Source organism: Equus quagga, chromosome 8, assembly GCF_021613505.1.
Source record: "Equus quagga isolate Etosha38 chromosome 8, UCLA_HA_Equagga_1.0, whole genome shotgun sequence".
NCBI lineage: Eukaryota > Metazoa > Chordata > Mammalia > Perissodactyla > Equidae > Equus > Equus quagga.
Genome location: NC_060274.1, coordinates 2843029 through 2915117, shown reverse-complemented (window position 1 = coordinate 2915117; position 72089 = coordinate 2843029). Strand labels below are relative to the sequence as shown.

The 72089-nt window shown below is 43.7% G+C and overlaps 1 protein-coding gene across 1 annotated transcript; it reads left to right on the top strand.

The window, feature by feature from the left end:
* The first annotated feature begins 40208 nt into the window (after positions 1–40208).
* Positions 40209–71823, top strand: CCR6 (C-C motif chemokine receptor 6). Its single transcript, XM_046669942.1, has 4 exons — positions 40209–40380; positions 52770–52874; positions 68858–68958; positions 69058–71823. Exons 3-4 carry the CDS (start codon positions 68950–68952, stop codon positions 70171–70173), a joined length of 1125 nt encoding a protein of 374 aa, XP_046525898.1. The 5' UTR covers positions 40209–40380; positions 52770–52874; positions 68858–68949; the 3' UTR covers positions 70174–71823.
* The last annotated feature ends 266 nt before the right edge of the window (positions 71824–72089 follow it).

Sequence of the window (72089 nt, the reverse complement as noted above, 5' to 3'; positions counted from 1 at the left end):
TTATCCTTTCCACTCAGTCGCCCATTTTCCTCTGTTTACCACCTGCCTGTTCCCTTTATAACCTTTACACCATTTAAAATCGTAGGGTTTTTCTGTCCATTTCCCTCGCAGACAATAAACTCCATAATGGCAGGGATGAGGGATAATCTATCTTGTTGATCTTTGGATGTCCAAGTGGTCCAGCGCCTGGCTTATAGTAGGCATTCAATAAATATCATTGAAAGAAAACCTAAGGCACATTTGAAAAGTAATTTTGTATGCTTATTAAGAAACACAGGAAGAGAAAGTGAAAATTGTTGGTTTAGGGTAATGGATTTGAGCTGGGATTTTAGGTAATGAATTTAGTGTTGTTACATGGTTCTCAAAAGGAAAACAAATCTCTTAATTTAAATATGAAGGGGCCGGCCCTGTGGCCAAGTGGTTAAGTTTGGGTGCTCTGCTTCAGGAGCCCAGGGTTTCACCGATTCGGATCCTGGGCACAGACTTAGTACCGCTCATCAAGCCATGCTGAGGTGGCGTCCCATATAGCAGAGCCAGAAGGACCTATGACTAGAATCTCTAACTAGGTACTGGGGGGCTTTGGGGAGAAGAAGAAGACAAAAAAAAGAAGATTGGCAACAGATGTTAATACAGGTGCCAATCTTTAAATAAATAAACAAATAAAAATTTAAAAAAATGAAATGGTCCTCATCACCTAGGCACTATTGACTCTATAATTTCAGTCAAATGGCATCAGATGTGAGGGAAGAAGTGATTTAGCAGGTGTGGATAGAAAAAGCACTAGCAGAAAACAGCTAGTTCTGGCTCAAAGATTTGGAAATGGGATGCCCAGTGCTGAGATTGGGTGGGTATCCCCCACTTTTCTTATCCTGTGCCCCAGCCCTCAGACAACCCCAGTGGCAGTGGAAGTGCACAGCTGCCTCATCTCTGAGGGAGGAAGGAGAACCCTCCTCTCTGATGGGAGGAAATGAGGTCCCAAGAGGGGGGAACAGATCCACCTGAGATTTTCTCTCCATCTCTGCTCCTGCAGCTTGGCCCTGGAGGCAGACACAATCCAAGGGAGTGAGGGGTGATGTGGGTTATTGAAGCCAGAGCTGTCTGGTGGGGGGGGGCAAAGGAATCGTTGGAATCCTGGGAGCTTTCAGAGAGGGAGGAGCCCAGAAAAGTGACCCCATAACATTGTTTGTGAATCCTGGGCACCCCTGAGCTGTGCATGCATGGATCTGACCCTGTACAGCTTACTGTAAGACATCTGGTGCTGAACTATGGAACTGTGGGACAAGTCACCATCCAGGCCCGAGACTGGCTACTGGGTGCCATATACATAGGACAGATGTGAATAGTCCTGCCAAAGCTCTGAAAACTGATCTGTCTTTGGAAACACAATCCATGGAAGGCCGGCAGGAACTTGGAGCTGGAACCCGAGTGGATTGATTGTCTGCGAAATAAAAAAATACCAATATTCTTCATGGAAGTGAAGCAAGACCCAGAAGCTTATGGTATTCAAATTTGCCAGATACAAGCCAAAATTATGCTGTGTACAAAGAACCAGGAAAATCTCAACTTGCACAGGAAAAGACAATCAACAATTGCGCATACTGAGAGGACGCCGAGGATGGAATTATCAGATTAAGACTTTAAATAGTTATTATAATAATGCTCCTTGAAATGAATGGAAAGATAGAAATTATCAGCAAAGAAAGAGAAGACATCAAGAAGAACTAAGTGGAAATTAGAACTGAAAATGAAATAATGAAAATGAGAAAATGAGTAAAAGACTTCACTGGGTGGGTTCGATAGCAGACAGAGGAATGAGTCAGTGAACTGGAAGATTAATCAACAAAGTTATCCAACTTGAACAACAGAAAGAAAAGAGACTGAAAAAAACCGAACAGAGCCAGGGAACTTTGAGATAGCACCAAGAGAGCCAACATTTGTATCATCGGAATACCAGAAAGAGTAGGGAAAGAGTTTGCTCCTCACTGCAAAGGAAATCATCAACAAAATGAAAAGAAAACCCTGGGAGAAAACATTTGCAAGTCAAATATCTGATAAGGGGCTAATATCCAAAATATATAAAGAACCCAAACAACTCAATAGCAAAAAAGCAAACAATCTGATTAAAAAATAGGCAGAAGATCTGAAATAGACAATTTCTCAAAGAAGACATACAGACGGCCAAGAGGCACATGAAAAAATGCTCTACATCATTAATCATCAGGGAAATGCAAATCAAAACCACACTGAGATATCAGCTCACATCTGTTAGCATGGTTACTTTCAAAAAGACTAGAAATAGCAAGGGTCGACAAGGATGTGGAGAAAAGGGAACCCTCGTGCACTGTTGGTGGGAATGTAAATTGGTGCAGCCACTGGAAAAAAGTATGGAGGTTTCTCAAAAAATTAAAAATAGAACTACCATATAATCTAGCAATTCCACTTCTGGGTATTTATCCGAAGGAAATAAAAACACTAACCTGAAAGATATCTGCACTCCACGTTCATTGCAGCATTATTTACAACAGCCAAGATACGGAAATAACCTAAGGGTCCATCGATGGATGAATGGATAAAGAAGATGTGGTATATACACAACGGAATATTATTCAGCCATAAAAAAGAATGAAATCATGCCATTGACAATGACATGGATGGACCTTGAGGTCCATCACCAAAATAACCCAATTCAAAGATGGACAAAGGATCTGAGTAGATTTCTTCAAGGAAGATGTAAAAATGCCCAATAAGTACATGAAAAGATGTTTGGCATCATTAGTCATCAGGGAAATGCAAATCAAAACCACAATGCTACCACTTCTCATTCAGTAGGATGTCTAGAGTTAAAAAGTCAATAAGAACAAATATTGTTGAGAATGTGGAGAAACTGAAACCCTCATACACCACTAGTGGGAACACAAAATGGTGCAGTTCCTTTGGAAAACAGGCTGGCAGTCCTGCAAATGATTAAACAGAGTTACCAAATGACCCAGAAATTCTACTCTTAGGTGTACCCCCAAGATAAATGAAAATATATGTCCACATAAGAACTTGCACATGGATATTTACAGCAGCGTTATTCGTAGTAACCAAAAAGTGGAAACAACCCAGATGTCTATTACTGGATGAATGGATAAATAAAATGTGATATATCCATACAATGGAGTATTATTTGGCCAAAAAAAGGGGATGAAGTACTGATACATGCTGTAACTTGGATGAAATTTGAAAACACTATGCTAAGTGCAAAAGCCATTCACAACGTGCATGTACCATATGATTCCAGTGATAGGAAAGTCCAGAATGGGTAAATCTATAGGGACAGAAAGTAGATTAGCAGTTGCTGTCTGGGGATGGTGTGGCAGGGGGCAGGAATAAGGGGTGGGTGCTAAAAAGCGTGGGGTTTCTTTTTGAAGTAATGAAAATACTCTAAAATTGACTTGGAGATGGGTGCACATATCTACGAATATCCTAAGAACCTATTGAATGGCACTTAAATAGAGGAGCTGTATGGTGTGTGAACTATATCTCAATAAAGCCATTTTAAAAAAACACAAAAGAGAAAAAAAAGCATGGAAAAGACAAGGCTGTCCACTCTCGTCACTCCCATTTCACATTGTACTAGAGATGATAGTCAGTGCAGCAAAGCAAGAAAAAGAAAGCACACAGATCTGAAAGAAGATACAAACTGTTCCTATCCACAGACTTCATGATTTTCTGTGTATAAAGCCCTTGGGCTTGGCATTCCATGCCGCCTTCATCCCCTGCACCTTATCTGGCTCCTTGCTCACGCATGTGTTTAGCTCTGTGACGAAGGGCCCTGGCTTCTGCAGGACACTCTTGTCACTAAGGCCCATGGCAACAAGAACTGACCTTGGTGTCATCCATCCTCGTGGGGTTCCAGCTCATGACTTAGGGTCCAGCTGCCTTTGATCTCTCCTGTTCTTTATCCATTCTCCTTCCTTCCTGTCTGTCCTGTGGACTTCAATCTCCAGCATCAGATGCAGAGAAAATGGGCTTACAGACCAGTTATGCACCTATTCTACTGGTTTTGCTTCTCTGGTTGAACTCTGACCCAGTTATCCAACCTCTCAGTTTGATCATCACAAAAATGGGGATAATGCATCAGTTCATATATGTTAAATTGAGACAGCATACGTTAGAAGTCTGTATTTCTCACGTAAGACTCTTGGAGGATTCTCTGTTTTCGTCATGTAGTGATTTTTGGTTTTATTTTAGAAATCGAATGGTGTTAATAAACTGTTTTGTTTATTTCTGTGTGCTTCTTCCCCAAAGACAAAAGATGCACGTTGTGTGTCGTGGCTGTGAGATGAGGGTGTTGACAAAATGTATTGTGTTTACAAAGTTCCTGTGAAAATTCCCTTTGTTTCTAGAAATATTCTGGCTTGTTACTTTTTCTATTAGAGAAAAGAGAGGGATCTACTTTTTCTTTCTTTTTTCGCTTCAGACACAGTGAAAAGGATGTTTAATGTCCCCAGGAATATCTGCTCAAAGAGAGACGAGAATCATATTTGGGTAACAACACTGGTCCACATGTCTACACAGTGGGACTTATTTAAACGGGTCAAAATTCCTCCCCTTTTTGAAGGAGACCACAGAGTCCCACTGTGGGCAGGGCTCCTCCCAGTGTCCGTCCCTCAAACCATGTGGGCCCATGCCAGGGGGTAGGGCGGTGTGAAGTGGTTGGGTCGGGCTATTGAGACAACAAAAAGCTCCTGCTTTCAACAGTGGGTGGAGGCAAAGCAAATGATGCTTGGACACTGATGAACGTTGCATCCCACAGGGACAAAGGGACAGCAGGATCGTTCGGTCGGACTCGTTTTCTCAGTGCCCTCGAACGTGCCTCACAGCAATGAAACCAACGTAATGTAGGCTTTTCCCAAGGGGGAGAAGCAACGTCTGCTTTTGTTAAGATTCTAAGGCAATTCCTGAAGGAAAGGTGACACTCAGGACTCAGATGTAGGACATTTCCTCATCTTCCCACTCCTGCCAATTTACGTAGAGTGCCATCATCTCCAGAGTTCTTAGAGCAGAGAAATTTAGACATGTGTTCTATAAATCCCAGTTAGTAGGTTTCTTAACTTAAAATTTGGGATAGTTTTTGTCTAAACTAAAATCATAGTTCCCTGGGTATTAATTAAAGTAATAAATCAAATTAAATTAGCTTAATGAAATTAAAAGGCACCATTATAGAAATCAAGTTGATTCTCCGATTTTTGCAAATGTATTCTCCAGCTGAGTGACCATGTGTCCAGAAAGAAGGGGACAATGGATTTGGTGGGAAAAGCCATCAGCTAAATTGCCTTTTGCTGTTTAAAATGAAACCTCACCAGTTTGTCAAAAAAGCAGCAAAATTTTGATGTCTCATTAAAAGAACTTGGTGATCTGGGTCAGATGTGAGAGGTAAGCACAACATCTTCGCTCTGTCCGGGCCTGGCCATGAGGTGGAATTATGGAGCAGATGGGTTTTCATCTGTTCCCAGTGTCCCGGGGCCTTACTCCCTATTCCTGGCGCAGCTGTCCAGATGCCTGACCTTTCTAGTGATTTCTGGAAAGACCTGCCTTTCCCATAACCCAGTTCTATGAAATCTCGCACGGTGGTATGGGGGAAAGAGCACGGGCTCCACAGAGGGCACATTCTGGATCGAAATCTAGTTCTGATGTGCACTAGATGCTTTAGGGTCCCGTTATTTAATGTCTCTCCAAGCCTCAGTTTCTGCATCTGTAAAATGGAGATAGCATCTAGTCCGCATAAAGCTTGTGAGTTTTAAACGAGAATGCGACATCCAGGACACAGGAGGTTCTCCATATTAATGCGTTGCTTTCCTCCTCGCTTCTGTGCTTTCCGAGGTATCTAGATTATTCAGCTTAACCTGCTCTTACTGAGACCTGTTGCTCCTAAGCCACATGTGTGGATATTAACAACGATCTGTGGGACCACCAGCATAAAGTCAGCGTCTCTGCATGGTACTTCTTCCAGTCGTAGGATGTGGGTATGGAAATGGATCAATATGTTGTGAGTACTCTACTACGAGCCTAAGGCGGACCCCCAGCTTCATTGCTTCCTGGTTATGCAAGCTTGGGTGAGTTTCCCCTCCTCTCTCAATTCCACTTTCCTTGTCTGTAATCTTTCCTCCTCAAAGGCAGGAGTGAAAAATAGCAGAAAAGCCATGCACAGTGCTTGGCACGGAGCAGACACTCCAGCGTGTTAGCCAGAATTGTGAACGCACCTTTCTGATGCCTTCTGGGAGGTGGAGGACACTTGCTTCACAAGGCAAGGAGGAGTAAAATGACCCAAGCATTTATGTGGCCTTTAGAGCCACTGGAACACCTCTCTTGAGGAAGTCTTTGAAGAGGTTAAGAAAGTTTTAAGGCCATTTCTCTTTAGGGAAATCTTTGCTTGCCTTTGGAATTTTCTAACCCTGTCCCTTAGGATAAACTAGCCTAGGATAGTCAGGATGCTGCTATGGTGACAAACAGTCTCATTTCCTGCTCATGCCACCTACCCATCCCAGGTCTGCCCCGACTGCCCTCCCTCAGGGAGGCAAGCTGACATGGTTCCACCATTTGGAGACCCCTGGAGAGGAGAGAGAATGGGGCAGACTGAACACCAGAACCTAAGGGCTTTGCCCAAAAGTGCAACATATCTCCTCTGGCCTCATTGTATGAACCAAAGCGAGTCATGTGGCAACACCTAATGATAAGTGGGTGGAGAAGGGCAATCGATGCTCCGAAGGCAGAGAACTGGAAATACTGATGAGCACCAGTTATTAGCACTCAGACATTAACAAGAATGCAGGGCATCTGAGCACACCCGTTCCATTTGACCCATAAAACAGCGCTGATGCCCGACGCCCGCACCACAACCATGGCAGAACAGATGGCACTGTTTGATTCCCGGAAGAAAATTCAAAACAAGACTCACCATTTTATAGTCAAATTTAAAGCGATTTTTAGGAATAGCTTTTTCTAGGAACTAACGATCAGATAAAGATGGATTTGGGACGGATAGACTTGCAACCTGAAGCGGTGGGTGGTCTTATCTATAAATGAAAACCTGCATGTAGTTTCTCCTAATAGCAATTAAGTATCTAATACGTAATTTGTGTCACTGAGGGGCTGATAACAAAACCTCAGAGGAAAAGACCACAGATTGGTGGAGACCATATCGCCATTGTAAGCATCAGCAGGATGTTCTTTTTTTTTTTTGGTGATAACTTTCATGCCGACAGATCTGTTGTTAAGGAGACCCCAGGTGTTCTACGTTATGTTGGCAAATTGGCCTTTCCTAAGCTCTCTCTTTAAATATATCATGTATCCCCAGTGTGTGCACTTTCAAACAAGTGTAGGTTTAGAAGAGCTCACCAGTAGCATCAGATGGCCAGTTACCTTTAGCATAAACTACGTCCACTGATAGAAATATCGCTGAATATCGAGGAATACGCACAGCAGAAATGCTAGAAGGATTGTGGATAATGGGATGGCTAGGAAAGTCCTATTGCTGGCGGGGTAAATTTGAAGGATTAAGAGCAGGACTAGAAATATGCAGACAAAACAAACTGAAATTTGCAAATAAGAAATTTGCAACATTTCCCAGGCTTGTGGTAATATATTCATTCATATAGAGTGTGTTAGTTTGGAAAAGCAAGTCGATAATGAAGATTGGGATAACAACATACCTAAAAATGCTCAGCTTAGTGTCAGGCTCAGAGTGGGTGGTTGTATTGATCACAGCCCTGTTGAATGGAACTGCCGTTGCTGCTTTTGCTGTGCCTTAGATCTGTCTTGGAAACCTGGGGAAGTCCCAGTCGTTCCAGCAAGGCCCTTGATAAAATCTCAGTTTCAGGTCCTCAAGGTGACGCATCCTTTCGTCACCTTGTGGTGTCTCTAACTATGTGCCCCTGCCTCTCACAAAGCTGTGAGCATGTGCATCCTCTGGGATGCTCAACGGGCCCTGGCTCCAGCTCTTGGTTTGTGTTCCAGAATCCTGCTGCCAAGAGTGTGGTCCCCACACTGTGTCATGTCAGCATTGTGTCACCCAGGGCTTATGGGAAACAGACTCTGGGGCTCTAGCCCAGGGCTGTGGTATGAAAATCTGCGAATTCCCAAGATTTCAGGGAACTCAAATACACACGAAAGTTTGAGAAACACCAGCCCAGAGAACAACTCAGCATTCCTTCCAGATTTAGAAACGTTACTTTTCTGGTGTTCTTATTTAAAAATGGGAAGTTGCACAGCTAATCAAGGAAGGCTGCTTTGCAGCCCCTGAATTTTAAACTTCTGGTTGGAGGAGAAATGGCTTCCTTTTTTCCCACACTTTGATCTCCAATGACCACAATCGGAGGTCCTCGTGGAACAGAGAGATGACACACAACTCCGTCCATGGCAGATGACCTGAAGACAACCCTGATTCGAATATTCTCTTGTCTGCGGTGCTTAGACACGTCAGTCAGCCTCTTCTACTCTGGCCATCCTGAATCTTTCTCAATTGAATAGCAAGTACTTGCAGCATCCTAACTAAGTCCACGAGGGAAAATGGCCGTACCCTGCTGAAGCAGTACCAAAAAGAGGGAACCTCAAGTTCTGCGCTGTCTTCAGGCCGTTTCCCGGAATTACGACTCTGCCCTTGCTTTGATTTCACAAGCGGCTCTGGAGGTGTATTTCCTTGATTTGCAACTTTCATTGCTTTTTGTCATCTTTTTGGCCCTGCACTTGAGAGCTAGTCCCTGGTTTCACCGTCTGCCTCTCCTGGGACACAGCTCATGCTCATTCTCTTCAGGGGACTCAAGTACCTTCTGGGCTCTGCTAAGCCCTAACCCTGGTGAGTCATCTCCTCTGCCTGGTTAGGGACCTTCTGGATTTTACCCAGTCCCCAGAATAAGTGGAATCAGATGCATTCTTAAAACGTGAGCTTCTTGGGCTGGCCTAGTGGTTAAGTTTGGCACACTCTGCTTAGGCTGTCCTGGTTCAGTTCCTGGGTGTGGACCTACAGCCCTCATTGGCTGCCACGCTGTGGCAGTGACCCACATACAAACTAGAGGAAGATGGGCATAGATATTAGCTCAGCGACAATCTTCCTCAAGCAAAAAGAGGAAGATTAGCAACAGATGTTAGCTCAGGGCGAATCTTCCTCAGCAAAAAATAAATAAATAAATAAATAAAATGTGAGCTTCTTATGTGAAGAGGTTGAGTCTACTTGTGTGACCCAGAATCACACAAATATTAAATGCCAAATATTAAACCTCTGCTTCCTCTTACTATGTAGAAAGCCTCAGGGGAGAATCACACCCATCCTCTCAACTCCAGGTTGTCTACAAAATCACAGCTTTGCTTGAGCCCCTGTGAGAGCTTCGGGTGCAAGAAAACTATGTGAGCTGAATTCCAAACAGAGGAAAGCCCCTTTGAGGAGAGATGGGAGGCATAAACTACACCAAACTTAGCAAAGGAGGGAGAAAGGTGGCTGTCATACCACGGGGAAGAGCAAAGCAGCTGGTTTTAAGGAATCCTTAAAGGTCAGATACCGGCCAGTGGATCAGGTTCAAGTATTGGAAGGCCTGGGACATGGGGAAGTTCAGACTCGCTTGCAGGCTCTTTTCTACTGGCCTTCTTGAGGGAGTTTGGGGGTGGGGCAGGAGCCTGGAAGTTGCCCCCTCAGTGGCGCAGGCCTGCATGAGGCCATCAGCGGCTCCTGGGAAACAGACACCAAACTCTGTCCTTTCTCCATTATCCTTTCCTGCTAGTAAGCGAAAGCCTTGAGCGACTGAGAGAAGGGCAGTGGAGACCCTCATCCCAGGACGAATGCAAAGATGCAATGAGCAGGATGAGGAACAGGGAAACTTCCTCCCACCTGAGACTGACCTCAAATACAAAGCTGAGTTCAGCCTCCATGGAAACGAGGAGCAGGAATGTTTAGAAAACCCGAACTCCAAGGTCCAGACTCACAGGGTTTGCCTAAGCTCAGAACAACAGAACGTCCCTCCTTCCACCACCAGGAGCTCAGCAGGAATAACAAGCAATAGCCACCTGTTTCTGTGGGAGGGGCGAGAGCAGGAGAGAGGAGAGCTCTCTGGCACAGGCATCCAGGAGCGGCTGAGAGCAGAAGACGGAGCGGGAACATTGAGAACAGCCCCCCAGGGCTTCAGCCCACTGGAAGCTTATGCAGCCCATCACTGGAGGGTTTTGAAGCCGGTGGTGCATTGAAGGTAATGATTTAAAACTCAACTGCTGGCTAGGTCAACAACCACCTCTCTGCTTGCACCACACATGAAATAATGTTTCTAAGGGCATAAAAATTATTTACTTCAGTCTCTCTACTGTTTATGCATAATTTTCAGCAGTTGATTGAAAGTTAACACTTAAAACAAAACGAAAAAAAACCCAACTCATTGATAATAGATAAAGCAATCAACAAAAGCAGAACTAGAGATGACCGAGATGTTGAAACCCTAACACAGGGACTTTTAAACCAGGCATGATAAATATGTTAAATGATCTAGAGAAATAGGTATATAGCATGCACGAACAGAAGGGAAATTTCAACAGCGAGATAGAAACTATAAGAAAGAGACCAATAGGAATGCCACAAATAAAAATGATGTAAAACATAAAGAAATACTTTGGCAGCCTTATCAGTAGACTTGGCTGAAGAAAGATTAATGAACTTAAAGACAGGTCAACAGAAATTATATAAAGTGATATGCAAAAAGAATAAAAAAGGGAAAAAATAGGGCATCCAAGAGCTGTGAAACAATATAAAATGATCTGACAGGGGCCAGCCCCATGGCCTAGTGGTTAAGTTGGGTGTGCCCCACTTTGGCAGCCTGGGTTCAGCTCCTGGGCACAAACCTACACCACTCATTGGCAGCCATGCTGTGGCAGGGACCCACATACAAAACAGAGGAAGATTATCATGGATGTTCACTCAGGGCGAATCTTCCTCAGGAAAAAATAAATAAATAAGAGATCTAAGATACACTCAATTGGAGTCCCAGAATGAAAGAGAAAGAATAGAGCATAAGGAATATTTAAAGAGGGGCTGGCCCTGGGGCCGAGTGGTTAAGTTTGTGCTCTCTGCTTTGGTGGCCCTGGGTTTCACTGGTTCGGAACCTGGGCGTGGACATGGCACCACTCATCAGGCCATGCTGAGGTGGCGTCCTACATAGCAGAGCCAGAAGGACCTACAACTAGAATATACAACTATGTGCTGGGGGGCTTTGAGGAGAAGAAGAAAAAAAAGGAAAATTGGCAACAGATGTTAGCTCAGGTGCCAATCTTTAAAAAGAAAAAAGAAATATTTAAAGAGATAATGACTAATAATCTTCCAAAAATAATGCAAGACAACAAATTTCAGATCCACAATGCTCAGAGAACTCCAAAAGTATAAACACAAAAAAACAAAAATTAAAAAAAAAAACATACCTAGACATATCGTAACTAAACTGTCGAAACCCAAAGACAAACTGAAAATATAAAATGCACCCAGAGTGGGGGGAAAACACTACATACAGGAGAAGACAGACAATTACAATAATTTCTTGTCAGATATTACATAAGCTAAAGGATAATGGTGTGACGCCTTTGAAGTACTGAAAGAAAAATATCTCTTAACCCAAAGTTCTATACCCAGGAAGAATGTTTTTCAAAAGTGACAGCAGAAAATGAAACTTTTTCAGACAAGCAAAAGCTGAGATAACTCATTGCCAACAGATCTGCGCTACAAGAAATATCAAAGGACATTCTTCAGGCTGTAGGAAGATTACACAAGAAATAGTAAACATTAAAGTAGACATTAAAAACATTTTTCTTATAATTAATTCTTTAAAAGAGTGTTGACTAAAGCGAAGACAGTAAACGGGATTTATTTTATCTGTAGAAACAAACTGCATGAAAATAAGTGCACCAAGGACAGGAGGGAGGGGTTGGAAGTATAATGTCAATGCGGACTACTAAGGAATGATGATATTTTGAAATTTTCAGATTTTTTTGGGCTTAAAGTAGTAATTTCAGATCATTTGCTAGAATCAGTGAATATGGTTATACATGAAAACGTATAAACAGTAGAAGGGTCAATCTGAGACTTAGATTTTGAGGGAAAATAAGGCTTCTCATCATTTAATTCAGTGGTTCTCAAATTTAACTAATGGCAGAGTCCCTTGAGGGAGTTTGTTTAAAAACCAAGCTTTCTGGCCACCATCCCTGAAAAGCCCAATGTGGCAGGTGTCTTAGGTAACGCCTGTCGTAACACGCAGCCTCCCACCCACATGTCCTCCAGTAGGGCGTGCGGCGTTCCTCCAGGCAGGAGATGCTGTGTCGTTGGTTACTGGGCCAAGTCAGGATAGGCCAGAGTCGAAGAGGAGTGAACTGATGCTCTAGCTGCTGAGAGACTGCAGCCTGGGGGAATGCCAGGAAAGCTCCTGCCTTTTAACAAGAAGTCCTATTCCTGTGCTGGCCAGCATGGAGAAATAGAAATCCCTGGAAACAGCTGGATGTTCTTGATAAGTCTAAAGACCTTCAACTCCAGCAACTTGGGGACCATGGAAACTGTGGGCCAAGGGCAGCCGACCAGACCACACCAGCCTCTTGGTGTGGGCCTCTGGGTCATGGCGACTGGCCCTTTTCCTCCAGAGCCCCCAAATGAGCAGCATCTCTTCAGGTTCCCATGTTGGCTTTGGGCCATGTGTACAGCCTATTCCGTGGGGCCGGGGTTGAGTAGACAAGGTTGCCAAGAGGTCCTTAGTCAACCATGGCTTTAGTCTGGAGGTGAAGATGTGGGCGGAAGTAGCCATCAGTGTTGGGCCGAATCACCAGGCTCAGAAGATGGGTGGAGACACGGGAGGAGGGGCTTCTGATACAAGCAGCCGTGGATCAAGGCTGGGCTCCTTGGGCTGTGGGGCATGGCCAGGACAGCGCTGCTTAGAGGCCAGAGTGTGCCATTCCTTCCTTGGAGGACCTCAAACGGAGGCAAGAACTGGATTTGTCTCCTTCCCTCTGTGAAACAGCAGATGAAGGATTTTCTTTCTTCCACTTAGGGGAAGTTTTAGGCTCTGCCAAATAATAACCAAAATAATAGAAACTCTGGTGTCTCCTTAATTAGCCTTGTATTTCCTCCAGGTGGCAGGAAGAGGAGTAGTTGCCCCACCTCTTGTGGCTGTTTTGTTTTTCCCTTCTTTTCTTGTTCCTCCATACCCACTTCCTCCATTTTGGGGGTTCCTGTATGTAAAGCACCGACCGACACAGTGATTGTGTCTGTCAACCTTATACCTGAATGAGTAATTTTCCCACCAACTTTCTGAAGAGATGGTTCCCAAAACGTGTTATGAGCCTCAAGTCAGCAATAACAATCTGGAGCTGTCGCTGAGCTGTTCTGTCGAAGCCTCGAGCCATCTTCTGAGAAGTTGGATCAATATAAGATTAGATCTCTGTCATTAATCTCTTAAGATGACTTAGGCATAACCTATCTGGTCTTTCTCCTCTTAGCTCTTCAATTTATAGCATCCCGGTGAAGTGGCTACATCCGCATACATCACACAAGAGGAAAGAGAGGCTGGGAGAGATTAAGTAATTGACACAAATCTCCCAGTGACTAAGGAGTAGAGCCAAGATTCAGATGTGGATCAAGTTCCAACGTTTGTTAAGGTGCATTACATCCTATTCCAGTCAAGACCTGCGTTTGTGTGTCTTTACCCCATGATCCCGTCTACTGTACTCACATCCTGCACGGCCCTGTTTCTCGTTGACGTCCAAAGTCCTAGGCTTGTGCCCTTTAATTTAACCAAGAGGGAATGTCAACTTGAAAAGCAAATCCCAAAGTAGGATAGCCCAGTGTGGGATTCCGTGCATCTCCCTGCAACGTATTTGCCCGATGGCCAGAAGCATCTTTGTGTATTCTGTCCAATGAAGCAGCTTTATTTAACATGATGTTTCTGCATCTCTGTGGCCCCTGGCAAGGGGGTAAATATGTGCAGGGAGGTCTGGAGCAAGGAGAAGTCGGGAAGGAAGTTGCCTGGCCCCCCACTGAGCTTCGGCTAAGTGTCCCACATAAAGGCCGCCTACCTTTTTTCCTCTTTCAAGTTAAAACCTCTTCCCCTTTTGAGATGACAAATCACAAAATCAGCTTGCCCCAGATTTCAGTGATCTCCCATTATCTCTGCATCAACTTGAGGCTGATACAAGATCAGGTCTGAAGATTGTTGCAGAAATGAGATAAGCTTTAAAAAACCCACACTCTTTAATTTTCCATGCCGATCACCGCTTCATTCATTTATTCACTCAGCAAACGTTTCTGGAGCACCTGCCGTGGGCGAGGCCCTGTTTCAGAGGGTTGGGGGTCAGCATTGAACAAAACAGACTCCCTTCCTTCCTGGGGCTTGGACGTTAGTGCCCACAAACAAGCAAATGTGCCGGGCTGGAAGAAATAGAGAAGGTAGGAGCCAGAAGTGAGGTTGGAGCTGGAAGCCACTGTGAGTCAGATGGTCCGGGAAGAAGCAGCATTTGAATAGACAGCTAAGGAAGTGAGGGGCCAGCCCTGCGGTCATCTGGGGGAGGCATTCTTGGCAGAGAAATAGCGAGGACCAAGACCTTGAATCAGGAGTGTGGCTGAGCAAACTCAAGGAGAAGCTGGGTTGCCTGGGTGAGCAACATCAACAATAGTGGGTGTCAGAGATAAAGGAGGGAGGGGCGAGTCCTGTGGGTGCCCTATAGGTGATGGTTAGGCTGCAAGGTTTTATTCTGATGTATTTGGGGCACCCCTGGAAAATTTTGAAAGGGAGACAGATGTGATCTGAATAATTTTAAAAGTCCCACTCTGTCAAGTGGAGAACAGACCAGGGAGGGCAGGAGACCACTTGGAAGATGAAAGCCCTGGTCCAGGATGTCAGGAGGGAAGGGAGTGAGAAGCCACTGGATTTGGGATACAGGATGTACACTAGGGCCTGAAGAGAGAGCTAAGAGGGTGTGCCGATGTGTTTGATGGGGAGCAAGAGAGAATTAGGACAGTTCCTGGGTTTGTGGCCTGAGCAACTAGGAGTCATCTGTCGCTGAGATAAACAGGACTGTGGAGGGCAAGTCTGGGGAAGGGGAAACTGAGTTTGGTTTTAGACAGGAGATAATTGATATTCTTCTGAATGTTCTGGTGTCTGGAGTTCCAGAGAGGGATCTGGCCTGGAGATACAATTTAGAGGGTGCAGTTGAACAGTGTGTCCCCAAATTTCTTGTCCACCTGGACCGTCAGAACATGACCTTCCTCGGAAATAGGGTCTTTACAGATGTAATCAGTTAGGAGTCTCAAGAGGAAGTCATCTTGGCTTAAGGGTGAGGCATGCAGCCCACCCGAAATCAATGTCCTTATAAGAGGAGAGGACACAGACACAGAGAAGAAGGCGCTGTGGGGAGGGAGGCAGGGACCGGAGTGTTGCATCTCCAAGTCAAGGAAAACCGAGGATCGCAGGTAACAACGGGGAGCTATGAGAGAGGCACGGATGGATTCTCTGTCAGAGCGAACCAACCCTGACTTTGGACTTTTGGCTTCCTGAACTGTGAGAAAATAAATTTCTATTGTTTTAAACCACCAAGTTGGTGGTACTTTGTTAAGACATCCCCCGGAAACTGAAGCAGGGTCTCAGGGTGTAGACGACGTTTAAAATGTTGATCTGGATGAAGTCATACAAGACCCAGCCCAGGGCACCCTGCTCTTCAGGGTGAGAGAAGGTGAGGAGGACCCAGCAGAGGAGCCTGACAGATCTCTTTTCTTTCATCGTTCCGATGGAATTTAGAAATAGGGACCGGTGGAAAACCCCGGGAAGAAATAAAAGGTAAGTTTGCAAAGTAAACAAACATTCCGGCTACGGGAATGAAGCTTTGTGCCAAGATGACCATCATTAAATCTCGTTCCTACCCCTATGCCCAGGACTAGAAAACAACTTAACAATATCTTTACTAGCTTGGGAGAGGTGTCACATGTTTTTAAAATCCACTTTACTGAGATATAATGTACATGCAACAGAATGCATTCATTTTCAGGCTTATTTCAATGAGTTGTGACAAATTGATACCCATGTAACCACAACCAAAATTCAAATATAAAATATTTCTGCCACTCCTCGAAAATTTCCTGTGCTCCTTTCCTATCAATTCTTGCCTCCCTTTCTGCTCCAATCTGTTTTCTGTCACTGTATATTAGCCGTTTCTGCTAGAATTTCACGTACATGGCATCTTACAGGATGCATTCTTCTGTGCGCGCTGTTTTCAGCATCTCCTGTGTGTGGTGTTGCATCCAGGAGTGGGCTGGAGCCCGCTGGTACAGGCTGTGCATCTCTTCCAATACTGCATCCAGTGGCATCATGTAGGCTGCTTGGCGTTGGCCAAGGCGGGACTATTTACATCACAGGAATCGGCAAGTGCTGTCAGTCAGTGTTTTTTTCTCCTGAGAACCACTTAGCCCACCACTGGTCATGTCTTTGAATATTCAGAGTAACTTCCTGATCACTCTTCTGGCCACATTAGCAGAAAACCCAGCACCTGTTGCTGCTCCTGCTCCCCAGCTCGGCTCACACCTCACTCCCCCGCACATCCCAAGAATCCTGGGAGCTTGTCCTTGAGGGGCGTGTTCTGCTTGCAAAGCCACTCAGAGAGAGAAATGAAGACTCTGATCCACCCCTGAGGCTGAATGCACCGGGGTGTCTTTTCTGTTGTCATTGCTCTGCTCACACGTTGTGGCAGGCGGACGAGTGGTGCCCTGCTAGGATAGTCTAGAACCTTGCTCAGGCCAGAGGAGTTTCAAAGGAAGTTGATGCCACCACTGAGTTAAGGGTGGATTCTGTGCTCACACAGACTCCATGTTCTTCTCCAGTGTGCTCGGCTCCCTGAGCTCCTCTGATCCATCTTGTGCAAGAGCTTTGAGCCCTGCTCACCTGTCAGGCATCCTTTTTTCGTGGTTTATTTCCCCTGGGGGTGCCCAATATTCTTTTGGCCAATGGACTCCGGTTGAGACCACCCTAATCATCAGAGCAGTTTTAGCAATGCCGAACCTAAGAAGGAAAGGCATTTCTTTTCTCCTAGGAGTGCCTTGTTTCTGATGCAACTTCTGCACCTTCTTCCCAGAGCCTCACAGTTTTGCAAACTCAGAGTCAAAGGGCAGCGCTGGTGGAGCCAGCTACAAAAAGTCTCGTCACCACCTGCCACCATGACCTACTTGTTCTGTTTACACAACTTCTGAGAATCAAGAAGATCCGTTTCAGGGCTTCTTGCTGTTTCCACTGACACAGAAAGGAGGCTGTGCCCTGGTCACCAACAGCCTCTCCAGCCATGTGTGTGTATAATTCCTGCAGTGTGCACTCTCAGTGCCCATGTCTGCCGCAGCCGTTCCCACTGTGAAGGCCTCGAAGTTTCACGAATGATCGTTCATCTGTAAGAAACTGAAACAGTTCAGTGGGATGCTCTTGCTCTTTCCACGAAAACCCTGCCTCTTGTAGTTCTGAATTCTCTTCTGGTTCTGCCAACAATTTGCTCTGTCAGCCTAGATAAAGTCAAATTGTTTCTCTGCACGAAGGAATCAACCCATGAGAACGAGGAACACACTAAGAATCCAGGACCCCCTGGCCGTCCCTCTGGGTTTGTGGTTCGACGGTGCTGGGACCATGTGAACTCCCAGAGCAGCCCCCCACGGTATCTGTTTCACTTCCAGTTTGTCCACTCGGTCCACGTGATCTTAAGTCACTTACCACTCTGTCCTTTTTCACTTCTTAGAATAACAAAACAATCTACTGAATGCCTAGCAACTTGTGGCTGATTTTAAGACGATTGGTGTGCCTCTTAGCCGAGCGCTTGAGATGTCTAAATGTGGACCCATGAAGCGTGCTGCGATGTGTCCCAACAAACTCAACAATCACAACCATAAGACCAGCTTCCAGGGTTGAGAGCTGGAAGCCCCTTAGAAGGTAGCTCTGGGACCCGCACTGGAGAAGGGATCCCTCTATAATGCCTCTTTTCAGTTTCCGAACTCGTCGGAGGCAGGTGAATTATTTGATAGTAATGATTCGTTTCGTTTGTTAGAAAGTTCTCCTTCGACTGAGCTGCTATCTTCTGAGACTTACTCTGTCTGCTCTAGTCTCTGCGTCTAACACAGTTCCCGGCACAGAACAAGCCCACAGAAAATATTAGGGGAACTGAGAATGAGACTGTTCCTTGCACACAGTACCTCTTCACATTTTGAGGGTAGCTTTCACATCGCCCCCTAATTTTCTCATTTGGAGACTGAACACGTTCTGTTCCTCTAATTCTTCACAAAGAGGCATGGCGCCAAGTGCTCAACCGTTCAGGCTGAGTTCCTGAATCCAGCTCATATCATTTCTTCTTCTTCTTCTGTTTTTTTTTTTTTTTTTGGTGAGGAAGATTGGCCCTGAGCTAACATCTGTTGCCAATCTTCCTCTTTTTTTCTTCCCAAAACCCCAGTACATAGCTGTATATTCTAGCTACAGGTCATTCTAGTTTTTCTATGTGGGATGCTGCCACAACATGGCTTGATGAGTAGTGTGTAGGTCTGCACCCAGGATCCCAAGCAGAGCATGTGAACTTAACCACTCAGCCATGGGGCCAGCCTCTCACATCTCATCTAAGATGTGGTATTGAGATTTGGAAGAAACGATCCACCTGTCATCGGATCAGCATAGACATCTGTAGTACACCACCTGCGGTTGAGTGATGGCCCCAAATAATGAGCTCCCAACATGCCTGTCCTTTGTCATGTCATCTCACAGCAGAAGGCAGACTCAGCTTCTTGGCCTGAAGCTTGCTTTGGTCAATAGGATGTGGCAAAGGGATGGTGTACAGTTCGGAGGCTAGCCCCTGAGAGGTCTCCATTGGAAATCACCATAATCATGAGAGCAGATTGGGCTAGCCTGGTGAGGGTGAGAGAGCACATGGGGCAGAGATGAGTTGTCCCAGCTGAGGCCGTTGCAGACCAGCCGGCAGCAGCTGACGTGTCGGCTGAACAGAGGTACACGAGTGGGTCCAGTCACACTGGCTGTCTGGCCTGGTCCACCGAACCACCCAGCTCACCTGCAGACTTGTGAGCAATAATAAGGGGTTAGTGTTCCATGCCGCTGAGGTTTTAGGGTTGGTTCTTACGCAGTGTTATTTTGGCCATAGATAAGTGACACACCATACTATCAGTGCCACTCAAGATTATATTATGATAGAGACTTGCATCAAACTTGTGATCAATTACTCTCATCTGATAATTTTCACTTATACCAATTTCCTGACCGGGCCTGCCCACTACAGTAGCTACTAGCCGTATGTGGCAATGGAGCATTCGAAATGTGGTCAGTCTAAGTTGAGGTGTGCTATAAATATCAAATGCAAATCTGATTTTGAAGACTGAGTACTAAAAGAAGGGTAAAATATCCCATTGCTAATTTTTATATTGATTATATGTTAAAATGATTATATTTTAGATATATCGAGTTAAAAATATTTTGAAGATTAATTTCCCCAGTCTCTTTTGACCTTTTTAAATGTGACTACTAGAAACTTTAAAATTACATGTGACTCACGTCATATCTCTACAGGAGAGCACCACTCAAGACAGTGTCTTTCTAGCCTATGTGTTTATAATTTTCTTGTCTGTGTATCTTATTGCTTTCAGCTCAGAATTTCAGCCAAAGGAAATAACATGGAGTCTTGAGCATTATCTGTACTATTAGTTACTCGTTGCAAATCTTAAAATTCAGCAAATCTGATAAGCATCTCTTCCTTATCTTCATCTAAGCAATTGATTTAAAATAATTTTGATGAGCACAAGATAAATACCATAAGCCCATAGTATTTCATTAATCAGTTCCTTTCACTCTGAAAAAATGATTTACCAGTCTTGGTTGTACGCAGTGACTCAATCAGAGAAGAAGAATCTGCCTGAGAGGAGTGCCATTCAGCCTGCATTTTACCATTTTATCCAGAAGGGTTTAAAAAGAATCTTTGTGAAATGCTTTGCTAAAATCAAGATCCACTTGTGGAAATCAAGATGTGCAGTACAGGAGAAAAAATCAATATCTGGAGTATGTGAGGTGTACTCAATGCACCAACAAACTAACACATCAAGAAAGGAAATGAGGCAGGAGTCGACCAAGATGGTGCCGTAAGATGGTCCTGAGCTCCCCTCATCCCATTGAGGCACCAAATGGACAGCTACACACAGAGCAGTTCCTTCTAAAGAGATCCAGAAATGAGCTGAGTGACTCCTGAGTGACACTTTAGATGGATGAGAAAAATACCCACATCTAATTGGGTAGGAAAGGCTGAGACACACTCTCACCATAAACCCACACCTGACACAGTGCCACACCATTTGGAGGGACGCCTGACTCTTAGCTTCCCCCTGAGGAGCAAAGCATTTGGATCCTACATTTAGTGCCCCAGGTTTTAAGGTTCCTACCAGGGGACAGGTCCCCAAAACAATCAGCTCTGAAGACCGGTGGGGCATGTGTCCATGAGACACACACAAGACTATGGCAAATGGAGGAGCGATTCTTAATGGATGAGCCAGCATTGACCTGGCAATTCCCCCAGGGTTCAGCAAAGAGACAGCAGGCAAAATCACCCATCTGTTGGTCTTTCCCTGAAAAGAGTTTATCTGCATACTTTAGAGCTGCGGTCCAAGGACCAAGTTTCTAATCCAGCAGACGTCAAAGGGCTGGCTGCAGGCTTCCCCAGAGACCGGGGAAGCTGGTGGACAGCTCTCATGCCTCCTCCCTCCAGACCACTCCAAGAATAAAACCTGGTCACTGGAGGGAGCATATATATATATATATGTGGCTCCCCAGATTTTTTGGCTGCCACCCAAGGGACAAGCCCCCAGATCACCTGGCCCTAATAGCCAAGGCAGGTTGCATTCATGATTTCCCCAGGACTGTAGCAAACAAAGATATAGTTCTTAACAGGCACAGGACCATTTCTCCCCTCCCCCCACCATGGTTATACAGCCAGGCCCAGCACAGAGGAAACAGGCAAAAATTCCAATCTCCAACTTTCTCTCCGGAAGGGGCTTAACTGCCTCCTTTCCCAGCTGCTGCCTGAAGACACAGCTTCTAATTAGCCTGCATCTAAGTGCTAACTGTCATCCTCCCCTTAGGACATGGACAGGTCTTGGCATACCCTCAACTACTGGAAACCACTAAGCACAAAGAAGACTTGGACAATCACAGAAGTTTGAGAGACAGCTGGGAACACGGGCCAGGCTGATCGATGACGTTCGTCTCCTACAAGAGACCATTCTTGTCAAGTCTGGGAGAGGTGACTGTTTCATCTAATGTACAGAACCCAACACAGAGAGTCAAGGAAAATGAGAAACAAAGGAATATGTTCCAAAGAAAAGTCAAGATAATTATTCAGAAACAGAGATAAGTGATTTATTTGATAGAGAATTCAAAAGAATGGTCATGAAGACGCTCGCTGAGGTCAGGAGGGCAATACGTGGACAAAGTGAGAATTTCCACAAAGAGATAGGAAATATTAAAAAAATATCAAACAAAATCACCAGAACTGAAAAATACCATAACTGAAGTGAAAAATTCAGAAGAGGGGCTCAACAGCAGACTAGATAAAGCAGAAGAAAAGATCAGAAACTCAAAGACAGGACAATGAAATTCACCCAATAAGAGGATCAAAAAGAAAAAAGAATGAAAGAGAGTGAAGATAGCTTCAGGGACTTATGGGACACCATCAAACAGACCAATGTCTGCATTGTAGAGGTCCCAGATGAAAAACAGAGAGAAAGGGGCAGAAAGTTTATTCAAATAAATAATGGCTGAAAATTTCCCTAACCTGGGGAAAGAAACAGATATCCAGATCTAGGAAACCAAGAGAGTTCCAAAGAAAGTGAATCGAAAGAGACCCACACTGACACATATTATAATTAAATTGTCAAAGGTTAAAAGCAAGGAGGGAATCTTAAAAGAAGCAAGAAAAAGCCACGTGCCATGTACAAAGGAACCACCGTAAGACTATGAGCAGATTTTTCAAGAGAAACTTGGCAGGCCAGAAGGGAGTAGGGTAACATATTCAAAGTGCTGAAAGAAAAATATTGCCAACCAAAAATATACTACCTGGCAAAGTTGTCCTTCAGAATGGAAGGAGAGAGAAAAATTTTCCAGACAAACAAAAGCTGAAGGAGTTCATTACCAAGAGACCAGCCTTACAAGAAATGTTCAAGGGAGTTCTTCAAGCTGAAACAAAAGGACACTAATTAGTAACAGGGAAACATATGAAAGGATAAAACTCATTGGTAAAGGCAAATATGTAGTTAAATTCAGAATACTCTAATGTTGCAATGATGGTGGATAAATTACTTATAACTCTAATATAGAGGTTAAAAAGAAAAAGTATTAAACATAACTATAACTATAGTAATTTGTTAATGGATTCACAATGTAAAAAGATGAAAATTGTGACATAAAAAAATAAAATGTGGGGTGGGGGAGATTTGGTATGTGTTCAGAGTTATTATCAGCTTAAAACAGATTGTTGTGAATATAAGATGTTTTATGTAAGCCTTGTGGTAACCACAAAGCAAAAATCTATAGTACATACACAAAAGATGAAGAGAAAGAAGTCTAAACACACCATTCCAGAAAATCATCAGATCACAAAAGAGGAGTGCAAGAGAGGAAGAAAAGAACAAAGGAAGACAAAACAAGCAGAAAACAGTTGACAAGATGGCAACAAACCTATCAATAATTACTTTAAATGTTAGTGGACTAAATTCTTTAACCAAAAGACGTAAAGTGAAAAAATAGATAAAAATATAAGACCAAACTATGTGTTGCCTACAAGAGACTCACTTCAGCTTTAAGGACAGAAGTAGACTGAAAGGGAAGAGATGAAAAAAAGATATTCCATTCTAATGGAAATGTTAAAAAAGCAGAGGTAGGGACGGGCCCCTTGGCCTAGTGGTTAACTTCTGTGTGCTCTGCTTCAGTGGTCTAGGTTTCGTTCCCAGGTGTGGACCTAGACATCTCATCAGCAGCCATGCTGTGGCCGCAACCCACATACAAAATAGAGGAAGATTGGCACAGATGTTAGCTCAGGGTTAATCTTCCTCAAGTAAAAAGAGGAAGATTGGCAGTAGATGTTAGCTCAGGGCAAATCTTCCTCAGCAAAAAAAAAAAAAAAAAAAGAGAGAGAGAGAGAGAGAGAAAAGAAGATGTGGCTATCCTTATATCAGACAAGATAGACTTTAAGCTAAAGATTGTAACAAGTGACCAGGAAAGTCATCATATAGTGATAAAGAGATCACTTCATCAAAAGGATATAACAATTATAAATATTTATGGACCCAACATAGGGGCCCTAAATATAAAAAGCAAATTTCAACAGATCTGAAGGAAGAAATAGATAGCAATACAACAATAGCAAGGTCCTTCAATACCCTACTTTAAGTAATGGATAGATTATTCAGACAGAAAATCGATGAAGACACATTGGACTTAACTACGTATTAGACCAGAAGGACCTAAGAGACATATACAGAACCTTCCATCCAACAGCAGCAGAACACACATTCTTCTCAAGTGCACATGGAACATTCTCCAGGATAGATCATATGTCAGGCCACAAAACAAGTCGTAATAAATTTAAGAAGATTGAAATCATAGCAAGCATCTTTTCCAAACACCATGTTATGAAACTAGAAATCAATTACAAGAAGGAAACTAGAACATTCACAAATGTGTGGAGATTAAACAACATGCTCCTGAACAACCAATGTGCCAAAGAAGAAATCAAAAAGTATATTGAGACAAATGAAAACAGAAACACATCTCCCAAAACTTAAGTGATGCAGCAGAAAAACAGTTCCAAGAGGGAAGTTTATAGTGATAATTGTGTACACTGAGAAAAAAAAGAGAGTTCCCAAATAAACAACCTGAGTTTACACCTCAAGGAACTTTACACCTCAAGGAACTTGAAAAAGCAGAACAAACTAAGTCTAATGTTAGTAGAAGGAAGGAAATAGCGAAGATCCGACATAAATTAAATAGAGACTAAAAATACAGTTTCAAAGATCATGAAACTAAGAGCTGATTTTTTGAAGTGATAAACAAAGTAGACAAACCTTTAACTAGACTTCCCAAGAAAAAAAGAGAGAGGACTCAAGTAAATACAATTGGAAATGAAAGAGGAGACACTACCACTGACACCGTAGAAATACAAAGGATCAAAAGAGACTACTATGAACAATTACATAGCAAAAGATTGCACAACTTAGAAGAAATAGATAAATCCCTAGCACCATACAACCTACCAAGATTGAATCATGAAGAAACAGAAAATCTGAATAGGTCAGTTACTAGTAAGGAGATTGAATCAATAATCAAAAAACTGCCCAACAAACCAAAGTCCAGGACCAGATGGCTTAACTGGCGAATTCTAATAAACATTTACCAAAGAATTAATACCAATCTTCTCAAACTCTTCCAAAAAATACAACAGGAGGAAACATTTCCAGACTCGTTTTATGAGGCCAGCATTACCCTGACACCAAAGTCAAAGACATTACAAGAAAGGAATATTACAAGCCAATAACCCTGATGAACGTAGATGCAAAAATCCTCAATAAAGTATTAGCAAACCAAATTCAACGATACATGAAAGGGATTATATACCATGATCAAATGGGATTTATTCCAGGGATGCAAAGATGGTTCAACATCTGCAAATGAATAAATGTGATACACCACATTAACAAAATAAAGGATAAACATCACACCATTATCTCAATAGATGCCAAAAAAGCATTTGACAAAATGTAACATTCTTTCATGATCAAAGTTCTCAACAAACTGAGTATAGAGGGAACGTAACTTAACATAATGAAGGCCATATGTGACAAGTCCACAGACAACATCGTACTCAACGGGGGAACACTGGAGGCATCATACTTCCTGATTTCAAACTCTATTACAAAGCTATAGCAATCAAAACAGGATGGTATTGGCATAAAATAGACACAAATCCATGGAAGAGAATAGAGAGCCCAGAAATAAACCCATCTACATGTGCTCAGTTGATTTCTACAAAGGAGCCAAGAATATACAATGAGGAAAGGACAGTCTCTTCAATCAATGGTCTTGGGAAAACTGGACAGTCTCATGTGAAAGAGTGAAACTGGATCCCTATCTTATTCCATACACAAAAATTAAATTAACCAAAAATGGATTAAAGACTTGAAACTAAGACGTGGAACCTTAAAACTCCTAGAAGAAAACATGGAGGTAAGCTCCTTGACGTTGGTCTTGGCGATGTTTTTTGGATTTGACACCAAAAGCAAAGGGAACAAAAGCAAAATTAACAATGGGACTATATCAACCTAAAAAGCTTCTGCATAGCAAAGAAAACCATCAACAAAATGAAAAGGTAAACTATGAGCTGGAGAAAATATCTGCAAACCACATATCTGATAAGGAATTAATATCCAAAATGTACAAGGAACACATACAATTCAATAGCAAAAAAAAAAACTCAATTAAAAAAATGGGCAAAGGACTTAAATAGACATTTTTCCAAAGAAGATATACAAATGGTCAATAAGTATGTGAAAATGTGCTCAACATTACTAATTATCGGGGAAATGCAAATCAAAACCTCAATGAGATATCACCCCACACCTGTTGGGATGTCTGCTATCAAAAAGACAAGAGATAACAATTGCAGGCGAGGATGTGGAGAAAAAGGAACTCCTGTACGCTGTTAGTGGGAATGTCAACGGGTAAAGCCATTAAGGAAATCAGTATAGAGGTTCCTCAAGTAGTTAAAAATAGAACTACCTTGTGATCCAGAAATCCCACTTCTGGATATCTATCCAAAGGAATTGAAATCATTATCTCAAAGAGATACCCCTCTTCCCATGTTCATTGCAGCATTATTCACAATAGCCAAGGTATAGAACACCTAAGTGTCCATAAACAGATATATGGATAAAGAAAATGTGGCCTATTTATGCAATGGGATATTATTCACCCTTAAAAAAGAAGGAAATCCCATCATTTGCAACGACATGGATGAACCTAGAGGGTATTATCCCAAGCAAAATAATCCAGGCAGAGAAAGACAAATACTGAATGGTATTAGAGCCCACTTATATGTGGGATCTAAAAAAGAGTCAAACTCATAGAAACAGAGAGCAGAAAAGCAGTTGCTAGGGGTTAGGGGGTGGGGAAAATAGGGAGGAGTTGTTTTAAAGACTGCAAACTTACAGTTATGAGATGAACAAGGTCTGAGAATCTAACGTGTAACATGGCAACGATAGTTGACAGCACTGTATCGTATAACTGAAATCTGCTAAGAGAGTAGAACTTAAATGTTCTCACCCCCTGCTCCCCAATAAAGTTAATTATGTGAGGTGAGGAATGCATTAATTAGCTCAATGGTGAGAATCTTTTCACAATGTATATGCGTATCAAATCATCACATTGTGTACTTTAAATATCTTATTACCGTTTTATTTGTCAATTACACCTCAATAAAAAATAAAGAAATGAAGCTGTTTACGATGACACACTCACCGTGTTTACCACACACTTTTCTAAGTGCTCACAAAACTACTTGTGAAACAATATGTTCTAAAATACTTCTTGGGTGTCAAGTCATGCCTAGTCTTCAGTGACCGTTTTCCAAGCTTCTTCACACCTTTCTTTTGAGAAATTAGGATGTTTGTCGTCTCTGGTTTCATGGGCGTGGTTTCCCATTCTCCAGTTCTTCCCCCATACTCAGGACATTTGTCTTCTTTAATTCTGTGAGCATCCTGTCCCGTTCTCCAGTCCTTGTCAAGTATTCGAGGCCAGTAGACTCTGCATGAAACTCACGCTGACTGTGAAGAGCCTGAAGACATCATTACTGAAATGTCAATCAAGGGAATGTGGGTAGCCATTTCCACCCTAAAACCAGATACAAAAGGTGATGTGCCTGGAGGCGAGCTCAGTTTTTCACTTAAAACATGAAGAAAATTTCACTTGAAAGTTTGGTAAACTTCAATACTTTCCCTAATACCCTCTATTTGACTTTTCTCATATATAGTACGTTCTCACAGCTCAAGGACATGTAACAAACTTTCGCTAGGTGTCTCCACCCCCGCCCTGCGAGCCCTGGTGTGTCTCCTGCGAGTATGAGGGTTCTGTGGGCAGCTGGACCTGAATAGGTGGGGAGCCCCTGCTCTAGCGTATCTGACTCCCTTTGCCTCCGGGCTCTGCTTGGGCTTTCCCTCAAGCCTGGAATGTTCTCCTCCCACTCACCTTAGTGGGAAATTCCTCCTCATCCTCCACCCTTCAAGGGTAACTTCTTCAGGGAAGCTGCCCTGAGCCCCACCCAAGTCCCACGCCTAGGATGCTCTCCAAGGATCCTCACTTCTCCAGACCTTTCGTTGCACCTTGAGCTTGTGTGTGGACTTTTCTTCAGTCTTTTGGGCTGTGCTACTGTTCTTAGGGTGGGGACCACCTCTCTGCTCATCGCAGATCAGAGGTGCTCAGCCCAACATGCACCCATAGCACGTGCCCAGCATCCAGCGAGCGACAAGAGGATGCACAATTGACACCTGGGCATCATCCTTGCCCTTCGAGTTCTAAGCTGAATCATCAGTTCTGCGAATTCTTCCTTCAAAATGCTTCTCTTGCATTTCTATCTTTCTCTCTCCTTATCCCTCTGATCTGTGTAGGGGAGGAGAAAATCCTTTTTCCTGCTACCCTCTGGGGTTCTCCTGCTGGGGCCCTGTAAATTGAACTAGCCAGAGAACAGAGAGAAAAACCGAAGTTTATGAACATGGCATCACGCTTACACACGGGAGCACACAGAGATGAGTCGCTCACACAAGTGGCCAGAACTTGGGTCTATGCCTCATCTTTGGGGATTTCTGGGCAGCAGAGGCAAGTTATGGGAAGATGATGAGGAAAAATGTGGTAAACAGGGCTGTGTAGTAAGGTTTGTCATGCAGATTCAGGTTGGAGCCTTCTGCCTAACAAGAATTGCTGGGGCCAGTCCAGTGGTGCAGCAGTTAAGTTCACATGCTCTGCTTCAGCGCCTCAGGGTTTGCTTGTTCAGATCCCGGGTGTGGACCTACACACTGCTCATGAAGCCGTACTGTGACAAGCGTCCCACGTATAAAGTAGAGGAAAATGGGCACAGATGTTAGCTCAGGGCTAGTCTTCCTCAGCACAAAGAGGAGGATTGGTGGCAGATGTTAACTCAGGGCTAATCTTCCTCTAAAAAAAAATAAAGAAAAAGAAAGATTGTTGAGGGTCCCCTTCTTCCTGGTATGGGGGAGGGAACCATGTTACAAGTGGAAATTCCCTTTACAAAAGAGAAGTGTTGTGTTTTTAGAGTTTTTCCTATGGGTTCTCAGTGGCTTTAGTTCAAAATAATCCATATGCCAAAGAGCCATACTAGGGGTGGCATGTTCGGGACTCCTCGGCCACAGGTCAGGACCACCGCACTGGCTCATTTAACTCGTCTGCCTGCACCTGTTTCTCCCAACCCAGATGACCTCCCACCTCGCTCAGACGGACTTCACTACAGCGTGGCAGCATGAACCTGCTCACTTGTGTGTGTGACCTTCAGAGGCTCCAAAGGCCCCCGGGGTTAAAGGTCAGATTCCTGACTCAGGCCCCGCCCCGTATCTCTTACAGCTGGGTTGACCAGATCTCGCTTCTCCAAGGACGAGTCCTGTTGACCGGCTGTTTGGCGTGACTGACTCTCTGTTGTTGTGTGTAGGGTTTTTAAAGATGTTTTGGGGACTTATTCTTGTATGACCAAGATAACCCAAGGATATTTTGACATGGCATAAAACCCACTGAGTTTTTATCTTTTAAAAAAATTGCCCAATGATGGACACGACAGAAATGCTCTCCTTCTCCTTAATCCTTGTCTTTTCTCTCGACCCCAGCTCTCTTCGCTGCCGCTCACGGGCGGGTGAGGTTTGGGGGTAGGTGTTGGTGGCTTATTATTGTAACACCTCGAAGTTTCCTAATATGGACGAGCACAGTGTCCTCCACAGGAAATGCTGGCTTTAAAAAGCCCGAGTCAAAACCTCTTTGTTCCGGTCTCCTCTCCAGGACAGACCGTGTTAACTCTGCTCCCACACTGTCCCCAGACCACTCAGGACTGTCCTCTCTCTGTGCCTTTCCTCATCCGCTTATTCCCAACCACATCGTGACTCCTCCGCCCCTTTTCCTGTCCGGGCATCCTCCAGGAGAAAGCGCAGGTGTCCCACTGTTGACATCATCCCCTGCAGGCCTGTCGCCAGGGGTCCTACTCAGAATCCCATGCTTGGTTATCTGTATTGATCAACCAAACTTTGTCACATCCCCCGGAAACCCCCTTGTGGTTGGTTTCAGCTATCTTTCATCTCTCGTGCTTGTATCAGTTAGCACTGAATGGTCCTACACATCACAGAAAACTTCAAGTCACAGAGTCTTCAGCGGGCTGGAATTGGGGTTTTCTGTCCTACAAAGTCCTGTAGGTACGCCGTCCAGGACAGGTGGGCCAGCTCTGCTCCACGGTCCTCACACAGCCCAGCTCTTCCCGTTCAGCCATCTGCTGTCCCTGGAGGGTGGCCCTGTCCTCACAAAGAAGGTGGTACCCTTGTTCCAGCCTGTTGGATGGTCGGTCAGACAAAGAAGGGGGCAAAGGCCACCCATCAGTTGACTCAAACTGTCCAGTACTCTGTCAACATCTCAGCCAGAGTTTCATTGCGTTGCCACACCCAGAGGCCATTGTATAGAGTCACAGTCTTCTTCCCAGGTGCCTGTGTGTCCAGGCAACACTTTTACCACCACCATGGAAGAAGGAGAGAACGGAAACTGGGGGAAATTAGTCTCTGACAGCCCTCGCCTTCGCAATCTTCACATACGCATGTCTTAAAGGGGACAGGGACCTCTCTCACACATCTTAACTCACCCCTGTGGCCACCCATGGGCCTGAAGACAAAACAAATAATCGGAAAGTTTCAGCTGCTCGTTTCAGGGGTTTGTGCTCATTCGAACGTGATGCTCTGACCCAGCCATCATCCTTGAGCTCAACCTCGAGTAAGCACGTTGTCTCCATTCTTCCTAAAAAGGATGCAGTTTTAGCCAGTTCAAAATCAGAAAGTGAACACGTAAACGGTGAGCGTCTCATGCTATCAAGGGAGGAGAAGCTGTTGCCCTTTGAGATTTGCCCTGCAAATGGGACGGGCACAGTTGAGACCCTAAAGAGCTGGGGTAACGGGCTCGGCACCTGCCCCCCGAGGCACGTCGAGGGAAGAGGAAGAACGTAGAAAGTGCATGTGGTACAGGAGGCCCTCCCACCACTGGTGACAACCAACACGCTCAGGTTTGTTTGCTTAAAACCGCGACCCCCCAGGAAGTGAAGGAGAGACTTGAGGAGAAAAGTAAGAAACAAAAGTGATTGTGAACAAGAAAAGTAGGCTTTGTTTCCAGGCCACTCAGAGAAAGTATGTAAATAATGACTTTTACTGGTAATAACTAGAATGACTCGTTTCATTTCTATCGTTTTTGTATGTCCACAGAAATATCCCAGAAACCAAAGGTCGTGGTCCCAGAAGATGTCCTGATTCTAGGAAATAAGTGAAACATAGAAGTCTGGAGTCAGAACAATCCCAGTAAATCTTAATAAAAGGGTTTATATTTTAGCACAAAGCAGACACTTGGAAGAATTGACAAAGTAAGTGAAAGAAAAATATTTGAAGAAGATACTTATCAAGTGGTTGGAGAGAAACAATGTTCATGAGTTTGTTATTATAGACATCATTTCAGAAGTGCTAATATGTTAGTAAATGTCTGAAGAAAGTTGAGGAACCTGGGAAGGAAGCTATGGTCAGAGGTGGCAGGTCAAAAGACTCCACAGGCTGTGATTTGAATGCTGCTCCCAGGAGTTGTGCAGTGCACTTCCTGTGCAACTGTGAACAGCAGCCCTGTTTATAGTCACTTATGTTTAAATTAACATTCAAGCGCCCAGGGGGTCTGTGGCAGTGGACCCTTCTATGTCTGTGTGGGGGTGTGTGGATGACAACCCAGAGTGGGTTGTCACAACCAAAGCAAGGAGAGAGGATAGCTGCTCAGGAGGGCAGAGAGGGGATGGGAGATTGGTTACATAGAGGAAAGATTGCTCAGATAGGTAAATATCCTTAGAATTAATGAAAGCCATGTTTCTCATGGTCAAAGAAGGACATTATGAATGTGGAAAGAGAGAAGACTAGAATAAATATATAGTGCTGAGTGAAAATTGGAGATATTGGTGGGAAGTCATGGTTTCAACATATGTAGACAGATGCAGATGCAAGTATAGATGTAAATGCGTGTGTGTGTGTGTGCACTAGTGTGGGAGTACGTGTGTGCGCGTGTGTGTAATACAAATACATTACCCAGTTTTTCCACCCGGAGGGCCTGGGAGCAGATACTCCAGTAGCAATCAACATGCTAGAGCCTGGGTATCAATTTCTACATCACATTCTCCACAGAAAGGATCCAGACTTGGCGAAATGGCAGATTCCAGGGCTGGGGCTGGGATGTTGCAAGATGGGCTGAAAACAGTAAGTAGCAAGTGCTCAAATAATGAGGGATTGTCAAAAAGATACAGTGGCCACCTTTAAGGGTGACTTGGTCAAATATGCATGAATTTACATCAAAATAAATAACGTTATCATATTAATAAAAATAATAGTAGGTTATTCAGTAACCCACTGAATAAAGAAGGAATCCATGACGCCATTTTGACTTAAATAGGGAGAAGAGGATGCTTTTGGTAGTAGAATGTCAACCTCTTGGTGTAGAAGGGCTGGAGGAATGCAGAATCACCATTGGGCACCCTCATGATAACAAGTGATCCAAGAAATATCCAGGGATGCTGGACCTGGAGGGTGAGAGCTTGATGAAGAGAGGGATATTTACAGAGTTTCAAAGCTTCTCCTCATAAAATACTACTTCATTACAGATGGGAAAAGAATGACTTGACAGTGATGACATCTGGCAGATGCCACCTTCATCATAAGGCCACAATTCATACAAGCCATGGGACCAGTTGAACCCATTCACCACCCGGTAGGACCCAGCGAGGAGAGCATGACATCATTTTTGTGATACTTCTGCCAGAAATGTGTATCCTGAATCCAGCCAGAGGAAACACTAGACAAACCCAACATTCTACAATTTGCAATCATCCAAAGGGCATGAGACCAGGGAAAGACTGAGAAACTGGTTTTGAAGAAAATCAAGGAGACTTTGAGAACCAAACACGACACGAGATTCTATACTGGATCCCTTTAGTATGAAGGACTTTAGTGGGACAAGTGGTGAAACTTGAAGGGTATTGGGGACTGGATGGTGGGGAGGGCTCTGTGCTAATTGCGCAGGTATCAATTCTTCTTGCCTCAGCTTATCAATCAATCCTTACCAATAATTAGTAAGACTGCAAAATGAAATTAAACAGTTTCCTTTACATTTTCTGCCTACTGAGAGCTGTAAAACATGATGATGATAAAGCAAATAGAAAAATAATGTTAGTAAAAGATAGAAATACAAAAGCATATTTGGAAGAAATTATTCAATGGAGAATAAGAAATGAGAGAAATATGTTCAGTGGTGGAATAGTGCAGCCAGTGGGATCAATATTTTATTTTTATCATCACTTATCCTTTTAGCATCAGACATTTTGGGACCTTGACCTACTTTTTAGGCTTGACATTTCATTTACTTTTATTGATTAACTTTTTGTTTTTTTGTTTATTTAGTTCTGAAGCACTAACATGCAGGAACAGGAAAAAAAACACTGGAAAATTTGCTCTCAGGAGCTCCCATCTGTGCCCTAATGTGACAGATGCTTAGAAATTCAATCCTGAGAAATAATGGGATTACGCTTGGGAATAATAATGATGACGTTCAGTTTATTCAGAGTCTCACTGAGACTTCACATTGGCACCTTTTCTTAGGAGAGGTGGAAGGGAAAAGGAGCAAGTGAAAGACAACCTTTTTGTTCTAATCATTGAAACTTTGCTTTTGGTTAATAATTAGGTCAATCTAACACATAATAATAGATGCCAGCAGGCAATACTTCTAAATAATTAGATCTTAATATATATTAAAGTAAGTAATTACCATGAGGATTAGAATGAATGTCTTGATTACTTATATTCACACCAAATCTCCAAATTCCTTACATGTAACAGCACATTCTTCAGTCATCACAATTCAAGAATTATTACTAATTAATGGTTCTTATTAAAAAATAATTGAGTCCTACAATATTGTCCTGCTTGACTCTAGGAGGCAGAAATGGGACCATTTTATTCTTTCAGAGCAAATGAATTTTGTTGCTAGCACTGGTTTCTTCTGCAAACACAAAGGACCTTTGTTTCCAAATGGTCATTTTATTCATTCCGCCAGAGTCCCATTGGCACCCTTATAATTGTGTATTTCAACAAACCGAACAAAATGTTTAACTGTAAAATATTTTTTTGTGTGTATTGAAAAAAAAAAGTATGTTTTAAAACAATAAAACCGTACGTTTATCTCAGGACAATGTTTACAACGTTCGTAAGTTCTGTCTTGGTTTGGGGTTTGCTAGAAGCAGCTCCTGGATTTGAGTGGGTGTATTTCACCTGGTGGGCAGTCCAGGACCCTGGAGAGCGACTGGAGGGGGGAGGGCAGCCAATGAGAGGCGAAGGAGGGTGCTATTCAGCCAAGCCCCACTGTGGGTAACTGGCCTGATTCCTCTAGGAAACTGGCCAAGCCAGGATAGAAGACGTGCCTCAAGGTTACCCCACCCAAAGGGAGAGGGAGTGGCGTATTTAGGCACCACTGCTCGCCAGACATGGAGTGGGGCTGCTCCTGTGGGCGTTATTCCCCAGCGCCTTCTTCCTGTATTGCTTCAGCCAGCAGCCTCTGGTTTCAGAGGGAGTCCTCAGGCACGGAGGCTGGAAGGATGGCCGTCTGGACCAGAAAGACAAGGCCTGAGGGCATATGAAGGGGGCACCCACAATATGTGCTAGAAAATCACTTTCACTCATGTAGAAACAGTAAGCATAAGGCAAAGCATCTAGATAAAGAATATGAAAAAAAAAACTGTCACTTGCCACATCATCTCTCTATTATCTGATCAAACAAACGAATGTCTTATTGATGATGAAAATGTAACTCTTAAACTTATAATAAGACTATTATGACTGCATTCTTTTGAGCTGGGTGTCTTCTTTGGCTCTTCCAATTTTTTTTCAGCAATGGCAAATATTGTCAGAAGCTAATTTACAGGTTTATAATAATGAAAGTTGGGTTTAATACCTTCTTGGAAGGCATATTCATATTCTAAACAATTCTTAACACTTTTTGGGGGGGAATGGGGGCAAATTATCAGATTTTCCTGAGTTTACTATGTCTTCATCAATAAATGAAGACAATAATGACTACCTCACAGGATATGATATCAGAGATGAAGTACAAAATGCGTGCATGCCACAGGTGCTTAATAGATGACTATGTTACTGCCTTAGCAGGCTGTCCCAACTCTAATACATATATATTTTTTACCCTGATGGAAGATTTCATGATTTGAGTGAATTTTAATTTTTAAGAGATGGAGACTTGAACATTCACCGAAACAGGCAGCCGCCCCTGCTGCGGGTTTGTCAGTGAACCACACGTCATTCTCTTGGGGGAGAATGAGGACGTGTGAATGCAGATGTTTCCGAATGTCCAGGGTCTCATTAGTCATGCAGATGAGGTATGTGTGACAGCAATGCCTCTGCAGAATTCTTGCTTCCCCGGAGGAACACATGAGCTTGCAACAGATTCCAGGATGACACCTTCCTTCATTGCGGGGGGTTGTCAGTTCTCTGGGGAGAGTTTTCAGGAGATCTGGTAGCAAGAAAGACAGGCAAGTGTGACCTTCACCTGGAGCTGGAGGAGAGTCTGTGCCAGACACTGGATGGGGCTTGGGGCAGCCCCGGGCTGGGCTGGACGAGTGAGGTCGTCCAGGGAGTGTGATGTTTGAAGGTGACATCTAGCCCAGGTAAACTGGCCCTGACGCTACGAGATGACTGTTCTGCAAGGAGTAGGTGGGCCAGGCTCCCTGCGTGGTCTGGACGGAGTGGTGATGCCCATGGTTTCTGAAGGCAGTAGAAATTCTCGCTGTTAATTGTCCTGGAAAAGAGCAGATCTTGGAACGAGAACTCAGGGCCCCAGAGGAGGTTGCTGGGCTGGGGGATGTGTGAACGTCCTCTTCCCATGGGGCCTCTGGAGCTGGGACTAGGGCTCTGAGGCTGACTGACTCCACTTCCAGTGGGAGTGACTGGTGCCTTGCCCAGGAAGATGGCAGCCAGGGGACCACCTAGGAGGTGAGCAAAGAGGTCCTCTGTGGGTCCCCTGAAGACAGCTCTGGAGACGTGAAGATGGAGGTCACTTCTAATAGGAAGCTGAGGTCCCGCATGGATTGTAGCTTCTTTTATTATTCCCAAACCTTCAGTAAGATCTTGTTTAAGGACTGGTCTTCATCATACTTTGGGAATCTAGAAAGGGCTCATTCCGTGCTTGCAGGGAAAGAGAGAAGGGAGACCAAAAGCCGTCTCCCACAGCTAGAACGGCAGTGGCAGCAAATACACCGTGGACGACGGCTGCCCCTCCAGCCTGGGCCACCCTGGAAGTCTTGTCTTGTCTCAGGCCCACTGAGAGCTGGCATCTTTTCAGGTCACCCAGGAAATGGTTTGGAATAAGATAGTCCCATACGTTGCTTCAAAATCCGAAGAAGCCTAGATAGAGTGGAGCCTTCTTCTCAGTGGTAAGGCATTTCGAGGCCAGACACCCGGCTCCACAGGAACATCTATGAGGAGGTGGGCCCCTTTGACATTGGAAGACTTGTTTCCCTTCCTCTGACCCATGAATGTCTTTTCAAAGCCATTCAACTTTCTGCTCCTCGGTCTTCTCAGCAATCAGTGCGTCAAGGCAGAGAACCAGCATCATTATGTCTGAGGGGCTATGCTTTCATCAGTTCTAGACTTTTCCATGTGCTCAGGTGACTGAACTATTCCAGATGGTAAGAAGTCAAGTAACCCAACCTGATGGAGAAGAACTCAAAATCACCTCCCAACTTCACACTTCTTTCTAGTATGCCAAAAGCTGTTAGACTAACATGAACCCCTGCAAGACAGAACTCTAGGAAAATGCTCAGGGATGGCAGATATCCCGGCCATGCCACTCACTCCGCTGATGTCCCTTGGTTTATGACATCTCTTTTCCCTGACCACTCTTCTCCTTTCACTTTAGGTCTTAATTCTGAAGAGCGTCTCTTTTCTTCTTTCCTCTAAAGCACCTCTAACATATGTCTAACATACGCGACAGGATTTTACTTAAGCTTTGGATTTATTGGAGAGCTGGCTACATCAAAGAAAAGGCCAGGATGACCTAAAATTAAATATTAGAAATTTCTGCCCCGAAATTTATGTTATTTTAATGTGCAGAGTAATGTCTTCCAAACCCCTGCCCAGATTGGTCTCTGGGCCTACATTTGATGTCCAGAGCACCCAATAGCAAGTATCCTTATCAATGAGGACAGATAACCCAAGAATACTTACATTGTTTATTGTCCTACCCAAGAAGGCACAAGCAATATCAGTTAGCTGTTGCTTAAATAGCATTTTTACTTTTCTGAAATTTTTCTATAGTATGAACAGCCTGATACAGCAATAATTATTATCAAGGATATTGCTATACTATGCATGGGCTTGCTTGCTAAATATCAGATTTTTAGAATGTATTAGATGTACAGGAAAAGTAAGTTAGGGTAAAAAAAAAAAAAACGTTGCTTTTATAGATGATAGCAAAATTCAACAATTAATTGCCCTAAGAACTGGCAGGGGCAAAATTAATTTAAAAAAAAAGATTTAAATGTTTTGGATGTTAAAAACCATCATTGATTTTTAGAGGAAGCAAGGGTTTTGATTAGTAATGTTGTTGAATTTGTACTTGACACCAAGGAGGAGAATTACACCCCATCGCAGTGTTTTCCTTAGTGCCAAAATCAGAGACGAAACTGGGTTGAACAGACCCTGTGTCTGAAACCAGATGGTGATCATTATGCTTCTTTTCAGCTAATCTGATTTTGGGCCACCACTAGAATATTCTGGAGTGGAGTGGTTAGAAGGCAATATAATACTTTTATTGCACAGACTCTCAACCCGCTGGCCCCCTCTCTGTCTTACTCAGTTGGCTAAACCACAGCTCGGGTTGAATTCAGCTCTCCTCCTATTCAGATCTTGCACCTACATAACTGAATTTGTCTAGAAAAAGATAACAAACAATGGTGGTGTCTGATCTCTCTTTAAATTCGTGGTTGCTCACCTATTGTTGCCTGGTGGTTATATAATTCTCTACCATCTCCCCTTCATGGCTGTTTCATTCCTTTCCCTCTCTCCTCAAAGTTCTGACAACACTTTTTGCATCTTCATTCTCAGCTGATGACCTGTTTTATTATCTCACTGAGAACACAGGAACAATCAGAAAAGAACCTGCATAGCATCACCACCACACCCACTTGTCTACTGGCTTCTGTGCCCAAGGATGCTGCCTTTGAGCCTACAACTGTGGGAGAACCACCCCGCTCCTGACACAGTCCAGGTCCTCGCTGGGCACTGCCTCCCAGCCTCTTTGGTCTACTCAAGGATGGCAAACAGTCACTTCTTTCTCTTTCTCGTAGAGTCAACATTTTCTTCTTCACTGGGTCATTCCCACCAATATGCAAATGTCTCATCTCTCCCATCTTAACAAAACATTTTTGGACTCTTGTGTCATCTCTAGCTGCTGGCTGTTTCTCTTTCCCCTTTTGCACACTCCCTGAAATAAACATTCATATTCCCTCCTATCTTCAACTCTCTTCCAGTCAGGTTTCTTTTCCTATACCACTCAACAAAAAACTACATCAAGGTTGAAATGATTTGCATGTTGCTAAATCTAATGGTCAATTTTTCCAGTTTGGCATTGCTTGGTCTCCAGCAGTATTGCCATGACTGATTATTCTCTCCTTGAAACGCTTTTGCCCTTGGCCTCCAGATCTCAGATCCTGGACCTCTTCTCTTGTCCATCTATACCCACCCCCTTGGTGATCTGGCCCGCTCATAAGCTGATGACTCCTAAATTTACATCTCCAGCCCAGTGCTCCCTTCTGAACTTCATATTCAAATAAGCAACTACATATTTATATCTCCACTGGGATAGTCTAATAGGTATCTCTAACTTCTCAAGTTCCTAACTAACTTCCTGATATCCTTCTCTACCCCCAACCTGCTTCTTCTGCAGTATTTCACACTTTATTTAATGAACCCCATCCTTCCATCATTCAGGTCAAACATCTAGGAAGCATCTCTTGTGCTTCTCTTTTTCTCAAACCCCATATCCTGTCTTTCAGCAAATCCTGTTGATTTTATTTCCAAAATAGACCCTTCATATCTTACTGGGATGGTCTTCCTAATTCTACCCAGGTCCCCCCAGTATACTTTTAGCATGGCCACTAGGGTAATCTCTTTAAAACGCAAGTCAGATAATGTTACTCAAAACCTTCTACTAGCTTCCCATCTTACCCTGAGGAGAAGGTGAAGTCATTATGATGAGCTGTAAGGCCCCACGACCTGTCTCCTATCACCTATTTGACCTTAATCCCTTTTGCCTTCCCCCTGGCTCACTTCAGCCACACTGGTCTTGAACATGTTAGGCAGATGTCTGCATCAGGGACACTGCCCTTGCTGTTGCTTCATCCTGAAATGCTCCTCCCCCAGATAAAGACATGGCTCACTCCCACGCCTCCCTCGGGGCTCTAATTAGATGTTGCCTTGTTGGCGAAACCTTCTCTGTTCATTCTACTTAAAATTGCCTCAGCATTCCCTACCTGATTTCAGGCTTGATTTTTCTTCATGGCACTTATCACTATGTACCATATTATATATCTTTTTATTTATTTTGTTTATTGTCCAGCTCCCAGGACTGGGATGTGAAGCCCAGGAGGTCAAGGATTTTATCTGTTTTATACACTGCTGTAACCCTTTGGCCTAGCAAAGGGCCGAACACATAGTAAGTGTTTGCTGTAGGAACAAATGAATTGTGATACGGAGCAAAGAGGACTTAGAAGACCTACGTCTTATTTACGAATCCACTACCCCTGATTTATACACTCTTGGGTAAATTACTTAACATACGGACATGCAAGTTTCTTCCCATCCATAAAACTTTTCCATCTGTAGAACAGTTTACCAAAATTGTCAAGATTAAATGAAATGATAAACATGAAAAGTACTTTCTAATTTGTATTACACAAGTGTTAATCAACATTAACAGTACTATTTATAATCACCGGAAAAAGGAGACAGTTGGGACAGACCAGAGATGTATATTCTCACTACTCGCCCAGCAGAGTCTTTGGGGTTTCATATCAAGGGCCAGTTTGGGACTTTACGTGGGGAAATCTGTAACTTGACAAATGCTTATTTTAGACCTAGGTGGAGAGGGTAACCCAGAGTCCCCCTCAAATCCCAGGGCTGTTCCCAAACGGAATGCTCACAGTCGCTCCAGGGATATGGAGATTCAGGGTTTTGCTGTCCTTAAGCAGTTCAGCTTATGACTTAATGGGCACATGTTGTAGAAGATGGTTAATGAAGCCACATGAATCTTTTGAGGGTGACACGTCTCCTCTACAACTAGGTCATGTCTCCTTTTGGAGCCGATCACAGACCTACAATATGTGTGACATGCTAATTCTGTCTTCATTACATCTTTACCTACAAAAGCGTAAGTCATATAGGTTTTTTTGGGCTTTTTATTCTTTTAAGAATAGGAACGTGGGTAGTTGATTATAAAGTTCATTAGGTCGTGTGTGGAGCTTTTCAGAGAACTTTACAATCATTCTAATTGATTTGGAGTTTCCAAGAAGAATCGAAAAACATTCCACAGACTAATAATTCTGAAACAAAAAAAAAAAAATTTGTATCTAAAATTGAAATTATCAAGTGACCTAGTTGCATAAACTTGCCTTCCTTCCTCCACCTTATTTGTTACCTTTATACGATCTGAAGTATGTGTTGGAAGAATAAAACTTGTGGTAAGGCAGTTCACCACAGCACCCCGTGTGTGGGTAAAGAATGAGAGAGTACTCAGTTGAGATGATAGCTGAGCAAGGATGTGCAAAGGCCAGGAATCCTTTAAGTAGCACAGCATCTGTACTGCTTTAATCAGTAAGAAGAAGGCCAGCGTGTTTGCACTGGTGAAGAGAAATCTAAAGGTTTAAGAAATCTGAAATTTAAGAGACAAACTCGGTGGCTGCTCATTTGTGGAAGGAAACGCTCCTTCTTTGTCGGTAAGTTTTTGTTTTGTCTCGGAATTTAGAAACTATTGTATCTCTGTTGTCTTAATAACCACTTTATGCTTTAAAGGTAAAAGAATATCGCAGTTTGTATGATCAAGTCAGACATTGATTCGATGCTTATGTGTTTAGACTCCGTTAGTCATGCCACGGAAGAGAGAAGTGATGTGAACTTTTGTCGAGTCTGTTAGGTGCTACACACTATTCTAGAGACTTCATGTGTGTTATTTTATGTAATTCCAACAACATCCTGGGAGGTAGGTGTGATTAAAGAGTTAGAGAGATGAAGTCCATCTGTGTGTGACAATGGAGGTATTCGAGTCCAGATTTTTCTGATTCCAGAGTCTGTGCTCTTTCTGTCTCACAAAGACATTAAATATAATCTTCAAGTTACCTGTGGCCTTATGTACAGTGTACACCATGTAGACGTGTACACATGTAGCACTTGTAAAAGAACTGTAGTAACATTTCCAAAGATCCTGATAAGCCATAGCCACCTTTGAAAGAGCAGTCATCTCTATGAGCCGTAACTATAAAGGAGAAACACAGATTCTACAAGCCCAAAACACACGTTCCCTAATGTGACTTGCGTGCACGCTGCAGGGCTGTACCTGTGTTCCAGAATAAGGGGTTCTGGGTGGATCCAAACATGGATGAAGCACAGAGGGAGTCAACTGGGTGAGGGGAGATGGAAATTGACTTAGAAGAGCAGGGACGTGGTCTAGGGGTGGAGAATGGAGCAGGAGCAAGCCCCATATGGACAGAGAAGAGAGAGACAGGGTGCTGATGAACAGGGGTGATAAAATGGGAGGAAAGAGCGGGTGAGCCTGGAGCCAGCGCAGCAGAAGACACAAATCCGTATGTGAACACGCATCCATGTGTGGATATACTTATGCGTCTAGTTCAAGAGAATTCATGTTGTAACCCATGGGAAGAAGTTCTCGTGATAACATCATCTTCCAAGTGAAAGTGACAAATAGGTGGCAATCAGTTTCACTGTGTTGTGGGTTAATGTATTTATAGCATTTTAAAAATACCATGAACGCATTTATATGACCATATTAGAGGCATCAGTTTTAATCTTGCTTTATATCTTCTCTTATTAAATGTCTTAAAACTTCTAAGCCCTCATTTACCTGGAGGTTTTTTTTTTTTAATCTAATAATCTCAACTCTCTAAGACAAACTGAGAAAGAGGAAATGAACAGGACTCTGCTGCCAAAATAGATACCACAAAGCTCATGCCTTACGGCTTGTGAGCCTCTCTCCCAGGGGAGCCCCTCAGGTGCACATTCAGACACACTGACATTTATTTTAGGTGCAGTTCTGATAAGCAGGGCAGTTTGGTTTCCCAGCCCAGAGCTTATTAGAAGCAAAAGGTTAAAAGTGGGAAGGTCATCTGCTGGAGTCAGACACTGGGAGTAAGGAGGCATGAGAGAGGATGGGCTGCCAGCAAAAGTTAGGGTGGGAGACCCCAAAATACGGATAGGACAACTCAATATACTTAACCTGGGGCTACTTAATGCAGGAGCAAATAGTCCCAAGTGTTTGAACCATTTCTGCTTGGAATTTGGTGCTCGGTTGCAGAGAAGAAAAGCTCATGCCCACAGTGGTGACCACCAAAGAAAGGCATTTGAGGATGGACTGGACAACTGTGATTTTACCAGAAGATGCATTTGAGCAAGAATTTCATTAGGCAGGCGTCAAAATGCTAGTGAAGCATCTCAGTTGAAAGTTAATTCAGAATAACCCTCCCCAGGAAGAAGATTAATTAGACATTGCTGTGTTCCTAGACATCCAGTGCATTGTTCAGAGCTCGGAGGATGGAAAGGCCAGCCAGGCGAGGTTTAAAATCTAAAGAGGATTCCATATCAGAGACGATTAGATGTCTGTAGAATAAATACATGCCTTTTTGCTTTTTAAAATGTTTCCTGTTTTGGGAGTAGAGTGAGGATTTGGATACACCAAGAAAGAGAAAACGGCACAAAGAAAGAAGAAAGATGGAAAAGTGGAGGCAGGATGAGGAAGAAGGCAAGGAATAAAATAAAGGGAGAGATGTTAAGACAAGGAGCGGAGGCTGCAAGGAGGGAGGCGGCCACCCAGGACCAAGAGAGGGGCCCCATTGGGCACTGTGGACGTGGTTCTGGGCTCTGCAGAGCCTCATCCAGCAAATAGCCCAGGCACAGAGCAGGGTCACCCATAGCCGTGGGCACAGGGTTACCTGGACTTGGGGGAGGGAGCAGGCCACTCTGGCAGCCTCCTGCATTTCCCTTTCCAGTGCATTTCATGCTCCCAGGCCCTCCCTTTCTACTTGCTGTACCCAACCATCTGAAATTCTGGGGGAGAAGGGACGATGAGCTTAATAGGTTACAAATTATGTGCACTTACTAGAGGCCTTCTAGATCCTTCCTGCTCACGGTAGTATTAAGAATTGCAGGATCTCAGGTCCCTCCCAGGCTTCAGTCAGAATCTGCATTTTAACCCCTTGGCCAGGTGATTCATAGGCATCGTATGCTTGGAAACCCCTCTTCTGGGCGTAGACGGCCTCGATCCAAAGGGATCAGTGAATGCACGGCAGGCGGTTGTTGCTGCTGCTGTTGTGTTTGCCTTCTAAACATGGCACAGAGATGAGCAGGACCCCTTTTCTATCCGAAACCATCTTAGCAGCTGCCTGCTGTGACTACCGGGAAGGGTCGGGGCGGGGTGGTGGTGGGGGGAGCAGTCTGCGACCATCGGCACATTATCACAACATCATTCTTTCTCATTTCGGTAGCACCTTTATAAATCAGCCTGGCTGTTCCCATTAGGCAGACTGAAAAATGAAGCCCTGAATCTGGGTCACTGAGGAATGCAATGAATCAGTGGAAGCCCCAGGCCCTTTGCTCTGCCTCTCTCCCCTGTCATGCATGGTGAGTGCCATTAGGAACTGAGGTGACGATATCTTCACAGATTTAGATTTTATTTGTGGCTTTATCTAACATCAAAGTTGTTTGACTCGAGGCCCCAACATTAAAAAGGATGTGTGGCTTTCAGATTTCTTTCTGACAGATAAACAGATATTTTAGTAAATCTAAAAATCACTGTCACGTGTGTAATTAAATGAAAATGCAAGAAAATAAGTCAGTCTCCTTTGGTCTTTTTATCGGTTTAGGCCTTTTCAGGTTCTGTAAAAGAGGCTGAGATGATTTGCATTTCTCCTCCCACATACTTTTCTGAGACAGTGGTTAGCAAACGGCCACTCTGACATCCTCTCTGCAGTCTTGCAGTGGAGTTCCTGCCTCCCCCCTGGGAGGTTGGCTGGAGGATGAGAGCCCGGACTGGCTGGGTTACCCTGTCCTTCAAGCTCCCAATTTGGTAGAACAGGTGAACAGGAGGCCTTTCTGTCATCCCCACGCTGTCCATTCTGACGAAATGAATCACGCCCCTGTCGAAGAATTTTGTGACATTTTTAAAGTCACTCAAGAAAAGTCAATTCCACTGGAAGTTAGTTTGGAGCTACTTAGAGCCATTTCATTGATGGTGACAATCTCATTAGGTCCACAGTACTGTGCGTTCTCCCTTCCTTTTACTGAGCAAGGGTTGGTGCTGGTCAATTTGGGGTCATTTCAGCATTTCCTGTATCTGACCTGCAGCAAAATAGCATGTTCACTGTTCTGGAAACTGAAAAAAAAAAGAAATTGTATGACAGGAGCCCTCAGACAATGAAGATTGTCAGGAAATATCTAGAAGGTGTAATTTTTCCAGCAGTGAACATTAGTGATCTCTGTAATAGTTGCTACAATGTCTGTACACTGCTCTTAGAAATTGTTTCATTATACAAACAACGTATCTCATTGTTAAACACGGGGAAAGCACAGAAACATGGAAACAAAATTACATTTCTTACATCTTCACCTCCCCAAGCAACCACCATTACCATTTCAATATATTTCTGCCCAGGCTGTATTCTGAGCAGAGTTTTGTCATCGTTTTTCACTTTTACTTAGAAATGTTGGTAAGAATAAGGCTGTGTCTAGAATGCTGTGGTTAGAGTCAGAACTTTAAGTTGGGGACCTCAAACGAAATTTGGAAAATTTCTATATGCATGAGGCTAACTCAAAATTTTGAAAAACTCCCTCCTCCTCCCGTTTCAAAGATCCCCAGGCATTATAAAAAGAGTGAAAATTGGTTTAATTGAATTCATCTTTAGAACAGTAGCTGTGACTAGCTGGACACAACCACAGATCATCATGTGCAAGTGGGTAATAGCATCTCTCCATTCTCCAGAAGGTTCCAGAAGGCATGAAGAAGAGAGAATTCCAACCTCTGGTTGTGTCTCTTGAAGACATCCAGGGGGTTGACTCTGTAAGGCCGGCTTCCTCGCCTCCCTAATTCTCTCAGACTCTCCAGCTGCCCAGGAACCTTTCACAGAGCCCCCGGCTCCCTCACCCACATTCCGCCCTCCCGGCTTTCCTCTCCTTCCACCACTCCCTGGCTCTTTATTTTTTGAGGTTAGATTGATCTTTTTGGCTTAGCCTCCCTTTCTTCGGCACACGAGGTGACAGAATTTCTCTCCAGTCTCTTGACTCAGCTCCCTAGCACATATGGGGAGGGAGAGACAGGCAGCAAAGGAAAACACACATGCTATGATTGGACGGGCTGACTGTCACAAAATTCCTCCTTCCTCCCAGCTGAAACCATCTCCTTCCGCCTTCCTATCCTTGGGCCCGTGTTTTCCTTTTGGCACAATGAGAATAAGCCCAGCTAGCATTCTTCAAGTATTTAAGGCAGCTGTCTTCCCCATGGGCTCCCACTCCACCCCTGGTCTTGCCACCCTCCTCCTTCCTTGATGTCCAGGTTTCAGGCCCCTTCACCACCCTAATCCTGCTCTGCAATGAGGCCCCCTCCATGCCCCAACCAGCTTCATCCCTTCCTCATCCCATTCCTCAGTGCCATTACTTCCAGACCCAGAGCGACCAACCTTCCTGGTTGGCCAGGACTGTCCTGACTTTGGCACTGAAGTTTCCATGTTCCAGAAACTCCTTCAGTTCCTGGCAAACCAGGGTAGTTGGCCACCCTAATCCTGACAGCCCCACAAGGAGAAGAAGGGTTAAGGGTTGACTCCTTCCCCTCTGTTGGTTGAAGGGTCTCTGTTGGTCCATCAGGGGCCATTAACTCCTCTGTACTTCTGGGCTGTGCCTGAGGGCTGAGCAGAAAAAAACCTTGAGTCAGAAAATCAGAGCTTTGGGTGCTTAAGATGGGAACTGTCCAAGAGGGTGGTCTCTGTCCATCACAGCTGCAGCTGGGATCAGACGCGGGTCAAGAGGACATGACGTGGGAAATCAAAAGTGATGTCTGCTGACTCCCCAGGCTGAAAGAAATAAACTTTCACCGCGTCCGCTGCCCTCCCTGACTCCATCCTCTTTTTTCCAGTCTCACCGCCGATTTTTTAAAGACACATTTTCTACAACTGTGGTCTCCATTTCCTCAGTGTGCTCTCTCAAATCCTTGTAATGAACTTTCCACTCAGACATTCATACTGAAAGCCGATCTTCAAAGAACACAGCAAACCCTGGTGATGAATACAAAGGGCAGTTTTCAGCCCTCGAATTCCCCACTCTGCAGGTTTTTCTTGAAATACTTTCCTCCCTTGATGGCCCCAATAACACTGACCTAATTTTTGAGAGACCTAATCCTTGGGGCCACTTGTTTTCTGTCTTTTTTCCTCACTTCCACTTGTTCTTCTGCTCCATAAGCACACGCACAGGTTCCCAGAGCTTTCGTCCGCATCTCTGAGATCAATGACAACCTCTCTGTTCATAACTATTCCCACATTTCTTTCTAAAGTCCCTCTTTAGGACTCAATCATCATCATCACCATCATCACCATCACTGCCACCATCCTCAGCTGTTCCTGTGTGTCAAACACTGTGGGACGTATGCACTCTACATGTCTCTAATCCTCACATGGATCCCCTAGAAATCTCTAATCTTCATTTCATCCAGGTGGAAACCCAGAGATTAACTTCAAAAACAGCCAACATATGGTTGACACAGATCTGAAGTCACATCAAGACTTTCCCGTTACACAATAGCTCCTCACATTCTGTGTACCTCACATTAAACTCATTTCCTTCCCCCTTTGATCGGTTTCTATAACTTCTCCATGTAGAAATGAGTTAGAAACTGAGAAATGAGTTTCCGGTCCTGATTTCCCTATTTCTGTGGAGATGGGAAACTTGGCGTCATCGTCATTCCTGCTTCCTCTTGCTCCTTACTGATGTTTCAAAATATCTCCCAAACATCACTTCTTCTTCACATTGATCCCAGAAGTGCATCAACGTTGAGATCAGAAGACATGGCTTTGAGCCTTGGCTCTTCAAGTTATGAAGCCCATGAATTTGAGGAAGTTGCTTTATTTCTCTGAGTTTCGATCTGACAACACCAACACTGTCTAGGCTTGTTGTGAAGATTAATGAAACAGAATAAGGGAAATATCAAGGTATCAACCCAAAAACCCAGAAGGCGTCATTAGCACTGCCAGTCAACTGGCCATCGTGCCTCTGCTGTGTGATGTGGGCAGGCCCGCCTTCTGGATGGCTTCCTCTCCTTGTCAGTCTTGTGAACTTGGCCTTGTCCCCCCAGAGCTCCAAGAGTCCCCCTTCAGTCCAGTCGCTCACCCTGGTCTGAGTTCGTACCTTCTTTAACCCATGCCGTTTGCCTGCCTACCCCTTCCTGCCTGGCCAGATTGCCATCTTGTCTCCTTGTTGAACTCTGGCCTTCCTCCTTCACAAAGATGGCTCAGACCATTGCAGCAGACAGAGCCCCCTCTCTCTCCCTCCTTTAAGCCCTTCACATGATTGATATTGGCTCCTCAGTGATCAACCACATACAGCCTTGCCTCATCACATTGCATGTCTTGTCATGTATGTATGCCTCAACTTTGCAACCAGGGAAGTTCCTTAAAGGCAGGAAACAAATTGCACACTTCTATGTGTCTCTGTACGTAGTATAGTGCATGTAGTGGGTTATCAGAAATAATAATTTATAACAGGCAAGGTAGGTTGGTGTGCCCCTGGCTCTTTAGGTGGACAATTTTTAGACCAGACAGTTGAGGGTGTAGAGTAACAAAGAGTTTCAAACCTCTGTAATCCCAAAGCTCCAGGATTCACAGTGAATATCAAAGATATACACTTGAAATCTTTGTAAATTTCAAAATTTGAGATGTCAGCACAGCTAGCAATTCTCCCTGTAAAAATGCACTTTGTCTCTGTTGGGGCACTTGCTGACATAATTTGGTGAATAGGGTTTTCTTGCTTCTCTATAGAGGAAAAGAGATGGATCCAAACTACACAGCACAGGTCCAAACCACTGCTGGATCAGATATTCTGTTTTTAAATTTGTCCTGCTACCAACTTTCCAACAGCATCATTATTTTAGATTTCTTACTTTCCTCCCCTTACTTCTAGCCCATGTTCTAACTTTTTGTTTTTATTTTATTTTTAATACATCTTCATTACTTCAGAAGAGGTTTAGAGTGCGTGATGAGGAGTAAAGGGGTGTCCCAGTTATCTACTGTTGCTTAGCAAGCCACTTCCAACTGTGGTGCCTTAAGGCAATGATTTATTACTGTCTCTTGTGGCTCTGGGGATAGTCTAGGCTCAGCTGAGTGCTTCTCAGTTGGGGTCTCTCTTGCAGTTATAGTCAGAGGGCGGCTGAGACTTGAATCATCTGAAGTTTCCACTGGGCTGGTTTGCTCCCCATGGGGCTGGCTGCTGGGTGGCATTTCAGCGGGAGTTCTCCACTGGCCCGCCCACATGTGGCCTCTCCATGTTCGGTCTTCTCAACCCAGCATGGAGACCGGGTTCCAAAAGGGAGCATGCATTCCACGAGGTCCAGTGGGAGCTGCAAGGTTCCTTGTGTCTTAGCCTCGGAAATCCCAGATTGTTACTTTCCATACTCTATCAGTCGAGCAAGTCACCAAGGCCAATGCAGATTCAAGAAGAGGCAAACTAAATTTCACCTCTTAATATGCGAGGAGCATGCCTATTTTGGGAATAGAGGCATTGAAGTTGGTCATCTTCAAAGACTGTCACAAGATGTAAACATCTCATTAAGATACAGGTAACACCCAGATCACCAGCCCTGGTGGCCTAGTGGTTAAGATTCGGTGCTCTCACTGTCACAGCCCAGGTGCATTTCCAGTCAGGGAACCACACCCCCCCCCCCCCCCCCCATCTGTCAGTTGTCATACTGTGGTGGCTGCTTGTTGCTGTGATGCTGAAAGCTATGCCACCAGGATTTCAAATACCAGCAGGGTCACCCATGGTGGACAGGTTTCAGCGGAACTGCCAGACTAAGACAGACCAGGAGGGAGGCCCTGGCCACCCACTTCTGAAAACAATGGCCATGGAAACCCTATGAATAGCAGCAAAGCATTGTCTGACGCGGCACCGGAAGGGAAGAGGATGGTGCAGAAAGACCAGGCATGGTTCTGCTCTGCCATGCACCGAGTCTCTGGGAGTCTGAATCGACTGGCTGGTACAAACATCCAAAACACCAAGGTCAGCCAGGTTCATTTCCCAGGGCTCGGCGACTCTCGCACACCAGCCACCCAAAACCAGACTCAAGTGTGTTCCTCAGAAATATTGCAAATTACTACGTTTTAGCCCTGCACGGCACTAGCAAATATTAAACGCAGGTCCTGTTAAATCAGTGAGGGCCAAGGCGCTACTCATTTGCCGAAGGGCTGTCAGCTTTTCCAGCCACGTGCTCATCAGCAGATTTTGATCATCTGTCTGTCAATCATCTTTTGAAATTATCCCCAGAGTTGAAAACATACTAAATCCTTTGTCATCTCTTAAGGACCACTCCACATAAACTATGAGGAAGTCACTTTGACCGAAAAACTTTCTTTACACAATGGTTGCTTGAGGTCATTTGAAGTTTTACAATTTTATGATTTAAAAATTTGTTTAGGGGCAGGCCCAGTGGCACAGTGGTTAAGTTCACATGCTCCGCTTCAGTGGCCCGGGGTTTGCTGGTTTGGATCCTGGGCGTGGACCTACGCGCCGCTTGTCAAGCCACGCTGTGACAGGTGTCCCACATATAAAGTGGAGGAAGATGGGCACAGATGTTAGCTCAGGGCTAATCTTCCTCAGCAAAAAATATAAAATAAATCAATAAATTTGTTTATTCATAACCTACACACATTTCCTAAGGACCTATTTTTCCTTTTAAATTCTTCTTCCTTCTTCAGGGGACCTATTTGTATTCTCTGCTGCACCTGCATAGCGCAAGACTCCTTTCCAGTCTAAGTTTTGTAGGGTCCTGCAGTTGAAAGTGCTGTCTTTTTACACTACCATGGTGAGACCTGGCAGTTAGAATAAACGGTCACTGCAACCCTGAACCACAGGTGACATCCTCAGGGGTGCTGCACACAGTCTCAGCACAAATTGAAAGCAATTCCTTATGGCTGTGATATTAACCTGCCAGACTGTCCCTGGGCTTTGTTCCGAATGAAGTTTTCACATTCACTGTCAAATTTTCAGGCTGGAAAATTGCTTGTATAAAATGCCAAACTGTACACTGTACTTCTTGTTTTTTATGCACCTCACAATGTCATGCAAATGAGCAGGGTAATCCTAAATTTGCAGAAGATTAAATAAGTTTGAGATCTCACAGGATCTTTACCATGGGGCATTTTCTAGAGAGATAACAACAAAACGGGTCTTAGCTTCCTACGGATGACCTATAATTTGGATTTTACTTTGCAATACAGAAGGAATCTTGGGGCAAAGAATATACCAGTCGCTTTATAGGCCAGTGAGTGCCACTGAGCAGCAACCTCAGTCATCAATCGAATGGAAAGGCAAGAGACCTGGGCTGGGAGCTGGTCGAAGGCCAGGTCTGAATTCTCTACCATTCACTTCCCATCTGGGGGCAGAGAAGGAGCACGAGAGGAGGAAGTCGCTGCTGGGGAGATTCCTCCCACCTCCTTCCCTCTTTGCTCTCTACTTCTGGAAGGTGGCCCACATACTGGTCCTGAGTTCCATTGTGTTCCAGGTAAGGAAGGGTAATTGAGCCATCCCAGTCCCTCAGCTTCTCTGTATGGCTGCACAATACTGCCTTTATCAACATGCTGCACTCTATTTACTATTCTTTCTTGGTCCTTAGCAAAGTCACATCTTTTCTTTTCTTTTTCTTTTTCTTTTTTTTTGAGGAAGATTAGCCCTGAGCTAACATCTGCCACCAATCCTCCTCTTTTTGCTGAGGAAGATTGGCCCTGAGCTAACATCCATGCCCATCTTCCTCTACTTTATATGTGGGATGCCTACCACGGCATGGCTTGATGAGCAGTGTGTAGGTCCATGCCCAGGATCTGAACCAGCAAACCCCAGGCCACTGAAGTGGAATGTGCGAACTTAACTTCTGCACCACTGGGCTGGCCCCTGTTTTCCTTTTTTTCAGGCAGGTCAAATCCAGGGCTACAACTAGCTCTAAAGGGTTTACCTTCTCACCTTCATGCTAAACAAGACCATCGAAGGGGAGGTTCAGGGAACAGGTAGAAAGGATGGAGCTAGAGAATGTGTGATGTGTGTGTCCCCAAATTCCACAGGTGGCCTGCATGTTCCTCCACAGGGAGTCTGGGGCCCCTAGGCAGCCCTTTTAGCAGCTTCCTTCCACAGCAAGAAGCAGAACCTCAGTGGAGCCGGTGGAGGTGAGGACAGAGGGATGATGACAAGGCGGCAGTGGGAAGGGCAGAAAAGAGGTGTTTCCTTTTCTCTCCTTCTCTCCATCCCATGATCAGCCAGTTCCAGGTCAGAGACAACCAGGGAAGTCACATGGAAGGTTCTCTTCAAACAGAAGAGAGGACTGGGCATCCCTTGTGGAGGGGAATCTTATGCTCTTTCAAAGAAAAACAACTCAGGACTTAGTGAGAAGAGTCTTTTATTCAAAAGGATTATCATAAGCGGGGAAGAGACCATCGCAACAGGTGCCCTGTAGTGGTGAGGTCTGCAGGCATCTCAAAATCAGACAGAAAAAGACTTTTCTTCCACAGGGTCCAGGAAGGCAAATGGATGAGTGGACTCTTTGGAGGGAAATGACTAATGGGGTCTGCCAGGAAAGGGGTCCGGCTGTGGTCAGTGGATTCCCAAGAAAGGCTGACGAGGGGGCAGGTTCCACTCTTCAGGGCTCACTAGGGCTTGGGGGACAAGCTGGGTCAGGGATCTGCAGGAAGGAGAGAAGCCTGACCAATGTTTCATCGAGACAAAGCAGAGGGTCAGCCACGGGCAGCAGTGAGCTCTTGGCCAGCTCACAAGTGAAAGGAGGCACGGGGTTCCGAAGGAGGGAAGGTGGGAATCAACCCAGGGTTGCTTTCATTGATCTCCAGGTCCCTTTGCTATAAATCTTCCTGTATTTCTTAAGACTTGATTGACAGAAACAATTTATGATGGGGAAGACCTTTATGACTCCAGAATTCTTTGCCCCTTTTAAAATTTTTTTTAACCATTCACACCTAAAAATGGGTTCCCCAAATGAATCATCAATTGTTAGATTGAATGACAGGGCACACGTTAGATTTGTCACCCGTCATCTCATAATGATCATGTGCTTGGCTTTTTAGGGACCAATGTTTATTTTTTTAATTGAGGTATAATTAACATGTAATATTATATTAGTTGCAGGTGTACAATATAATGATTCAATATTTGTATATATTGCAAAATGACAGCCACAGTAAGTCGAGTTAACATCCACCACCACACGGGGTGTCTTCGATCTCAAATGATACAATAATGGCTAATATTTACTGACGACCCACTCTGTGCCAGCACTGTTCTAACTGCCTTACCTGGACTGACCAGTCATTTCTTACGACACTGTGAGGTTAGAAACATTACGGTCTTTATTTTACAGAGGAGGGAACCGTGGCATTGAGAGGGTCAGTAACTTATCTGTGGGTGCACAGCTTTTGGGGTGAATTGAGAACAGAGGCGTCAGAGGCTGCATCAGTAACCACAGTGCTCACGTGGCCTTATCTCAACATTTTCAAATCTTCCAGGCAGCTTGCAAAGTGTCCTTGCCCACAGAGATAATTAGGCAAAGAAGTGTGAACGTTTGAGTACAAACTCAGTTGAAAAGCAACTCACAGAGTCATTCTCCAGAGGAACTACCACACCCAGGGCTCTCCGTCCTCATCACTTTTGCTCCTGGTTTGACTTTGTTTCCAGGGAGTCATATGATGGTTTTATAACCTACAGGATATACATGGTTAACCATCTGCATTTGGGCAAATAGGCGTTACTTTTAAGTAGGAAGTGGTACTTTCAATTTTTCAATTCAGCAATTTGCTTTTGGCCAGTTCTGGTCTCTCACTGCCTTTTTCTTAATGACCATTAGAAAGTGCATCTTGGTAAGAGACTCACATTGGCGATGTGGGCTCCTGGAACATCACTGAGGGGAGCATAACAGAACAATTCACTTCGGATCACAGCATCTCTCAAGGTGAGCTTGGCTTTACAACCTTCACTCCTTTCAAAAATGCCTTAAATTCTGTAATATCTGAGTCTAGGAAGTACTGGACGTGGAATTGTTTCTCTTAAGAATTCCAGAATTCTGGCATATTGACTGTGTTAACACTTAATAAAACATTCTTACCTTCACGAATACCTTGACCTTATAGGGTTAATGATAGTACAGTGTTTTCAAGAAGTTCGCTTTTCCTCTAAATGTACCATATGTGACTTGATAATCATCGCCTTGCATGAGAACACAGGTGATGGTTTTGGCCTTGCTTGTTCATACGGTAAATATCGATATCTGGAGAGATATGCAACTCTTTATTTAACAAAGTGCATGAAAAGATTTTGAAAAGCTAAAAAATAAGCTAAGAAACATTTTGGAGGCACTGCTAAAAGTGATCTATGCGATGAAAGGTAATGAGTGAGCGTCTCGAACAGCTGGAGGTTGAGTGGGAAGGAGCTTGTAAGGAGAGCTGTTTAAGAAACATTGATGGGGGGAAGTTTTTATGAGACTCAGTGCATTACAGGAAAAGCTCTGATAAAGGCTGCAAATGCCATAATGATCATGAAACTGCTGTCTCATGGCCATAAAAGAATAATACATAATGATCTTTAAGAGAGCTTGCCACAGGTTACCTCCACAGCCTTGTAGCAGCAGAAAATAGATGTTGTAGAGATCAGCACTCTAAAGAAAGAGATAAATGCAAGGTCTGAATTCAAGCCATTCTTGAAGTGATTGAAGGTATAATTTCTGCAAATAAAAAAGAAAATGTCAATCTGAGCTTCCAAAGGAGCAAAAGGAACCAAAAGGAAAAAAAAAAAACTTATATACAAATCACTGGAAAAAACCTTTTGGCTTCTTTCTTAACCACTCTTATTCAAAAGCAGAAGGAAGCCAGCGTAAAGTTTCAGCTCCACTGAGGTTTATCTAAAAAAGGATAAAAAACTGTGTGTTCATGATTCAAATGAATTAAGAGAACATAAATTTAGTAAATACCTACCGTTGCAGTATATGAGAATCTGATATCAATAAAAGGTATTGAAATAAAGTTATTATTTAAGATCTTGTGGGAATTTTACAGCCCTTCAGTAAGACTTGCTGCAGACAAAGTGAATTAGAAGGTGAGTAAGAGATGATATGAAAAGTATCACTATTACTCAGAGCCCTGTGTGAGCCACTGTCTTCCCATCTATACAATGGGTATAACATCTACCTTGAAGGGTTTTTATGAGGTTGAAAGAATAGATACAAAGCAGTGGTCCCAATGCCGAGCATGTAATTAGAACTTAATTTGCAGCACACACACAAATATGCACATATAACACATTTACACACTCACACACTCATGCACACACATAACATATATACACATGCATAATATATACATGCACACCCATGCATACACATACATGCACACACATAGCCTAACACACATATGCACGCTCATATACCCACTCTTTTTTAGTTCTCGTTCCTTGTCTCGTTAGGCCATCACTATTTACGAAAGTAAGCATCGATTTAAAATTTTCTGCTTTAATTTTAACAAGCTGTCAACTTGTTATGGAGTTTGTTTAAATTAAAACTTTAACACAGTTTTCCTTGCTGATAATATTTTGATAAATATTATTAACGGTTTCCCCGTACTTAATTTTCTTGGGTAATGTCTGCCCTTGGCCAAATGGACCAACAAAAGAGAGCTGGTCTGTCAGCCACTCCCTTCTGCTTTGTCAGGCTCCTTCTCTCTTCTCTGGGGGACCCCACTTCCCTTTTGCTGTCCTTCTGTCTGCTGCCACCTCTGCTGGTCCCACCAGAGAGCCGACTTGTAATTTGTCTCCCGAAGACTGTATCCTCAGTCAACTGGCGCCAGTTAAGATGCTTGCTACTAAGGACTTGAACTGTTTCCCACCTGTCGCTGGTCGTCCGCGTTTGACTAGACAATTCACAAAGCCATCAAAGTCCAAAGAAATGGTTTTCTACGAAGTTGAGTCACCGTGGAAGGCCTGGTGGAGATGAGTGTGGCTGTGTGGCAAGAAGGGAGCACAGCCTCGTGTTTCTTAAACTGCACAGTCAGGGTTATGACCCTGTTCTCCGGCTCACCGGGCTGGTTCTGCTTTTCAGGGTGCATATTACTAGGTGTTCTTTCATTTTTGAGTGAATTAACCAATTAGCGGTTAGTTTCTGAGACTCTTTTGCCATTGTACCTAGTAAAAATGGTACTAGGCAGCCAAATTATTCTGTTGCAACAAAGTAAGTTCATATTTTAAATACTGCGTTAAAAATGCTACTCTGTCACATTGTTATTCTTAAAGTAACACTTTGTTTTCAAGCATGGCAACAAAATCTTTGAAACATTAACATGGAAAGGCAGAAGCTGTTCCCACTTACCCTGTGTGTACGATTACCCTTAGGATGGTGGCACACTGGCTTTTCATTTAAAAGGGTAATATACATATATATACATGGTTTTAAACCTTAAATGCAAAAGTCACATGAAGGTTTAACTTTTCATTATACGCCTCTAAAAAAGGAAGAAAAGCCATTCAGAGATGTATCTTTTAATAAAAGTTGGTTTCCAAGTATATCCACGGTGAGAAGAGAATCAATCAGGAGGTAGCCCGAGGCCGGCATAATTTCTGTCTCAAGCAATTTGTGAGGGATTGGATACCCTCCCAGGCAGACACCGGCATGGAGACCAGCTTGCTGCCTGAGGATGGATAACCCGCTTGGCTTGGTGGCACCTCTCGCCACGCTCGCCTCAGTGGCAGTGTCAGCACTGGAGAGACCGCGAGCTGCAGAGGTGAGAAGCCTGTGTGCCTGCCACTTACACCTGCCTTCGAAGGAATGAATTGGCGAATATCTCCTTTAGGCCAGCTTTTCCCGAAGTGTTTCCCGAAGAACACTGGCTCTAAAGGGTCTGGAGGCAAGCAGGTCTGGGAGATCGTGCTTACTCAAGCAGGGCTCCGAAGAGCCGTGGATAATAAACTGTGATTCAAATGTCCAAGAGGAGGAGCCATTTATTAGCATGGCCCAAACTCATTTAACCCCAGAGCAATGTTTCACCCTCCTTTCCTCTCTCCTCTCTCCCTCCTACCTTCTACCCAGAGCATCTCTGGGAACGGACTTGTAAATGCCGATCTATTCTAGTGGTATAGTCGTTTGATGATGGAATTCTCTATGAAGCAACCATTCCAGTGCTCACACATCAATATGCGTTTGAATAATATGGAGATTGTGTGAATGTGAAGAGATAAATGATCAAAGCAGACATCCATAGGACGTATGGATGTCACCTAACATCAAACTTGACTAATGATTCAAAAGACACAGACAAGCGTGAGGCCCAGAGAAACATCCCTTTCCTGGAGGAGCCCCAAACCATCAGTCATAGCTTACTAAAAATGGGTTTTGGTTACAGATTAATATGAAGTGTGTGGACACTATATGTGAACACCTTGCTCTCAAAGGCTCCCCACTCGTCATACAAGTAGAATCTGCCTGTGTGCCTGCTTCCCCTCCTCCCGTGTACTATGCAACAGCTGTCCATAAAATCTATGTTTGTGTGCAGTAAGAAATCTAGGTACACAGGGAGAGTTTGTTTAAAGGTGTTTTTAGATAAGGACTTCTAGGTACTTTCCAAGTGCCATTAGCCTGTTTCCAAGGCGGGCTGGTCAAGGTTAATCATTCCTGGTGTCCCTAGCTGCTGGGAACCCTTTCCTCCCCAAAGAGCTCTAGCTTCAGAGATTCTTATTCAAGAGGTCTGATCCACCCCATTTTCAGTAACGACTTGCCCCTCTCTGCTTTAGAGATAACCATCTCCTGAGGTGGCCCAACGCCATTCTTGCTAAGCTGTTCAACGATTCTTCCTAAGGTTGGGTCAAAATCTGTTTATATGATCTCTACTCATTGGTTATTTTCTTACACTGGAGGGGGGAGGGATCGTTAGCCTACACCCTCTTTCAAATGACCACCTTGCAAGTAGCTGATAACTTCATTCCTACCTGGCCCTTCACCTTTTTAGGCTAAACAAGTCCAGTTCTGATACGCAGTGGTTTCTTTTCATCATCATGATCACTTTGCTACAGCTGATGCCAGTGGGTCATTTTTTTCCATAGCTCGACTCAGAATTATTGTGTAAACCTGACCTGTGCCGGGTTGATGGGACTGTTGCTTATCTCATTCTAAACCTTACAGTTTTCATAATTTAGCCTAAAAGTTAAACCTGAATTAATTTTAACAGGCTACATTTATCGAGCACTGTTTTAGGTTTCTATTGGTGCCATGACCAATTACCACAAACTTAGCAGCTTAAACATCACAAGCTCAGTATCTTACTCAGTAGCTCAGAAGCCTGATAGCAGTCTCACCGGGCTCAAATCGAGGTGTTGGAAGGGCTGCCTCTCTTTTGTAGTTTCTAAAGGAGGATCTGTTTCCTTGCTCCATTGAATTGCTGCGAGAATTCAGCTCTTTGCTGGCTGTGGGACTGAGATCCTCATTTGCATATTGGCTGTCAGCTGAAGGCCATTCCTAGCTCCCAAAGGTCACCCACATTGCTTGGTTTGTGGCCCCTTCTTCTGTCTTCAAGGCCAGCAACAATAGACTGAGTCCCTCTCGCGCTTTGAATCTCTTCTCCTCCTTCTCCGTCTCAGCTGGGAAAGATTCTCCACATTTAAGGACTCACAATCATGGGTCCCACCTGGGACTCACCAGTCCCATCCATCAGGCCCACCTGGATAAGCCAGGATCCTCTCTCCATCTCAAGGTTTGCACCCTTAGTCCATCTGCAAAGTCCCCTTGGCCATGGAAAGTCACAAGTTCATGGGTTCTGCAGATTAGAGCATGGATATCTTTGGGGCCATGATTCTGCTGACTGCAAGCATTGTCCCTGTCCATCAGCATCGTGCCTCTGTTATTAAACACGAAAGTAATGTGTCATCGAGATGGGGAAATACGATCCAGATGAAAGTAAAGTCAGATGGTTAGATGGTTAGATGATGAACTGCGGCCATTCTGCTGATTCACCCACCTCTTAGTGAACTTACTATCCAATAAAACTCTTAAAATTTCGGCTGCTGCTGAACTCCCATTTTGCATCTGTGTAGTGGACTATCCAAATGCAAGTGCAGATTCTATTTTCCCTACAAAATTTTACCATACTAGGTTTGACCCATTGATTCTGTCCAGAGATTTTGCACATTGATTCTGCCAACCAATATAATAATTACACTTTTAGGCTTCTTGTCATCTTCAGACCTGATGAGCTTGCCTCCTCTCTTTTTGTCCCTAACATCCAGAAAAATAATGGGCAGCACACAGCTGAAGACAAAGACTGGCATGATGTCAACGAGGGTAGAAGTGGTACCATGTGGGCAGTCACTCAAACAACTAGCAAACCATATAACTGTACTCTCACCTAGATTGTACCTCCACATCTTGATTACTTACAAATTTCAGATTTAATCATAGATTCGAATTGTCACAATGCCTCTCTAATCTGCAGTCTAGTGACCATGACAACCAAGGCTAGGACCGTGACAGGGCTGTGAGCAAGCCCGTGCTGACTGAGTGCTCACCACTTCCGTCCGCAAGCTCTCCAATCATTTCTTCACGATACACTTCAGCATCCTGCCTACAATCCACAGCAAATGCGCTACCTCAACTGGAGGCATTTGTCTTCTCTCTCTGCAGGTGAGTTTTGAGAGTTCTTACACAAGCCTGGTCTCTGGAACCCCACAGGCATCAGTCATTGGCTCAGGCACCCTAACTTCCAGTGTCTCCTTTGGTGGAGTGCCACGTTGTGCCTTGCCTGATACCCCAGGAGCCTGACAGGATTAAGAAGTCCTGTGAGAGGTTAACACTCAGGCAGGTGGTGACAGCTAGTCACTGAGACGGCAACAATTACCGCTTTACTCAAGACAGCTGACTACTGGCAAAGAAGGCTCTTTGCAAAACCACCTCGAATAAAACAACACCTCTAAGTGTATCATATGATTTCCCCTTAGATGCCTCAAAACTCTTGCTCCGAAGGGCAATCTAGAACAGTCTGCCCTAAACATTCCCTTCCTACCAACTAATTTTGTAGAAGTTTTTGTAAACTCATCTGTTTGAGAAACACTGACTTAGGAAATATTTAAATTTCAAAGATCAGCAAAGTACATTTTAAGAATCGGTTGAGCGAAATGCTTTTTATATGCAATTTACTGAGTTCAAAATAAGATCTAGCAAGGATGGTGGTGATGAGGAGGCTGTGCAAGAAAGAAAATGATGAGCCTTCCAAACGAGATGGAACAAGACTCCTGTTTCAAGTAGCTTGACGATTGTTGATTTGTTTGTTTGCCAAGAAATGGAAGAAAGACTTAATGCATTCACTGTCATCTCTCGTCAAACAATGTTATCCATCTCATCATCAAGATAACAGGATATTTCACTCTCAGCTCATTAAACAAAGTGCAGAAACCATGCTTAAAACTTCTTTATGTCTTTACCATCACAATTTTCATAACAGAAAGTCCAGAGAGCTGACCGTTGCTATTCAAGACTGGAGGTAATTTACTTGAACAAAACGTGTATAGGCTTCTTTACACGTTGTGGTGGCACAGACGCCAATCTGTCACCAACGCAATTTCCTTAAGACAATTCACATGATTTTTGTGGTAAGAGCAGTGGTCTGGGGCACACTGAATCATTTCCAATCACCGTGGGTAACTGGCACACACCTGAAATTGACAGTAATCTTTTTTTTTTTTTTGAGAACACTGGTTCTTAACCACAATAGCGTTAAATTCGTCATTATCCAGATTTGCATATTGCTTATACCCAACAGGTACATAACACTATCCCTAAGAGATATGAAACTTACAAATTTTGGCTTATTGGGGTTTATTCTGCCATTCTAACCAGAAAGAAGAGTAAATCAAAAGAAATTAAAATCACGTCTCATGAATAGACTTAATTCAGACCAAACTTGTAATGTCTGCCTGCGCGGCCCCAGGACGCAGACACCAGCCCAGCTCCTCCTGCTGACATCATTGCAAAGCCTTTCCCGACATTGAACTTCTCTTCACCAAGAGCTAGTCACTTGTTTTTCTGTAAATTTCACTATTCTTGTTGGTATTACATAGTTTACAATGGTTATAATGACAGTTTCTTGGAGCTTCTGTTTGATTTTTGTTTGCATCCTCAGTGCCTACCCTCAGGAGATGTTTCATAAATAGTTGTTGAACTGAGTTAAATTTGAATTCAGAAAACATTATATATCACAGTGGGGTTTAAAAATATTTTCCTTAGGGGCTGGCCCCGTGGCAGAGTGGTTAAGTTCGCGCGCTCCGCTGCAGGTGGCCCAGTGTTTCGTTAGTTCGAATCCTGGGCGCGGACATGGCACTGCTCATCAGACCACGCTGAGGCAGCGTCCCACATGCCACAACTAGAAGAACCCACAACGAAGAATACACAACTATGTACCAGGGGGCTTTGGGGAGAAAAAGGAAAAAATAAAATCTTTAAAAAAAAAAATATTTTCCTTAAGTGGGGGCGCAGCTGGGCATTGAGTACGCAGGATGCCGGGGCATCCCTCGCAAACTTCTAATTGCCACTGCATGCCCATCATTATGAACACCACCTCATATGATATGAATGTCATTATGCCCCTTCTCACCCCAACCCCATCTCACTAAGGAACCCATATTGACACCCTCTTGGTCTGGCATTCGGTCTGACCTCTCGGGAACCACATCCTCTTCCGCAGCTCCCTGACTGCACCTTCTCGGGAGTCTCCTGTGACCCCCACTTGATGCCTTCTCCTCCTGCTGCTCTTCCCAACCCCCGTCCCATTCACCTGTACCCCACCCCTTCCCACAGTCTGTATCTTTTCCTCCTTCAGTGATCTTCTGCCGTCCTACTTGCCCCGTGAAGCTTTTCCAACCTCCTCAGTCCTCAGCGAAGACTTTGACCTATAGCATCTGCTATCTGTTGACAGCACATTAAATGGAACTATGCGCAGTTACTTTTAAATGAGCTTTATTGAGGTACAATTTACATACAACAAATGTCACCAATTTGAAGTATCCGGTTTAGTGGACCAACGCTCACCACCATCATAATCCTGATGGGGAACATTTCTTTCCATCACCACACAAAGTTCTCTGCGTCCCTTTCCAGCCAATCTCTTCTTCCCATCCCTGACCCACAACAATCACTGACTTGATTTCCATTACTACTGTTCTGCCTTTTCTAGAATTTCGTATAAATGGAGTAAAGCAGGCCCTGGGCTTCTATGTCTGGACTCTTTACCCAGCAAAGCACCTTTGAGATTAACCCACGCTGAAGCATGTATCATTAGTTTCTCGTTGTTGTTGAAAGGTGTTCTACTACACGGATATAACACAATGTACTAATCTGTTCATCAGCTGATAGACATTTGGGTTTTTTCCAGTTTTGGGCTATTAAGAATAAACCTGCTGTGAATATTTAAGTGCGAATCTTTCGTTTTCAATTCTCTTGGGTGAATACGTAAGAGTCAGTTGCTGATTCATTTGGTAAGTCGAGGCTTAACTTAGAAGAAACTGCCACCTTGTCTTCTCAAAGCAAAGCAGGTATATGATTTTGCATTCCCACCGCCAAAGTGCATCAATGGCTCCTCATCTTCATCCATGCTTCTCGTCTTGTCTGCCTCTTGATTTTAGCCGTTCTAGCAGGTGTGAAATGATATCTCTTTGAGTTTTAATTTGCATTTCGCTAATTAATGCATTAATTAATGCATTAAGATGCATCGAGCATCTTTTCTTGTGCTTATTTGCCATCCATGTATTTTCTTTGGTGAATTGACTTAAAATATTTTGCCTGTTTCTTACTGAGTTCTGTATTGACATTGAGTTGATGCTGAGTTGTAAGAGTTCTTTTTTTTTTTTTATTGAGGTCATAATAGTTTATAATGTTGTGAAATTTCTGTTGTACATTATTATTTCTCAGTCACCATATATATATGCTCCTTTACCCCTTGTGCCTGTCCCCCAATCCCTTCCCCTCTGGTAACCACTAATCTGTTCTCTTTGTCCGTGTGTTTGTCTATCTTCCAAATTTGAGTGAAATAATGTGGTGTTTGTATTTCTCTGTCTGGCTTATTTCACTTAGCATAATACCCTTCAGGTCCATCCATGTTGTTGCAAATGGGACAATTTTGTCTTTTTTACGGCTGAGCAGTATTCCAATGTATATATATACCACATCTTCTTTATCCACTCATCAGTTGATGGGCACTTAGGTTGCTTCCACGTCTCGGCTATTGTAAATAATGCTGCAATGAACATAGGGGTACATAAGTCTCTTTGAATTGTTGATCTCAAGTTCTTTGGATAAATGCCCAGTAGTGGAATAGCTGGATCATGTAGTATTTCTATTTTTAACTTTTTAAGGAATCTCTATACTCTTTTCCAGAGTGGCTGCACCAGTTTGCGTTCCCACCAGCAGTGTATGAGGGTTCCCTTTTCTCCACATCCTCTCCAACAATGCTATTTTTTGTCTTGTTAATTAGAGCCATTCTGACAGGTGTAAGGTGATATCTCATTGTAGTTTTGATTTGCATTTCCCTGATGATTAGTGATGATGAGCATCTTTTCATGTGCCTGTTGGCCATCTGTATATCTTCTTCAGAAAAAAATATCTGTTCATACCCTCCGGCCATTTTTTGATTTGGTTGTTTGTTTTTTTGATGTTGATTTGTATGAGTTCCTTATATATTTTGGAGATTAACCCCTTGTGGGATGTATATGATTTGCAAATATTTTCTTCCAGTTGGTGGCTTGTCTTTTTGTTTTGTTTCTGATTTCCTTTGCCTTCCAGAAGCTGTTTGGTCTGATGAAATCCCATTTGTTTCTTTTTCCTTTTGTTTCCCTTGCCTGAGTAGCCACGGTATTTGAAAAGATCCTTCTAGGAGTGATGTCAAAGAGTGTACTGCCTATATTTTCTTCTAGGAGTTTTATGTTTTCACATCTTACCTTCAAGTTTTTAATCCAGTTTGAGTTAATTTTTGTGTATGATGAAAGATAATGGTCTATCTTCAACCTTTTGCATGTGGCTGTCCAGTTTCCCCAGCACCATTTAATGAAGAGATTTTCTTTTCTCTATTGTATATTTTTAGCTCCCTTGTCGAAGATTAGCTGTCTGTAGATGTGTGGTTTTATTTCTGGGCTTTCAGTTCTGTTCCATTGATCTATGTGTCTGTTTTTGTACCAACACCATGCTGTTTTGATTACTATGGCTTTATAGTATATTTTGAAGGCAGGGATTGTGATGCCTCCAGCTTTGTTCTTTTTTCTCAGGATTGCTTTAACTATTTGGGGTCTTTTGTTTCCCCATATGAAGTTTAGATTCTTTGTTCTCTTCCCATGAAGAATGTCATTGACATTCTGATTGGGATTGCACTGAATCTGTAGATTGCTTTAGCTAATATGGACATTTTAACTAAGTTTATTCTGCCAATCCATGTGCATGGAATATCTTTCCATTTCTTTATGCCATCATAGATTTCTTTCAATCATGTGTTATGGTTTCCATTGTATAGGTCTTTCACCTCCTTGGTTAAATTTATTCCTAGATATTTTATTCTTCTTGTTGTGATTGCTGGAGTGGATTTTTCCCATTGCATAGGGGTATTATCTGGTCGCAGGTTCCACTTGCCTCCACTAGGGGATGGGGTGCAGGAGCTGTGTATTCTGAGCTTGCCACCATCCCTGTCAGCTGTGCCTGTCCGAGCCTGGGCCACTCCTTGGGACCCCAGCAGCCATGTGGGGCTTCCCCACCAAATGGAAAGCAATCATGCAGGGGCTCAGGGTTTCTGCCACCTGCTTCCACAGTCCCACGGAGAAGCACTTCCCACTTTGGGGCCACAGTGGTGCTGTGGGTGTTTCAGCTGGGAGAGCCATCACACGTGTGTACTGGGCTGTCTGCTGGCCAGAGAGTGCTCACTTGTCTCCACCAACACCTCAGGGATAGTCCATCCACCTTTAGGTCTATAGCTGCATGAGTCTCTTGGGGTGACCTGATGTGCTGTGTGGGTATCTTCCACTGATCAAAGAATGTTCACTTTGTTGTAATTCAAACAGGGAGAGACAAAGGGAACAGCTTGCTCCGCCATATTGCTGACGTCACTCTGTTAGTCTTAATATTGAGTTGTAAAGAGTTCTTTTTATATTCTGGATCCAATCATGGTCAAATGTAAGTTTATAATTTTTTTCTCATTAATTTTTTGTTTCATTTTCTTAAGTATCTCTCAAAGAGCAGGTGTTTTGAATTCTGATCAATTACAATTTATGAATTTTTTTACACTTCATGCCTTTTGCAATTTATGTTAGAAGTCTCTTTTATTCCCCAGGGCACAAAGATTTTTCTCCTATGTTTTCTTCTAGATGTTTTATGGTTTTAGCTCTTCCATTTAGATCTACAGCTCATTTTGAGTTTTCGTTTTTACCTATGGTGTGAGATGAGGGGTAAGGATCAATTTTTTATACATAAATATCAAATTGTTATTCCAACACCATTTATTAAAAAACACCGTTTTCCCCCCATTAAATTATCTTGGCATGTTAAGAATTAGTCAATCATTTATGTGTGAGACTATTTCTGAACTCTCTATTCTGTCCCATTGATTATACGTCCATCCTCTCACCAATACCGTACTGTCATGATTATTGTAGCTTCACAGTAAGTCTTGAAATCAGGTAGTTTGAGTCCTACAATTTTGTTCTCTTTTTCAAAATTCTTTTGGCTGTTTCTAAGCCCCTTGAATCTCTCTATAAATTTTAGGATCAGCTTGTCAATTTCTACCAAAAAAACCCTGCCACAATTTCCATTTGGATTATGTTGTGTTTGTAGATTAATTCAGAGAGAACTGACCTCTTAATATTGAATTGTTAAATCTTGAACACGATAGATCTCTCCATTAACTTAGATCTTATTTAATTACTCTCAGCAATGGTTTGCAGTCCTCAGTGTGTAAATCCCGTATAAATTTTGTTAATTGTATTGATAAGTATTTCACTTCATGGTTTTTGATGCTATTATAATTACTTTTTTTCACTTTCAATTCCCGAATTTTCCATATGTTGCTACAATACAGAATCACAATCGGTTTGTGTATGTGGACAGTGTCTCATCTGTATGAATCACAGTGTATTTTTCTCTGTACATATTTTATATTTCATCTGTAGAATCTTCATTTGGATCTTTTTTTAAATATCTTTCATTCCTCTCTTCAGCACCTTTATGCATTCCTCTACCTTCTTGAACACATGCAAAACATCTACAGCCGCTAACGCAGCATCTTTTTCCATGAATCTTATCATCTCTGTCATTTTTCTGTTTCTTTATGTAGATTGTGGGTCATATTTACTTGTTTCTTTAAATGTCTGTGTCTTAGTCAGTTGGAGCGGCTATAACAAATTACCATAGAGTGGGGGGCTTAGACAACAAACATTTATTTCTCACAGTTCTGGAGGCTGGCAAGTCCAAGAGGAAGGTGCTGGCAGATCCAGGCTCTGATGAGGACACGCTTCCTGGTTTGCTTTCTTCTCGCCACGTCCTCACATGGTGGAGAGCAGAGAGCGAGGAAGCAAGCTTGCTTGTGTCTCTTCTTTTTTTGATTATTTATTTATTTATTTATTTTTCAATTATTTTATTGAGGTCATATTGGTTTATAACATGGGGTAAATTTCAGCTGTACCTTTTTATATATCAGTTTCTGTAGAGACTGCATCGTGCGCACACCACCAATAGTCTAGTTTTTGTCCGTCATCATACACATGTGCCCCTTTACCCTTTTCACCCTCCCCCCACCCCCTTCCCCTCTGGTAACCACTAATCTGTTCTCTTTATCCATGTGTTTGTTTATCTTCCACATCTGAGCGAAATCATGTGGTGTTTGTATTTCTCTTTCTGGCTTATTTTACTTATCATCATACCCTCAAGGTCCATCCATGTTGTTGCAAATGGGAGGATTTCAGTCTTTTTTATGGCTGAGTAGTATTCCATTGTATATATATATATATATACCACATCTTCTTTATCCATTCATCTGTTGATGGGCACTTGGGCTGCTTCCAAATCTTGGCTACTGTGAATAATGCTGCAACGAACATAGAGGTGCATAAGCCTCTTTGGATCATTGATTTCAAGTTCTTTGGATAAACACCCAGTAGTGGAAAAGCTAGCTCATACGGTATTTCTATTTTTAGCTTTTTGAGAGATCTCCATACTGTTTTCCATAGTGGCTGCACCACTTTGCACTCCCACCAGCAGTGGATGAGGATTCCCTTTTTTCCATGTCGTCTCATGTTTCTTCTTATAAGGGTACCAATCCCATTCGTGAGAGGAGGTCCCACCTCCAAATGCTAACACATTGGACATTAGGATTCAGCATATGAATTTCATGGAGACACAATCATTCAATCTATGGCAGTCTAGAAATTTTTGTTTGGATGCCAGACATTATGAATTTTATATTGTTGAGAGCTGCATTTTGTTGTATTTCTCTGCATAATGTTGGGCTTTGCTCTGCAATGTAGTTATATTATTGGAATAGGTTAGATCATCTGACACTTTTCTCAAGCTTTGTCATGGCGGGTCCAGAGCAGCATTCAATGCAGGATTACTTTAGCTCCTTGACTCCTAAGGTGGTACCCTACTGAGGATGCTATCCAGTGCCCTGTGACTTGGAAGTTGTCGCTAATCTGCCTGTGAAGAGAACTATTTCCAGCCTGTGAGAACTCCGGGAATTTTTCTGCCCCTCCATTCTGGTAGTTCTTTATCCAGTCTTGTGTCGATTCCTCTCATGGACACTTTTCTGCAGTCTCCTGAGTTCTCTGTATATAGCTTCCTTCTTTCTCTTGTCATGCTTGCAGATTATAGTTGCCTGTACTCTTTGAACTCTGATCCATGTCTCCTCAACTTGGCAAGATCGCCATTCTCCATTTGGGCCCCTTGCTCTGCAGCTTGGAAACTGCTTTCAGTGTCTGCTGGGGCCTCCAGAGCTCAGATCCTTGTTCACTTCGCTTCTGTCAGAGACCATAATCCTGGGATGTCTGTCACCCAATGCCTGAAGTCTATTATTTAATATATTTTATAGGTTTTTCTGGTTGTTTCATACAATTGAGTACATTTGGTCTCTGTTCATCCAATGTGGCTGGAAGCACAAGTCTTGCAGTCACGTTTTGATTGACAGGTTAAATCTGATCATCTGATGGATGCATTTATCTCCTCACAAGCTGTTGCACCATGGGAGGTTTAAATTATGCTTCTTCTGCACACTCTAAAGCCCTCAGAAGTGTGCCCTTGCAGGGGAGTGCAAAAGTGCAGAGAAGATCCAGACTCCCCCCGGCTCCCCCGCAGTCTTCTGTCCAGAGCAGTCACAGAGAACAGAACATTTGCTCTCCAAGTGACGTGCCAGGCATCAGGGAAGGAACGGGGTGGAGGCCACCCCATCCGCGACTGTGTAAGCAACAAAATGAAATCAAATGCTGCCAGAAGTGTGTTCAGAAAGTCCTTCAGGGAGAGCCTTGTGTTATACCGACTTCTCCTCCCAAATGTCAGGTTCCACCTCGGCTCCGTGGGTGAGGACCGATTCGGCAGAGAATGACGAATTGTGGGAGTATTTTGCCTTTGTGCTCTTGCGTCTGAAGCCTGCCTTTCTGGTGCTTCTCCTTCTTCTTGACCTTGTCAGTCCACATGGTAGGGGGGAAGAGAGGAAGAAGAGAATGAATGAACTTGAATATCAGAGGATTTGAGGCCAGGGATTGGACTGAGGATCGGGTTGGGGGGGGGGGGGGGGGGATAATAAAGTAGGATGATGATCAACAGCAAATAAAGCAAAATGAGCGAGTCTGAGAAGAGCCAAGAATTCTTCCTCCCTTCCTGCTTGAGTCAGTTTCAAACGATAGATTTCAGAATCCTTCACTCTGAGATGCCAGCTCCATCCTTCACACTCTCCCGGTGAACTTCCGTGCCTGGCCCCGTGCATTGTCCCTCTTAGTGTTCCCAGCACATCTTATGCTAAGTCAAGGTTGTTTGATGACAGTTAAGCTGACCCGGCTTGGCTGGTTGCACCGTTTCACAAACACACGATGCTCAGTGTTCCTTTTCAGCTGGGGCCGTATCGGTCACCTGCAGGAGGTCACCTTCTCTGACAGCCCTTTGCCCGGAGCCTGCCTGCTCTCCAAGGACCCACAGTGGGCCCGTGCGTGGAGCCTTTCCCCACTGTGCCAGCCTTAACCTTCCTTTGCACACTCTGGTTTCTGACAACGATGACGCATCTGCCCCAGCAGATGAGTGGTTGTAAACGAGAGTACACACTGGAAATATCTGTGCCTGTTAAGAAATACACATACATCCCTACAGCCTTTCCAGGCCAGACAGTCTTCTTCAGTCCATCTTGAGAATGACCTTCACAGTCACCCACATGGGGAAGTTGATGAACTGCATTGTAAACTATTTGCAGGCCAGGAGTATAAATTCTGCGTTTTCTAGACATATCTCTACTTCTATAGATTTTGTTCGGTGGAATCTCGTTGAACGTAATTAAATTGAATTTTGAACAAAGATTTCTGAGCAGATGAAAATCTGTGGTTTTGCTGGTATCATCCTTCTTTATACAACAGATCAGGGGCCAGCAAGTTACAGCCCATGGCCACCCAGGTCAGGTCAGCCCATTCCTTTGCGTCATCGCTGTGACTGCTGTAAAGCTCCAAGGTCAGGGTTGGGTAGTTGTGACAGAGACGATATGAAGTGCAGAGCCTAAAATGTTTACTATCTGGCCCTTCAAAGAAAGAGGTTGCTGACAGCTGTTCTAAGTAAATATTTTTGTGTAAGATAGCGTGCTGTGCACTCTTTGCGTTCAAATGGGATGGCACGCTGCTAACGCAATTCTCTGGCTCTCTCAGAATTTTGTCTTAACTCGAGTGTGTTTTGCTTTCTCTCCTTAGATTCACTTCCCTCCCGTCATCTCCGCTGGTGAGTCAGACGGGTTGGATCCTCTGTACGGGGCCTGGATTCCCTGTGCAGATCGAGTAGCACCATGAGTGGGGTAAGCATCTATTTTGTTTTGTCTGGGGGTATGATTTTGGTCAGTTTTGACTACTTGAACATTGCACTCCAGCTAACTCTATCTTCATTCATTTTCCAGGAACTCATGAATTTCAGCAACAACTACGAATTAAGTGAGGATTATTTTGGGTCAGCTAATAATTCAGATTATCCATTTGAGGAGGACACATTATGTTCCTTGCAAGAGGTCAGGAAGTTCTCTGGGCTATTTTTGCCAATTGCTTACTCCTTGATATGTGTCTCTGGCCTCCTGGGCAATATTTTGGTGGTGGTCACTTTTGCTTTTTATAAGAAAGCCAAGTCGATGACAGATGTTTATCTCTTGAATATGGCCATCGCCGACATACTCTTCGTGCTCACTCTCCCATTCTGGGCAGTGTATCATGCTACTGGCGAGTGGACTTTCAGCAATGCCATGTGCAAACTGATTAGAGGTATCTACACCATCAACTTTAACTGTGGAATGCTGCTCTTGACCTTCATCAGCATAGACCGCTATGTTGCCATTGTCCAAGCGACCAAGTCTTTCAGACTCCGGTCGCGAACATTAGCACACCGTAAATTGATCTGTTTCGTTGTGTGGGCAGTGTCCATCCTCATCTCCGGTTGGACTTTTACATTCAATGAGAAATACAACGTGCAAGACAGCCAGGTCTGTGAGCCCAGGTACCCCCCAGCCTCAGAGCCGATCAAGTGGAAGCTGCTGATGCTAGGCCTTCAGCTCCTTTTCGGTTTCTTCATCCCACTGGTGTTTATGATCTTCTGCTACATGTTTATTGTCAAAACCTTAGTGCAGGCTCAGAATTCTAAGAGGCACAAAGCCATCCGCGTGATCATAGCGGTGGTCCTGGTGTTTCTCGCTTGCCAGATTCCCCATAACGTGGTGCTCCTTGTGACCGCGGCCAACTTGGGTAAAATAAACAGGTCCTGCAGCAGCGAAAAGCTGATTGGCTACACCAACAACATCACTGAAGTCTTGGCTTTCCTGCACTGCTGTCTCAACCCCGTGCTCTATGCATTTATCGGTCAGAAGTTTAGAAACTACTTTCTGAAGATCATGAAGGACCTGTGGTGTGTGAGAAGAAAGCAGACATCCCAGGGCTTCTCCTGCTCCAGGCTGTACTCAGAAACCTTCATCTCCAGGCAGAACAGCGAGACGATTGACAACGATAACGCGTCATCCTTTACTATGTGATGTTCCTGGAAGCGTGGTGTGGACATGCTAACAGACATGGGGCCAAAAGGCATGGGAAATGCAGAACTTACACAAAAGCAGGCCGGTGTCTTTCCTGCGGGGTCAGGACTGCACCTGCTCCTGGACTCCATAAGTCTGTATGCAGGGTGGTGGGTGGGCTCCGAGATGTAGTGTCTCCCCAATTTAGGCGACCAGGTTGCTCGGTGACTTCGGAAACCTTACAGCTGGCATTCCACAGAACAGGATTTGGGAAGTTCGGAATGAAAGTGAATTGTTTACAAATGTGAACATTTTCAGAAATATTCACACAGCAGTCGTGGCCCACAGTTTCTTCTGGTCATAGCAAAAATCATCACGTGGTTTGGCAGACTCAAACAGGCAAAAACAAATGAAAGCCCTCACGCAACTTGTTTTAGGCAGAAGGTTAAATGTTTTATCTATCAAAATGTTTACCGTTGCTAATTATAAGCAGCATAATCGACCGGCTTGCTTTTTCTCTCATTTCCCTATGATTCACTGAACGAGCATGAGATTGTAAAAGGCAGAGGAAAAGTAAGCTCAAGAAACTCTGCAGGAAGAGACAGAAGAGGTGGATGGATAAGTATTGGTGACAATCGTCCCCACAGATAAGGCACTTCAAGTTCTAACGGGCCAACAGCAAAGTGTGTTTGTTGAATTTCCTTGAGAACCTGTTCTCTGTATGGCTAACTCTTCCCCAAAAGTCGGTTGGACTGAGGGTTCTATAAAGATGGGGGTCCCTCAGGATACAGAAGGGGCTTAATAAATACGTGTTGAACAAATCATAATGAAATTGGAGTTTATAGGGCAGTTTAAAGTGTTAGGTGTTTTAAATTTTTTTAAAAAATAAACAGATACTTTTTTAAAATAAAGAGCCAGGGAACCTCACTGCAACAATATGGAAAGAACCTTCGTTCCTTTTCCACAGTGGAGACGGAGAAGGATGGTCCTGTTGGAGGACTCTGGTTATAAAGAGCTTCAAACTAGCTGGTGGGTAGCCAGCCTCCTGTGGGCTTCTGATGCTGATCGTTAGTGCTTTTACCTAAAGTCTAAGGTTAATTATGGAATCAGATTTTAACCACTCTCTTCAGCGTGGTGGAAAGTTCATAGAACTCATATTTTGCAAGTGCTGTGTACATATTTGAACATAAGTGGAACAGTATCAACATGTATTACAAAAACACAGACACATATTCAAAAGATACTGACATGTTTTATCCTGACAAACGCGTTACTTGAAACTTTCTATGTTCTCTCAAGCTTTAACTACGTCTGTATATGAAATTCAAAGTGACATCTTAGAACTCAAAGTCTGTATTTTGAAAACATGGTTTTGGCTTTGCAAAATAAAACTATTTTGTGTGTGAAGTAGGAATGTTCTTTCAGATTCGCGTTGTGGTGGGGGAGACCGTGGTGCCCCGGGGTCTCACATCCTTCAGATCTGTTAGCATTCAACTCCAGAAATCAAAGCATCGAGATGTTACTCTGATGCTGCTTGCGGTATAACCCACGCACTGATACGACCTATGGAACTAAGTTTGGTTTATAAACCGGCACAGAAACTTCTTGCTTATTAGCACAGCTGGGAAATTCTGTACAATTAACATCTTCAGAGAAATGAAGCTTATTTCTTTAAGCAATAGCCTTTTAAAATTCCAGCACAATGAATAAAAATGTTTCTAAACTGTACTACATACTTTGTGTCATTAAATAGCATTGTTTTTTCTCGCTGCCTAGGGGATCACGACAGGTACATCGATGCCTGTTTGGGGCTGCAATGCGTTGACGCCCTCAGGAGACACGGCTCTGGTGGGCGGTGTCTATGCTCTCACAGTAAATGTCTCTGGCTTGTTCCTTAACAGCTCCCGTGTCTTCTTTTCATCGATTTCCCCATCTCT